This window comes from Rhinoraja longicauda, chromosome 9 (assembly GCF_053455715.1).
Source record: "Rhinoraja longicauda isolate Sanriku21f chromosome 9, sRhiLon1.1, whole genome shotgun sequence".
NCBI classification, from domain to species: Eukaryota; Metazoa; Chordata; class Chondrichthyes; order Rajiformes; family Arhynchobatidae; genus Rhinoraja; species Rhinoraja longicauda.
The window spans coordinates 54441276-54513364 of NC_135961.1; the positions used below are offsets into that span (position 1 = coordinate 54441276).

The window sequence follows — 72089 nt, forward strand, 5'->3', positions numbered from 1 at the left end:
CTGTCCAATCCCTTAAGAATTTTATGTGTTTACTAGACCAAGTGGACCCATTGGGCGCATTCCTCATAGCAGGGGGACAGGGAAAGGGAGAGGGTGACACTCACCTTGGCCCCGTGGCGCCAGCGCTGCAGCCAGAGTGAGCTGTGGACCCAAGGCCTCTCCTGTATTGGTCTAGCGCCCTCATCCCCCACTCACGCACTCAATCCCCCTTATCCCCCCCTCCTCCCCCCCACTCACCCAGTCCATCCCCCCTTACCTCACTCCCACTCCTCCCACCCCTCCCCCCTCCCCCCATTCCCCCCCCCCACCCCTCCTTCCCCCCCACTCCCCCCTCCCCTCCCCCCACCCCACTCCCCCCACCCCCATTCCCCCTCTCCCCCCCATAAGCTGGTCAAAAAGGCTTTGGGCAGATTGGCCTTCATCGGTCAGAGTATTGGATGTAGAAGTAGGGAGGTCATGTTGCAGTTGTATAAGACATTGGTGAGATCACATTTAGAATATTGTGTTCAGTTCTGGGCACCATGGTATAGGAAAGATATTGTCAAGCTTGAAAGGGTTCAGAAAAGATTTACGAGGATGTTGCCAGGACTAGAGGGTGTGAGGTATAGGGAGAGATTGAGTAGGCTGGGTCTCTATTCCATGGAGCACAGGAGGATGTGGGGAGATCTTATAAAGGTATACAAAATCATGAGAGGAATAAATCAGGTGGATGCACAGTCTTTTTCCCAGAGTAGGGGAATCAAGGACCAGAGGACATAGGTTCAAGGTGAAGGGGAAAAGATTTTATAGGAATCCGAGGGGTAACTTTTTCACACAAAGGGTGGTGGGTGTATGGAACAAGCTGCCAGAGGAGGTAGTTGAGGCTGGGACTATCCCATCATTTAAGAAACAGTTGGACTGGTACATGGATAGGATAGGTTTGGAGGGTATGGACCAAGAGCAGGCAAGTGGGTCTAGTGTAGCTGGGACATTATTGGCCAGTGTGGGCGAGTTGGGCCGAAGAGCCTGTTTCCACACTGTATCACACTATAACCATGACAATACTTCAGGTGTGGTCTCACCAGGGCTTTGTACAACTGCAGTATGATCTCCTTTCTCCCTTGCTCAAATCCTCTTGCTGTGAAGGCCAACATGCCATTTGTTTTCCTCACTTCCTGCTGTACGTGCATGCTTACTTTCAGTGACTGATGTACAACTTGTGCTGTAACACCAGGATAAGCGCACAACCAAGAAAACCAAGCTCAAAGCCAAAATGCACTGTAAACTGATTAAACAAATGTTAATTCCCTCCGGCTTTACATTTCAGTCCCCCTCTTCTCTCCTTATCTAATACCATTTTGTCTACTTTAAATCTCAAGCCTTTGTCACTCTCTCCACCCACTTGCCAATCAACCCCTCCCAACCCCTTTCACTTGCCAAGCTTTGCCCCATCCCTACCACTTCTTTCCAGCATTCTTCCCTTTGATCCATCAGTCTGAAGAAGGGTCCTGATCCAAATTGTTGCATCTATTTCCTCCACAGATGATGCATGACCCATTGAGTTCCTCTGGTTGTTTGTTTCGTGCTTAGAAGCAGGAGTGAGCCACTCAGCTTTGCTCTGTGGTTCAGTGGTCACAGCTGAACCAACCTTGGGTTTAGTTTAGTTTATAGTTTAGTTTCGAAAACAGGCCCTTTGCCCCACTGAGTCCACACCGACCAGTGATCCCCACGCACTAACACTATCCTACACACACTAGGGATAATTGACATTTTATACCAAGCTAAATTAACCTTCAAACCTGTACGTGTTTGGAGTGTCAGAGGAAAGCGAAGATCTTGGAGAAAACCCACGCAGGTCACGGGGAGACCATACAAATTCCGTACAGACAATTATCCATAGTAGGGATCAAACCTGGGTCTCGGGCGCTGTAAGGTAGTTGCTCTACCGCTGCACCACTGTGCTACCCATTAACTTTCTCGTTGACTTTCCTTGCTGCCCTGGATCCCACTGTGGTTCTAATAGATGTTGAGTTCCACACTGAATATGGAGTGGAACTCAACATCTATTCCCGATGTTGAACTCAACATGACTCGGTGGTGCAGCCTTACAGTGTTGCCTTACATTGACAGAGACCCGGGTTCCATCCTGACTACGGGTGCAAATCAGTAAGGAATTTGTACGTTCTCCCCATGACCTGCGTGCGTTTTCTCCGTTTCCTCCGTTTCCTCCCACATTCCAAAGATGTGCAGGTTTGTCAGCTAATTGGCCTGGTAAAATTGTAAATTGTCCCTGATGTGTGTAGGACAGTGTTAGCGTGCAGGGATCGCTGGTCGGAGTGGACTCAGTGGGCTGAAGGGCCAGTTTCCATGCTGTATCCCTAAACTAAACTAAACTAAATTAAACTAAAAACTCCACCTCCACAGCTCTGTGGCAAGATGTGGTTACAATTGCCCACTGAGACCTCTGCATTTAACCTCGCAGATAATCCTTTCTGGTTACATCAGGTCATGTCATTGAAATACCCCAGTGTTACAACACTTCAATGCATTTCAGAGTTCAAACAACAAGTGAAACAATGTACAGTATATTAGTAGTATATTAGCCACAGGCATGTAGTAAAGGCACAGAACTCCACAAACCAGGGATATTAAATAGTCGTAACCTCTAGTTTAGAGATGCAGCGTGGAAACAGGCCTTTAAGCCCTCCGAATCCACACTAACTAACGATCAATCTGTAAACTAGTTCTATCCGATATAGTGCGGACAATTTACAGAAGCTAATTAACCCACCAACCTGCACGTCTTTGGAATGTGGGAGGAAACTGGAGCACCAGGAGAAAACCCACACGGTCAAAGGGAGAATGTGCAAACCATGGACAGGCAGCATCCATTGTCAGGGTCGAATCCGGGTCTCCGGCGCTGTAAGGCAACAACTCTACTGCTGCACCACTGTGCCGCCAGTGAACGGAACACCTAGCATGACATGAGGCCATTCAACCCATTTGCCTATGCTACCTGTTCCCATGTTACCTGGCCATCGCATGCCTTCAACTGGGGTCAGAGCTGGCCTTTGAAAGCGGAACTGGAGGTACACCTAAACCAAAATGAGCTGAGAATCATTGCAATTTTTTAATGTTCATCTGGCCTGTCACACTCTGGGAATTAGTCCACCTCCAGTTCAGTTACAGAGCACAGAAACATGCCATTCGGCCGAACCCCTCCATGCTGACCCATCTAAATATAGTCCCATTTTCCTGTATTTGGCCCATATCCCTCAAAAGCTTTCCTATCCATGTACCTGTCCAAGTGCCTTTTAAACATTGTAATTGTACCTGCTTCTGCTGCTACCTCTGGTTCGCTTCTGTCATTGGCGGGGTCAGTGTTGGCCTTAGAAAGCAGGATTGGTAGAACACACTACAGCACGGTAGCGTAGCGGCAGGGCTACTGCCTTACAGCACCAGAGACCCTCCTGACTACGGGCGCTTGTCTGTATGGAGTTCATACATTCTCCCCGTGACCAGCGTGGGGTTTTCTCCGAGATCTTCGGTTTCCACCCACACTCCAAAGAAGTCCAGGTTTGTAGGTTAATTGGCTTGGTATAAATGTTTTAAAAAAAGTGTCCCTAGTGTGTGTAGAGTAATGTTAATGTGCGGGGATTGCTGGTCGATGCGGACTCGGTGGGTCGAAGGGCCTGTATCTTTAAACTAAAATAAACACTATCTGAACCAAGCTGAGAAGCTGGCATGACTTTGCCATCCTGTGGGCCAGCCACTCTCTCGGTCCTCTCCTGCTCAGAGTGCGACCAACAGCAGGAAGGTTTCTGGGCTGATGCCACTGTAAGATTCAAGGGCCCTTACACCTCTTCACTCATGGAGCTGTGCTGAGGCCACAGCTCAGAGCTGCAACATCAAAGAGCAGTGGAGCGGGGGGCATGTTTCAGCCATTGGGCAGAAGATCCATCCTGAAGGGAACGTTACATTGATGCCAATGGATATCAATGTGATCCCAGGTCTTGTTCCGAAACATCACCTAATCCTTTTCTCCGGAGAGGCTGCCTGACCCGTTGAATTACTCCGGCATTGTGCGCCTATGAGAATGAAATCAATGGGTGTCACTTCACCCAATGAGATCATTGTGTAACTCTACGATCCCAGGCCACCAAGGTCAAGTGTTTCAAGAGTCAAATGTACCAGGAACGGAAAAATTGAAATTCAATAAAACTCTTTGTGAACCTGACCACTAAGGTCAACGATTAACACTTTGACTCCAATCCATTGAGGTCAATGGGTATTTATGTGACCCTAATTCAGTGGGTCAGCAGCCTCCTCTCCATTGCTGTGGCGACATCGGCCTGGGAGTTCTGCAGCCAGTGTTGCTCCCTTTGTCCCTGGCATGGGTGGGCAATGGGGGCTCGCTGTGCTTCAATGCCACTGACTGTTGTCCAGATGCCGGTGGGGACAGTCACTGCACGTGCTGCAGTTGGTCAATGTCCAAACACTCTTGTATCTACTTTAGTGAGTGGGCAGCTCAGGAACTGGTTTGCTTTGTGCGGCCGAGGCTATTTTGGTAGAGTACTTTCTGTGCTGTGCAGCCGATGTATCGAAGGTGAAGGAGTATTATGCAATGCACAATGACTCCACTGCATGTTGATATAAATTCATCCTTTCGGAGAGTGCCAGCAGTGTCAGAGAACCTTGCTTCCAATATGGTGAGGCAGTTGCTCCCATCTCTGTTCCTGGCCCTCTCAGCTGCTCTGGGTAAGTACCAGTCTCTGTTTGTGGGGGAACTGTGATCGGACAGATTCAAAGTGATGTGGGCCCATCCATAAATGTGTGGACTACAACTTGTTGTTTCCCACATCTTTGGTACAGCAAACCATCCATCTCCAGACGGTTTCAGCCAACTGCCCAATTCCCTCCAGAGATGTTGCTGAGCCACTATGTTCCTCCGGTGGTCATTGGGTCATAGAGTGATACAGCGGGGAAACAGGCCCTTCGGCCCAACTTGCCCACAGTTCGTTCCATACACGCACTGCAATTTGTGTGAAAGGGTTACCGCTCAGATTCCGATTAAATCTTTTCCCCTTCACCTTAAACCTATGTCCTTTGCTATTTTTTCTGAAAATTCCACCATCGGCTGTCTCGTGTGTCTGTGTGGTTCCATCTATCTCTTCAAGCCACTCAGAAGCCCAGGGAGCTCTGCCAAGCTGCCTTCTCTCTGCTAGTCTGGGATCATTCTTCACATCTTTCAATGTTCCCCCTCCACACTTTGATGCCACCAGAATCTGGGGACCAGAACTGTGAGCCATCTCGCAGTGGTGGGACCAAGGGCCCTTCCTTTACGACAATGTTCCTGGCTCACTGTTCTGCCATCTGCAAACGACCACCCACTTCTTCAGTCTGAAGAAGGGATTCGACCTGAAACGTCACCCATTCCATCTCTCCCGAGATCCTTCCTGATCCGCTGAGTAACTCCAGCATTTTGTGTCTACCCAGTCTGTTTGCTGCGTGTTGACACGCGTGTACCGCAAGGGCTGAGGGGGTCCCTGCCCTCACCCACCCCCTGCCCCCCCCGGTATTATGAGAGAAGCTACCTTCTCTCTCCCCTGGGATTCCCATCTTCCACAAAGTGTGCGGCATCTTTCTGACCAGCGACGTCGTGGGTGACCTCTATTCGGAGACCCATTTTACAGTGGCAGGCCTGCCCCTGCGGTATTATGAATGCCCTGTGATGTATCATTCCACTCAGATGTGGGAGATTCTAGGACTAGAGATCATAGCCTCAGAATTAAAGGACGTTCTGTTAGGAAGGAGATGAGGAGAAATTTCTTTAGTCAGAGGGTACTGAATCTGTGGAATTCTTTGCCACAGAAGGCTGTGGAGGCCAAGTCAGTGGATATTTTTAAGGCAGAGATAGATAGATTCTTGATTAGTCAGAGGTTATGGGGAAAAGGCAGGAGAATGGGGTTAGGAGGGAGAAATAGATCAGCCATGATTGAATGGCGGACTAGACTTGATAGGCCGAATGGCCTAATTCTACTATCACTTATGAGTATTAACTGCTCGCCTCCCTCTGTGATTCTGCTCCTATTACCTGGGTTCCTGCACAAGGTGGGCAATTGAGGCTCCAGCAATGTCCCTGAAGAGCACCAACAGAATGGCTGGGTCACCACCAGCAGATATGTTGATCAATACCAGCAGACAGGTTGGTCATCACCAACAGACAGGCAGATTCACAACCAGTAGCCCATAGCCACTGCAGACTTCATAAAGGATCATCTGCTGAATGTGCAGGCTGGTGGGTTGGAAGGTAAAAAACAGGAGTCTCTATAATTTCCTTTGTCCGGGAGGAGAGGGAGTGAGAGGGCTGGTGCGGGAAATAGATGAGATGCTTACAAAGGGTGCCTGTAGTCAGTGACAGGTTTATTTCTGAATCGTGTCTACATTAAAATAGAAATGGTTTGCATTTAATTTTTAATTTGCTACAGGAAGCACTCTGCGTCAATATTGAGTTCTGTAGATGAGAATGCACAAGACATTATTGATTAAGACAGGTGTCAGAGGTTATGGGGAGAAGGCAGAAGAACGGGGTTAGGAGAGATAGATCAGCTGTGATTGAATGGCGGAGCAGACTTGATGGGCCGAATGGCCTAATTCAACTCCTATCACTTATGACCTTATGACAAGATTAGTAAATTTGTGAAACCAGGTTGTATCACAGACAGCGAAGATCGTTAGCAAAATTGGAAGCAGGTTCTTGATCAACTGGGCAAGTGGGCTGAGGGATGGCAAATGGAGTTTAAATTCAGATAAGTGAGGTGGCGTTGTATTTTGTTCAGTCAAACCAGGGCAGGATTCCACAGTAAATTGTCGAGCCCCGTGCAGTGTTGTAGAGTAGAGGGATCTGAGAAAACAAGTATATAGTTCCCTGTGGTGAAGAAAGATTCTTGCTGGCTAGAACGCACCAGTCAGAGTATTGAGTATTGAAGTTGGGATGTCATGTTACAGTTGTACAAGATTTTGGTGAGGCTGCATTTGGAGTATTGTGTCCAGCTTTGGTCACCCTGCTAAAGGACAGATGCCATGAAGCTGGAAAGAGTGCAGACAAAATTTACAAGGATATTGCCAGGCCTCAAGGCACTGAGCTATAGGGAGAGCAGGCTAGGACTTTATTTCTTGGAGCGCTGAGGGGTGATCTTCTCGAAGTGTATAAAATCATAAGGGCAATAGATAGGGTGAATGCACATACTCTTTTTCACCAGAGTAGGAAACTGAGAACTAGGGGCAGGAGAGGTGAAAGGGTAAAGATTTAATAGGAAAGTTTTCACACAGAGGGTGGGGAGTATACGGAAGGAGCTGTCACAGGAAGCAGATGAATCAGGTAAAAGGCATTTGGACAGGTATATGGATAGGAAAGGTTTAGAGGGATATGGGTCAAACACAGACAGGTGGGACTAGCTTAGTTGGGACATCTTGTTTAGCATGGACAAGTTGGGCTGAAGTGCTTGCTTCCATGTTGTATAACTCTATGACGCTTTGACACTGACTCCACAAGATGAAGGTTACAAGCTTGATTTGTGCCGTTGCTTACAAAATAATATTTAGCCATGTTGTTATTTTTATGGTTATAATTTCATGTGAAATGATTGCAACCTCCAACATGTCACTAGAACAGGACACCATGTCCCTGGTTTCTCAACCCAATGTTCACTCATGGAGAGCGGTTGCCTAGTATCTTCTCCCAGGGACGACCATGGGACTGTTTGCTAGAGTTTTTGCTTGTCCTTTAATGTGAGTAGGATTGTGTGACCACTCTCTCTTCCTCATCGTGTGTGACTGCACTGGAGGAGGTCCATGCCAGATCCACACACCTCGGCCTCAGGCAATGTCAGACTTAATGGCTGCAGTCTTGCTTCCGATACTTCAGAGATGTACCGAAATTTAGCTATTGCTTCCACCAAAGTTGACTAATTGCTGCACTGGTCGAGACTGGTTCATTTTCCTGATGTTATGGCTGTTTATCTCAACCAGGATAAGCATAGCAGGTTATTTAAGCAATGTGTCCCAAGTGAGGGTTCTTCCTATGCTTCTATGTTCTTCCTATAGGTTCTTCCTATCCTTGAGTTAGATAGAGGTCTAGGGGCTAGTGGAATCAAGGGATATGGGGAGAAGGCAGGCACAGGGTATTGATTGGGGATGATCAGCCATGATCACAATGAATGGCGGTGCTGGCTCAAAGGGCTGAATGGCCTCCTCCTGCACCTATTTTCTATGTTTCTATGTTTCTAACTCAGGTTCCCCTTGGTATCGAGTAAGTCATGTCCAGTGTATAGTTGTAGAGTAATAGAATCATAGTGCCATACAGTGTTGAAACAGGCCCTTCGATTCAACTTGCCCATGCCAAACAACATGCCCCATCTACACTTATCGCACCAGCCTGTGTTTGGCCCATGTCCTTCTAAGCCTATCCTCTCCATGTACCTTTCTAAATGTATTTTAAACATTGTGATTGTACGTGCCCCAACTACCTCCTCTGGCAGCTCGTTCCATACACCCACCACCCTTTGTGTCATATGCACAAGTATGGTGAGGTACAGGTACAATGACATTTTTGCTTCACAGGCACATAGACAACACACAGAAACTTAACATACACACGTAACAGATAAATTACAAATAAATAATGCAGAAAAAAAAGATAATGCAAAAAAATAAAATGTTAGTGCAAAACAGAATTAGATCTATTATTGTATGGGTTAAAAATGACCTTGCAATGTGCTGAACTGCTATGTGAATGCAAATTCTTCTCCTGTCTCTCCATCAGCTCCCTTGATCCCTAAATAGCAGGTCAATTGTTACAGAATGACTGGGACTGTGAGAGTGGGCCACAGGTTCAAGTGAAATACGTCTGAACTGTCTGGGTTGAAAGCTTGTGTTTTCTATCCTTCTCCTTGGGAAGGCCCAACCTCCAGCTTCGTGGAATCTTCTGGGTGGTCCCGGGCAGGTTCACAGCTTGCTCACCCACTCACTGTGTTCCTGCGTCCCAATCAAGACACCGGTCCGACGTACAAGGCTGTACGGATGACAAAAACCTCTTTCACTCTCCGCTGACCCCCTCACCCTCTAGGTTCCACAGCCATTTAAGTCCCTATGACGCAGCCCCGCTAAGTTACTCAGACAGGTGTTAGGCGCGTCATTTAGTGTATTTAAGTGGAGTTAGATAAATATTTGAGGTCGAGCATTTGAGGGGTGTGGGGAACTCAGAAAAGGTGTTGAGGCCAGTGTAGATCAGGCTGTGGTCATAGTGAATGGTGGGGCAGGCTTGAGGGGCTGATTGGCATACTGCTGCTCCTGCTTTCATGTGTGTTATCTAGCTCAATGCCCATTTTGTCTCGTCTTCCAACCAATCCCAACCTTAAATGTCATGGAGTCATACAGCTCAAAAACAGGTCCTTTGGTCACCATAAACTTGCTGATCTCTTTATTCATCCATACTGATCCCATGTTCCCGCATTACGACTGTATAATTTTATGCCTTGCCTATTTGTGTCTACATGTTACTTAAATGTAGTGATCTTGTCTGATTCCACCATCTCCTATAGCAGCAAGTTCCAGATATCAATTACTCTATGAAAATCTTTCACCTCAGATCCCTTTTAAATCTCTTTCCCCGCGCCTTAAAGCTAGTCCCCTTTGTTTTTGATTCTCCTACTCTGGGTAACAGATTCTACCTACCCTACTGACCCTATCTATGCCTCTTATAATTTCATATCCCCCCCCATCAGTCAGGCCTCAGCAACTGTCACTCAAGAGAAAGAAAGTCCAGCCTCTCCAATCTCTCCCCATATCAATTGTTTTCCAATCCAGGCAACATCTTGGTGAATCTCCTCTGCAGTCTCTCTGGAGCAACCAAAGTCCTTCCTATCGCGTGGCAACCAGAACCACACAATACTCCAACCAGTGCAGTCTGAGCATAACATAACATCTCAACCTTTATGCCCTGATTTACAAAGGCAAGCATGCCATGTGGATTTTTAACCACCCTGTCCACTATCCTGTTACTTTCAAGGTGCTCTGGACGTGAACACTCAGATCCCTTTGTTAATCAACATTCCCCACCACTCAAGATTTACTGTGTATATCCTACATCTAATTTGACTTCCCAAAATACATCAACTCACATTGGCCATGCCAGAGCTCTGCTCAACCTTCCGCCTGATCTATAAACTGCTGTAGCCTTAGACAACCTTCCCCATTGTCCACAACACCTACAACCTTTCTGTCACCTGTAATCATTCATCTTTCATTCACTTCTAAGTTGTTAATATATATAATAAACTATACCAAGTGGACCCATTGGGCACAAACCTCTCCTCCAATGGTGCAGCACCCTCTCCTCCCTCCCCACCCCCTCCCCTCTTAGCCCCTGGCCTTTCCTTCCTCCCATCTCCTCCCCTTCCCCCCTCCCCCTCCCCATCCACCCTCCCTCTCCCTCCCCTTCTCCTCCCTCCTCACCTCACCCCCTCCCCCTCTCCCTCCACCCCCTCCCTCCTCCCCCCAACACCTCCCCCTCCCCCTCCCCCTCCACCCCCCCTCTCCCTCCCCCACCCCCTCCTTCACCCCCCTCTCCCTCCCATCTCCCTCCCCTCTCCCTCCCCCACCCCCTCCTTCACCCCCCCTCTCCCTCCCCTCCCCTCCACCTCCCTCCTCCCCTCAGCCCCTCCCCCTCTCCCCTCCTCCCTCTCCCCTCCCCCTCCCCCTTCCCCAACCCCCCTTCCCCTCCACCCCCTCACTCCATCCCCCTCAACCCCCCCCTTATCCTCCCCCCTCCCTCCCTCCCTCCCCCCTCCCTCCCTTGGAGATAGATTTAAACTTTAAAATGTGAATAACTTAAAAATTATAACACCGATTTCAATGAAACGTCTTCCATTGGCACCAAAGGGATGATGGTGAGTAAGGTGGGCGTAAAATTGGCGCGCTATCGTGTACTGTTTTGGCTGTAGTTCAGGAACAAACAAACAAACAAATGAGAGTTTTAGTATATAGATAACAAGGGTCCCAACTCTGCACAGATTTACAATTTTTTTAAAAGTGTGTGTTGGTCACTGCACTGCAGATGGTGCATCACTTGGACTTCCCTTCCATATTGGCCAGTCTGCTCCAGTCGGAAGGACCAATAGCACCTTGCTATTTAGACATTAACTGCATCAGTCTAAACAGTGAGGTGACTGATTTTTAATTAAAATATCAGTGATTTAATACTGAAGTGTGTAGAAATTTCTTCTCTCAGGAGTGGGAGCGGGGAGGTGAATATCTGGAATTTTCTGCACCAGAGGGTTTATAAGGTCTTAAGTGATAGGAACAGAATTAGGCCACTTGGCCCATCAAGTCTACTCCACCATTCAATCGTGGCTGATCTATATCTCCCTCCTAACCCCATTCTCCTGCCTTCCCTCATAACCCCTGACACCTGACAGGGTTATGGAGACTGGCTCATTGGGAGTATGCAAAGAGGACGTGGACACATTTTTCAGAGATTGGGAGATTAAGGACAATGGGGAATTGGCAGAGAGGAGAAATTGAGGCCTGGGGACAGATGGGCCTTGATCATATTGAAGGGCGAGGATTTTGATGGGCTGGGTATCCTACTCCTGGCTCCTAGGTCCTTGTAATGTTCTGATGTTCCAGCAGGCCTCCAGGCAACTCCGATCCTCCTGCAACACCCCGAGGTGATGAGACTCCAGAAGGGAAAGACGGCAGAGATGCAATGCACCATGAAGAACCACAGTGTAGAGGCCACCACGGTCTACTGGGACCGGCTGGTGCCGGGGGACAAGAGGCGGTGGCTGCTGACTCACTCCATCTACAACTACATCACCAAGTCGCACGTCATCTCTGATCACATTCACTCATCCAGGGATCTGGCCAGTAACAGCTTCATCCTGACCATCGTTGGAGTGCAGCCCAGTGACGCTGCCATTTACACGTGTAGTGTGTGGGGCTCGGTTTACGGAGAAGGAACCCAGCTGATCGTAAGCAGTAAGTAAGCATTTAATGACCTCATCATCTTGGCAATCGACAGCCCCTGCTGTTAACTCAGTTAGAGTTCAGTTCAGTTCAGTTTAGTTTGTTGTCACGAGTACCGAGGTACAGTGAAAATCTTTTGTGGCGTGCTATCCAGTCATCAGAAAGCCAATACATGATTACAATCGAGCCATTTACAGTGCATAGATACATAATAAGGGAATAACGTTTAGTGCAAGGTAAAGCCAGTAGAGTCCAATCAAATATAGTCTGAGGGTCACCAATGAGGTGGAGAGTAGTTCAGGACTTCTCTCTAGTTGTGGTCAAATGATTCAGTTGCCTGATAACAGCTGGGAATAAACTGTCCCTGAATCTTGAAGTGTGCGTTTTCACACTTCTATGCCATTTTGCCTGATGGGAGAGGGGAGAAGAGGGAGTGGCTCAGGTGTGACTCACTGCACTGTCCCATTCACACGATATGTCCTCTGCACAGTTAGAATTCACTAAATCATTCATTCGGTCTCTGCTTGGAAAATGGTCCATGAACTGATGAAAGCAAACAGTATAGGAAGGATGCTGTAAAGTTGGAAAAGGTGCAGAAGATATTCAAAAGGATGTTGCCTGGATTTGTAGGCTTGTGTTACACAGGGTCAGGCAGGATAGCTTGGGACTTTTTTATTTGGAGTGTAGGAGCCTGTGGGGTGACCTTATTGAGGAGAGGTTGTTTCTGCTAGTGGGAGAGTCTATGACCCGAGGCCATACCCTCAGAATAAAAGGATGTACCTTTAGAAAGGAGATGAGGAGGAATTTTTTTAGCCAAAGGGTGGTGAATCTGTGGAATTCATTTCTGATGGGCGCCATCTTGAACCAACATATTCACGACAGTTTAGAAGAATAAGAGGGGATCTTGCGGTAACTTGCCAATTCTAACAGGATGAGACAGATTCGATACAGGTAGAATGTTCCTAATCACGGAGAGCCAAGGACCAGGGTCACAGACTAACAATAAGGATACACCATTGAAGAAAGAGATGAGGAGACATTTCTTCTCCCAAAGAGTGGAAACCCTATGGAATGTTCCCATGGTGTAAAGGGTTTGGACAGGATGGAGTGTGTTAAATTTTTTATATGAAAGCTTTCTTAATGAATATATCGGGGACCCTACTGAAGGTTGCAACACTGGACCTCCTCTTAGGAGGAACTGAGCTAGGGCAAGTGGCGGAAGTGTCAGTGGGGGAGAACTGTGAGAGCAGTTGGCCATAATTCCCTTTTACAGTAGTTACGGAGGATAGGGGTGGTCCACAAATTAAAATCATAAATAGGGCAAAGGCTGATTTTGATGCCTTTAGGCTGAAACTTGCAGATGTAGGGGACATGCTGAACTTTGTGAGCCTTCTGAGGAAGTGGAGGCATTGATGTACTTTTTGGAAATGTGTTGGCCACGTTTCCTTACACAGAGAGTGGTGGAGGCATGGAACGGTGACACTTTAGGTGGAGACCCTTGCTCAGAGAGTCAGGGGAGGGGGAAACTCGAGGTATGAAAAGGTACTGAACAAATCAGAGCCGATAATGATGACTCAAGAAAGGTGGTGCCCACAGCGGTCCGTTGTTGGCTTGAAAGAGGTTATAATGAAATGATACGAACAGTGAAACTAGCAGGACGACTAGGGTGGGAGAGGGACGGAAAGAGAGGGAAGGCAAGGGTTACTTGAAATTAGAGAACTCAATATTTATACCACATGTTTGCAAGCCGCCCAAGCAAAAAATGAGATGCTGTTCCTCCAATTTGCGTGCGGCTTCACTCTGACCTGCAGGTGTTTATTGGAGGGAGAGGCAAACAGTTGGATGCATTTTGTAAGCCCCAGAATGATCATTAAGGTAATTGCTATTTTCCCCCTCTAAGATACAAATCCTCCGACCCTCTTCCAATTCCCGAGGCTGGAACGTGTCACTGAGGGTCACACGGCACGGTTACGGTGCTCCATGGAGAACGCTGAAGTGGGAACAACTGACGTCCACTGGTATCGAGAACTACCCGGGCAGGAAATGGAGTGGGTTTTAACACACGAGGCAGGAGGCAGCGTACGAAGGAGACCAGGCTTCACTGAGCGGTTCCAGCCCTTCAGAGACGCCTCCAACAGCAGCTTCATCCTGACGGTCACAAACGTGACGCTGACTGACTCTGCCGCCTATTACTGCACAGTGTGGGGAGATATCAGCGAGAACGGGACACAGGTCATTGTGATCAGCAGAGACATCGACAGAAATGGGACTCAAGTGAAGTTAACCAGCGGAGAGAAGTCCAAGGTTGAGAATGACCTGAATGAAATCAATGAGGTGACATCTTGGAATTATCCAAATGTGACTGACGATGAACTGAGCACAAATGCTTCCAAACAGACTCCAGGCACTGAAGAACTAGCTTGGACTGGGAATGAGCAAAACGTAACCAGTGGAAAGAATTTTGCGAGTGAGGACGAGTTCAGCGGGTCAATATTTTGGATTGTCAAAGAGCTGGATGGAACCAATGGAAAGATATCCCACATTGGAAATGATATGAATGGAGACGATGGGGAGAGACCCAGAAATGGGACTGAGCTGAAGTTATCCAGGGGTGAATCAGAGCAAAATACAACCAGTGGAGGCATTTCCCGGAGTGAGAATCTGATAATTAATACCGATGAAGATTCATCCGGGAGTGAGAAGTATCAAAATGGTGGCACGTTATATTCTCAAGTAACCATTGGCAACGAATCAGGGGGTCTCTACAAACAAAATGTAAGCAACGGTAAGTTGTCCATTTCTCTGAATAATCAAAATGAGAGCTTTGGAGATAGGTGGCAGATGGGGAATGGGACAGATGGGACCAGTGAAGAGATATCCGGAGATGGGAACGTGCTCACGAGAACTGTCGACGAGACAGCCGTGGATGGGAAGGGGCTTAATGGATCTGATGACAGGACATCCCGGGATGGGAACAAGCTTAATGGAACCGATGGAGATATATCCAAGGACGGGAATCAGCTTAATGGATCTAGAAGAGAGATATCACTGGAAGGGAATAAGCCTATTGGAATGGATAGAAATATATCCAAGAATGGGAACGAGTTCAATAGAACCGGTGGAGAAACATCCGGGGCTGGGAATGAGGGAACTGGCGGAGAGATATCAGGGGATGGAAATGAGGCAAATGAAACTGGTGGAGAGATATCCATGGATGGGAATGAGATCAATGGAACAGATGAAGAGACGTCCGGAGATGGTCATGAGCTGAATCCACTCACTGGAAAAATAGCATGGGCTTTGAAGCACTGGAAAAAAAACTTAAAAGAATCAGCTAAGATTAGCAAAAAACATTATCAAGCAAGTGGTTTGATAATCGGGAATGGACTAAGCGAAGTCTCTGACGAGAGATCTTGGGGTTTGAATAATTTGAATAAAAGTGGGGGAAGATACAATCAAACCAAGCGAGAGATGATCGCGAATGGTAATGAGCTGAACAGAAAGAATGGAGAGATACCAAAACATGAGAATGCATTGAACACAACCAGCTACAGGATTTCCAGGATTGGGAAGAAACCGAAAGTAATCAGTTACACAATATCCAACAATGCTTCAAAAGAAAAGGCAAAGCGTGGGAACAATCTGAGTGAAAACACAAAGGAAAAATCGAGGATTGGGAACAAGGTGAAACCAACATCAAGGGAGACATCAAGGATTGAGACTCGTGAAAGTGGAACTGCCGGAATGGTTTCACAGATTGAGGCCCACATGAGTAAAAAAAGGGGTGAGATATCAGACACTGGGGTGAGCCGAGGTGGGTCCAGTGATAAGACTTCATGGATTGGGAATACGGTGAATGGATTCAGTGATAAGACTCCATGGATTGGGAATGCGGTGAATGAATCCAGTGATAAAACCACACATATTGGAAATGTGGTGAATGGAACCAGTGATGAGGCTCCTTGGATTGGGAACATGATGAATGGATTCACTGATGAGTCTTCAGTGATTTGGAATGTGACGAATGGCTCCAATGATGAGACTCCGTGGATTGGAAATGCGATGAATGGATCCATTGATGAGAATCCATGGATTGGAAATGCGATGAATGGATCCATTGATAAAACTCCATGGATTGGAAATGCGATGAATGGATCCATTGATAAAACTCCATGGATTGGAAATGCGATGAATGGATCCATTGATAAAATTCCATGGATTGGGGATGTGTTGAATGGATCTCATGAAGAGAATACATGGATTGGGAATGTGATGAATGGATCACATGAAGAGACTCCACGGATTGGGAATGTGGTGCATGGATCCAATTATAGTTCACAGATTGGGAATATGGTGAATGGATCCCATGAAGATATACCATGGATTAGGAATATGATGAATGGATCCAATGATAGTGCACAGATTGGGAACATGGTGAATGGATCGAATAATGAGAGTGCATGGATTGGGAATGTGGTGCATGGATCCAATGATGGTTCACAGATTGGGAATGTGATGAATGGATCCCATGAAGAGACACCATGGATTGGGAATGCGATAAATGGATCCAATGATAGTTCACAGATTGGGAATGTGGTAAATGGATCGCATGAAGCGACTCCATGGATTGGGAATGTGATGAGTGGATCCCATGAAGAGACTCCATGGATTGGGAATGTGATGAATGGGTGCAATGATTGTTCACAGAGCGGGAATGTGGTGCATGGATCCAATGACAGTTCACAGATTAGGAATGTAGTGCGTGAATCCAATGATAGTTCACAGATTTGGAATATGGTGAATGGAACCAGAGTTGAGACGGCATGGATTGCGAATGAGGTGAATGGAGATGCTTCAGGCATTTTAAGTACTGGTCATTTGAATGTATCCAACAACACTGATCCTGGTGAAATTACTCGAGATGGATCCGTGTATGGGAATGAGCTCAACGGAACTGACGAACCCTTACCCTGGTTTGGGAATGAACTGCAAGGATCCAACAACGAAATACCAAGGAATGCATCCAGGCAAAGTTCAACCGATGGTGATGATTCCTGGAATGCAAAGCAATTGAATGTTACTGATGGGAACATGGAGAGCCTTGTTAATGGTGGGGAGATTGCCAGGAATGGAAGTGAGCTCAATGGCACCAGTGAGGCAGTAGCATTGATTAGAACCAGCGGCCAACCAACCTCGGTTGGAAGTGATGGGAATGAAACAACTATAGATCGATGCGGAGTTGAGAAAAAGCCCAGTGGAACTGGACAGAATCTAGTAATGAATGAAGTATATCCAAATAGATCAAATGAAGGCTTATCCCAGTACAAGAATGAACCAGAGGAAACCAATGATGAAATAGGCCAGACTGAGAAAGTAATTAATAGTGGTGAAATATCTAGCAATGTCTCAGTGCAAAACCTTAGCACTGCGGAGAGATCCTGGATTTGGAATGAGTTGGATGAAACCAGTGAAGAAACAGCCAGAGATGTAATGAAACAAAATGGATCCTGTGGAGATATATTTTGTGACAAGGATCAGATGAATGGGACTTCTGAAGAGATGCCCGGGAATGGGAGTGAGTCCAATGGATCTTTTATTGGGCATCCATTGAATGAAATCAATGGAGGTATACACTGGAATGGAAATAAACATGGTAAAATATCCAGGAAATTATCAGACCGAGATGGTTCAGATTGGGTGATATATACCACTGAGAATGGTCAGGGTGTGATGAATGAAGATTCATCATTGATTGAGAATCAGTCGATTGGAGTCAGTGGAGAACTATCCAAGGATGATGATGAACTCAATGGCCCCAGTGAAGAGGGAAGCAGGATCAAAACCAAACCAAATCAAAAATGTGCAGAGAAACCTGTCAGTGGGAACAATGACACTAACTCCAGGATGAGGAAGAAAGCAACCAGTTACGCACTATCTAGAAAGGCATCCAAACAAAAAGTAAACAGTGGAAAAACATCACCAATCAAGAATACTCCGAGCAAACCCAACGCGGGGGCATCAAGAGTCGGGACTAAACTGACTGGAGCCAAACATCCACCATCAGTGAGTCAGCAGAAAATAAGTGGGAAAGATGATGAGAAGCCAAAGAGTGGGAAAACGCAGAGTGAAACTCATGGAGAAATACCAAGGAACAAGATGGAATTGAATAGAACCCAAGAAGAGATGGAAGGAATTGGGAATAAGCAAAATGGAACCAATGATACGGCGTCTTTGATTGAGAATGAGTTGAACGTAACCAATGAAAAGATTTCCAAGATTGGAAATAATCAAAATGATTCCAGGAGTGGGAATGAACTGAACAGAATGGGTGGAGAGCTGAAAGGAGTTGGTGCCGAAATATCCTTCAACACATCTAAAACGAATATAACTCATAGGGATGCATTCTGGAATGGAAATCAGTTGAATGAAACCACTGAAGATCCAGCCAGAGGTGGGAGCAAAGTGAATGGAGCCGGTGGGGAGATAGCCATGAATAGGAATGAGCTGACTGCAACAAACGGAGAGAAATCATCGACTGTAGCCAAAAGTGACATTTCCAGGAACGCTTCTAATGTAACGGCAACGAGCAGAGAGGCATCGAGCTTCAGGAATAATCATGTGAGCATCAGACAAATAACCTGGAATGGGACTGAGCAGAGTGGAACTGAGGAAGAAACTTCATTGGATGAACATGAACGGAATAGAAAAGAGGGCGAGGCATCCAGTATTAGGTTCATGCAAAATGAGGACATTTCCGTCAGATCCTGGAATGAGAGTAAACTGACTGGAACCAGCCGTGACGTATCCTTGATAGAGAGGCAGATGAATGGAGCTGCTTATATAGTGCCCAGGACTGAAAAACGATTGAAAACAGCTAGTAACAAAATTGCTCGAAATACGGCTAAGCAAAAGGCAGCAAGCGGAGACATCTCCAGGATTGGGAAAGAAAGTAAAAGCAGTGACAAGATATTTAGGTCCTATGAAACCAATGGCTTATTGTCCAAGAATATGAATGAAGTGTCTGGAAGTGTATCAAACACTGGGATTAAGGTGAATGAAACCAGCCGAGAAACAGCCAGGAATGCGTTCAAACGGAACATAACCAGGGGAAACATCTCCGGGATTGGGAATGACTTAAATGCAAGCACTGAAAATGTGTCCACAAAGAAGAGTGTGCAGTACATGAACCATGGAGGGACTTCCAAGAATGGGAAGGAACAAAAAGATGGAATCAAATCCTGGATTGGGAATGATTTACAGGGGGACAATGAAGGGACATCTCGTGACGGCACGAAGCTGAGCGGAAAACAGGGGGGGATCTCCTGGAGTCAGAGTGAGAAGGTTCAGCCTGAAGAGTCATCTAGGAGTGGGGAGAATGAGACTGGAATTAATGGCGAGGAATCCAGGAATGAGACAGACTTGACCGTGACCACTGAAGAGATCGACCAAAACGGAACTGAGCTCACTACACCAAGTATGTGCAATTCATCTTTCCTTCCTAAAATACAGGGAGTGTAGTGTAGTGATCAGGTTACTGGACTAGCAGCCAGGGGCATGACTTCAAACCCCACCTTGGGAGTCGCTTAACTTGAATTCAGAAAAATAAAAATGCCAAGAAATTGAAAAGTTTCAGTAAGGACAATCGCAAACCTCTTGGATTGTTGTAAAAAGTTGACTGCTCCATTCTCCCCCATCAGGGAAGGGAACACTCCAAGTGTGGCTCTCAGTAGTCTCCTCCGATGGGGAATGGACAATCAGTGCCAGTATTCCCAGTGCAGTCCGTATCCCCGATCAAACAAGGAAATACCTTACAGGTCAGGTAGCATCTGTGGAGAGAGAAACAGAGCAAGTGCTCCAAGCAAGAGCAAGTGAAGCTGCCAAGTGGCCTCATGGGCACCTGCTCATTTCATTTCCCTTCACTTTGATATCACAATATGCAAATATCCATTACGCAGCGCCTGACCAAATCGCTCCGAAACATCCACAAGGCTCTTGAGTACAATAAGTGATTAACGATTTAGACACACCAACCATGATGGACAAATAATATGTTTCCAACATGGTGTGTGATTTGGATGGGAAGCTACAGGTGGCGGTGTCTGCATGCACCTGCTGCCCTGAGGTTGTGCATGTAGGAGGTGCTATCAGACTAGCCTGGGCAAATATATCTCAGTGTATTACTTGACCCGAGTCTGCTCACCTTTTAACAAAGACATGCCTCTGATCTGACTGTAACCTCAACACTGCAGTCCAGGCACCCCCGTGTTTATCAAGAATCTACCCTACTATTGCCTTAAAAATATTTAAGCATTACTCCCTCAGCCCTGTAAGGAAGAGAGTTGGTATTGGCGTTGATTTGTTATTGACATGTTTAACGAGATGCAGTGAATAACTTTGTTCCAAAGACCCTAACCCCTCTTAGAGAAATAATTTTGTCTTATCTCCTTCCTAAATGCGCAATGCTATATGTTTCAACAGTGACCCCTAGTTTTAGATTCTCCTGCACGAGGAAATATCATCTCCACGTCCATCCTGCTACCAACCCTCTCATAACATAACCAATACTGTATGCAACGCTCCAGACATGGCCTCACCAGTGCCCTGTGTAAATAAGGCAGAACCATCCAACTGTTGTGTTCAATTTACCTCACAATAAACCAAGACATTCTGTGAGCTTTCCTAATTATTTGTTGCACCTTCCTAGTGGCTAATGTGAACCAACTACCAGTATACCACAATCCCATTGCATCTCAGAGCGCTGCAATCTGTCACTGTTTAGATAATGAACACAGTTATTATTTCTTCAGCAATAATGTAGAGCTTCACAATTTCCCATATTATCCTCCATTTGCCAGAGATGTGCCTACTCACTTAACTCATCCATATCTCTTCACTGTATGTTTACATCCTCCCACAAACTTACTTTCCTGCCTATCTTTGTGTCACCAGCAAATTTGGCAGTAACACATTGGGTACCTTCATCCAGTTATAAAAGGTTGATGATTCAGCAGCGATCCCGGTGACACATCTTGCTAACCCGAGAAAGACACCATTTACGCCACTCTGTTTTCTATGAGCCAGGTAACCTTCTGTCCATGCCAATATATTAAATCCTATACAACGAGTTTTAATTTCCACAGTAACCCTTGATGTGGAACTTTATCAAATGCTTTCGGGAAATCTAGTTTCAATACATTAACCAGATCCCATTGATCCACGTGTTATTTATTCACAAAACTCCAAGAAATTGATCAAACATTTTTTACACACACAACCATGTTGCCTGGCTGATAATCTTGAGTTTTCTTAAGTGCCCTGAAATAGTATTGTTAATAACACAGTGGCATTGGGGCGCAGTCGTAGAGTTGCTTATAGTGCCAGAGACCCAGGTTTGATCCTGACTATGGGTGCTATCTGTACCGAGTTTGTATACGTTCTCTCCCTGACCTGCGTGGGTTTTTCCCGGGAACTCTAGATTCCTCCCACACTGCAAAGACATAGAGGTTTGTAGGTTAATTGGCTTCAGTAAAATTGTAAATTGTCCCTAGTGTGTAGGATAGTGTTAGTGCATGGGGATCGCTGGTCGGCGCAGACTTGCTGGGCCAAAGGGCCTTTTTCTGCGCTGTATCTCTAAACTAAACAAAATTAAATTGACATCTAATATTTTCCCTTTGGCAGATATACATTAACCGGCCTGTAGTTTCCTGCTTTCTGTCCAAACTAATGGAACCACTCCTGAATCTGGCGAGTTTTTGAAATGTCTCAGCAGGCTCTGTTTGGATCTGGGGACAGGTTACCCTGCAGCACCAACTATTTGCTAAGCACCACTTCCCTGGTTAATACGATTCCCCTGAGTTCTTCCCTCTCTTCCAATTCCTGGTGCAGAACTATTTCTGGGATCCCGATGGAGAGGTCTGATGCAAAATACCTGTTTAATTCCTAGTTGTTTAATTATTGTCCATTATCAATTCCCCGGTCTGATTTTCCACAGGACCAAATATCCTTGTTAAATCATTCCTTTCCAAATATCTGTGGAACCTCTTGCTTTTGTAACTGCAGTGCATTTTGTTGATGGCACCCACCTAGTCATGGTGCGATAAAAATGGAGGGTGTCCTAATGTTCAACGGTGTTGACTGTTGTGGGAGCTGCACTTGTCCAAGCAGGTGGAGAGTGTTCCATCACTTTCCTAACTTGCTCCTTGTAGATGCTGGAAAAGATTTGGGAGGTCAGGAGAGAATCATTCGCCCAATATGCCTAACATCTAACCTACTCCTGTAGTCAGTGTCTATGTGGTCGGTAACCCCAGATGTTGATGGTGGGAGGCTCAGCAATGGTAATGCACTGAAGTCAAGGTGAGATGGTTAAACACTCTCTCTTTTTGGAGACAGTCATTACCTAGATCCCTTGCTGCCAGTCCTACTTGCCACCTATCAGTACATGCCTAAATGCTGTTTGGGTCATTGATGGGGCAACTGAAGTTGGGCCCAGGAACTCTTACAGTGATGGTTGACCTGCGCCTCCCATGACATCCTTCCATTGTGTGATGAATGTCTTCAACCACTGGAGCATTATCCCTTTGAAGCCCATTGACCGGTTTTACCAGGGCTCCTCGATGCCGCACTCAAATGCTGCCTTGATGTTGAAAGGGATCCCTCTCACCTCACCTCTGGAATTCGGCTCTTTGGTCCATGCTTGGACAGGCTGTCTGGTTTTATTTATATTTTACCTGGAAAATCAGTTTCCTCTAAATCGGCTCGCTGTGTGTCAAAGCATGCTGGTGCTCTTGGTTGCTAACTGCTCCAACTCCCTTTCCCATCCCCATATTGACCTTTCTGTCCTCAGCCTTCTCCACTGCCAGAGTGAGGTCACATAAAAGCTGGATGAACAGTTCCTCTTAGTCCACTTGGATAGCTTACAACCCAACATTATAAACATTGAATTATCCAAATCCAAGTCATACAACTCTATCCCCACATCTCTTTCTCTCCCCATTGCATACACATTTTTCCCACCACCCCATTACTGTGTTCCTTTCAGCTCCTCCTTATGCTCATCTTCCCATCTCCGTCCCTTATTTCTCTTTTATCCCATCTCTTTCCCTTCCCATGTATCCTTATACCCAAATCGCTCAATCTAACTGCACCTTCTTCTTTTCTTATCTCACAACCTTCTGTCTCCTTTTTAGGCCTTCTAGCCTTTTTTCACTTACTCCACCCATCTGCCAATCCACCCTCCTTCACCTACATCCATCTATCACTTACAGCCTTTGCCCCACCCCTATGTCTCTCATCCAGCTTTCTCCCCTCTAGTCCGTTCGTCTGAAGAAGGGTACTGACTCAAAACATCGACTGTTCATTTCCCTCCGCAGATGCTGCCTGATGCGCTGAGTTCCTCCAGCAGTTTGTTTTTGTTCAAGATTCCAGCACCTGCGGTTCCTTGTGTCTCCAGGGCATGAAATCAGTCTGGCCAATACCTGGCACCTAAACCACTCCAACGCTTCGACTCTGAACCATCTCCAAGTGCCCCAATCAGCACATTAATGGACATGGATGTCACTGTTGCTGAATGAACCAACTACTTGTCTTTGACATTGGCCAAAATAAGCTGGCCTTCAACTTAAATGATCTGGCTTCCCCTCTGGTCCCAGATATGGACACTTGAGATGCTTTTCCCAGTTGAATTTCCATCTTAACTCTTGTCTAAGAGTCTAGAATATTGCTCAGAGGTGTGAGTTCAACTCTCACCAAGGCAGTTGGAGAAATCAAATTAGAGGAATTTAATACATCACACGAGCACAAGAAAATAGGAGCTGGAGAATTGCTTTATTATTGTCACATATAGAGAGATAGAGTGAAAAACATGGTTTTATGTGCACTCCAGCCCAATCACACTATACATGAGTACATCAGGTGGTGCAAAAGAATAAATAATCAGAGTGCAGACTGTAGCAGTACAGCCACATAGGAAGTGCAGATAATTTAAAAAAATGCAAGTGCCACAATGAGGTAGATTGGAAGATCAGTGTTATATCCTTTTCAAACAAGACATCCATTCAAGAGTCTGATAACAGCAGATAAGTTGTTTTTGAATGTGGTTTCTTAGTGCTTTCAAGTTTTTGTTTTTTTTCCGGATAGAGAGGGGTGAAGGGAGAATGACCAGAGTATAAGTGATCCTTGATTATGTGGAAGCATGAAATATATATGGAGTTAACAGCAGGGATGGAAGTGGTTGGTTTGCATGATGGACTGGGCTGTGCCCTCAACTCTCTACAGTTTCTTGGCATTTGTTGTGATCATGGCTAATCAATGCTCAACTCTCAACCTTGCCCATTCCCCATAACCCTCTACTCCTCGATCTTTCAAATATTTATCTATCTCCACCTTAAAGTTAATACTAATCTGGCATCCACCACCTCCGGGGGCAGAGAATTCCAGAGGTTAACTGATTTCTCAGAGAAAACGTCTGCCCATTGCAGTTTTAGATGACCAGCACCTTATTCTGCAAAGAAGTGAAAAGAGATTACAGATGCTGGAATATGGAGCAAAAATCAGAAAGCTGGTAGATTGATTTAGAAGACCCGTTCCCTGGTGTTCCCCTCCCACACACATTCAATCCACCTAGTTTTCTCTCTTTCTTTCCCTTTCCCATTTCCTGCACTCCCCCATTTGGATCCATCTGGCCATCATCTTGTTCCACATCACCTACCAGCCTCTGACCCACCCCTCCCCACTTTCCCCACCATTCTCGTACTGTTATGCACTGATGGTTTATCCCGTTCCCACTCAGTCCTATTGTAAGGTCTCGATCCAAAACATCAGTCTACACCTCTTGTCACCTGACCTGCTGAGATCTTCCAGCTTTGAGATCTTCCAGCTTTCTGGTTTTGACCCCATATCTTGCAGTTATGTCCCCTTGTTCAAGACTGTCCGGCCAGTGGAAACATCCCAGCATCTCCTCTCTCAAGCCCTTTCAGGACCTTGTATGTTTGAATAAGATTGCCCCTTGTTCATCTAAACTCCAAAGTATACAGATGCATACAAAGTATAGAGTATACAGATGCAAACCGATCAGCCTTCCTTAATAAGACACCCTTCTCATCCTTTGAATTGGCCTGTGAATCTCCTGTATACAGTGTTCAATGCTACTTTATTTCATTATTAGGTAAGGGGAACAAAACTGTGCGCTGGTGAGGCCTCGCGAACACCTGGGACCACTGGAACACAACCTCCCTATTCTTAAACTCCGACCCCTTTGCAATAAAGGCAAATGTGCCATTTTCCCTCGTAACTACCAGTTGGACCTGCCTACTAACTTGCTGTAATTCGTGCACTAGAACACCACGATCCCTCTGAACTTCGCCCATTTGCAGTCTCTCTTCATTTTGACAATATTCACCTTTTGATTCCTCTAACTGGTGAGCATGACCTCACACTTCCCCACATTGGAACACAAAACATACAACAGGGCAGCACAGGAATAGGTCCTTCAGTCACAATGACTGTGCCAAATGCTAAATTGAGCTCATCTCTGCCTGCATATGGCTCCATTCCTTCCATATCCATGTGCCTATCTAAAAGCCTCTTAAATGCCATTATAGTATCTGCCCCCAAAAATCATCACTACTCTTTGTACAAGATAACTTGCCCCACATATCTTTAAATTTTGCCACTCTCAAGTTAATGTTATGGCCTCTAGGCTTTGACATTTCCACCCTGGGAATAGATTCTGACTGTCTACCATAACTATGTCTCATCATTCTAAATCATAAATAATGTTATGTATATTTCATACATACTTACTACCTCTATCAGATCCCCCTCAGCCTCTGATGCTCCATTGAACTCCACTTGTCATTTTCATCAAGTTACTCATGCTGTCTATATCCCGTTGCAAAATCACAATGTTCTCATCACCACATAACATCTATTTTTATCTTCCATTCATTTCACCTCAGTGCCGTCTATATCTCACGTTCTCCTTTTCCCTGACTCTCAATCCGAAGAAGGGTCTCGAACTGCTGAGTTACTCCAGCCTTTTGAGCCTGTTTTCAATTTAAACCAGCATGTGCAGTTGCTCCCGACACATCTATTTTTTAATCATCAGCCAATTCAGAAACCTTCTGTCCCTCCTCCAGATTTTTAATGGAAATAGTAAGCAATTGAGAGCCAAGAACCAATCCCTGGGGTACTCTGCCAGCAACATCCTTTCAGCCTGTAAAAGACCCATTTATTCCAAGTCTCAGTTCCCTCCATGTCCACTAGTTTTCCGTACATGCAAACATACTTCCTCCAAGACCGTTGGTTCTTAATTCATGCAGCAGCCTCTTACACGGTAGCTGGTCAAATGCCCTTTGGAAATTTGAATACACTACAGCATTCAGGAACCGACTGGACGCGTGGTTGAATTATCCAGGCATACAAGGCTACAGATCAAAGGCTGGAAGAGGGGAATAAACGGATAGGTGCCCACTGGTTGGCACGGACGTGGTGTGTCGAAAAGCCTGTTTCCATGCTGTATGACTCTATGACTGTGACTTCAACCGGTTCTCTGCAGCAAATCTCCCTCTCCTCAATTTCATTCACTGTCCATTAAACCATGTTGACTAGGTTTGATAATATTCAGCTTTCCCAAACAATTAGTTGTTTCCTTTGATTATTGACTCTGGCAGCTTGCCAACAAGAGATGTTCACCTAACTGGATGATAGTTCCCTGCCTTCTGCCTTCCTCCCTTTACAAATAAGGGCGTCACATTGTTTTCCAAATTTCCAGCATTTCATGAATTTTGTAAAATCTCTGCAAATGAGTCCACCATGTCTCCAACCATTTCATTTAAACCCCTTGGGATCATGCCATTAGGCCCTGGCGATTTGTACACTTTTAGCCTTTAATATTTTATCCCTTCTGATTGAGATTTGTTCAAGTTCTTCCCTGTTATTTGAAATTAGCCCCTCTGTTACCATAGGGATATTGCAGTGCCCTCTATGGTGAAGACTGGTATATAACACGGAATTTAATTGATAAATAAACCTGGAATATGAGTTGATTTATAAATAAACCTGGAATTTTAAAATAAAAGGATGGTCTCAGTAACTGTAACCACAAAACTACAATTGTTCCAAGAAGACAACTGGTTCCCTCACGTTTTTCAGGGAGATAGCTGCTGTCCATACCTGGTCCAACTGGCATGTGACTCCAGAAATATCAATTAGTCACAGAATTATAGAGTCGTACAGCAAAGAACAGACCCTAGGCCCTTCTGATGAAGTACCTATCTGTACTACTGGCATTTACCAGCACCTGGTCCAGAGCCTTCACTGCCCTGGTGATTCAAATGCTCATTCGAATACTTTGTAAATACTCTGCGTCTCGCACTTCAACACTCCCTCAGGCAGTGCATTTCAGATCCTAACCGCCCTCTTGAGGGAACAACATTCTTCCTCACACCTCCTCTAAAACACACACAAATTGCCGGAGTAACTCAGCTAGTCAGGCAGCATCTCTGGAAGGCATGGATGGGTGACTTTTCGGGTCGGGACCCTGATTCTGCTCGGTGCGAGAAAGCTAGAAAAGAGGTGGGGACAGGACAAAGACAGGCAGGCGAGTGATGGGTGGATACAGGTGAGGGGGAAGGAGGCGGTTGATTGGCAGATGGGTGAACAAAGGCCAGAGATGAAGAGAAGTGGACAAAGGCCAGAGATGAAAAGAAGACAAAAGGTTGTAATGATAAGGAGTGAAGACGAGTGAATTGTGAAGCAAGAGGAAGGGAAAGAGGGGAGGGAAAAGGGGGGTGAGATCATGAGAACAAAGTGTGGAGCACAGGGAAGAGAGGGTGAAGAATAGTGAGGTGCAGATTGAGTGGTTATCTAAAATGGGAGAATTCAATGACAATACCTTAAAATCTCTTACCTGTTCAACCTAAACCTCTGTCCCTGAGTCTTAATCACTTCCGCCATGAGGAAAAGTTTCCTATTATTTACCCTATCTTTGCCACTTGTAATTTTGTCTGATCAGGTATCCCACTCACTCTCCACCACTCGAGCATAAACAAACACAATCTATCCCGTCTCCCTCTAACTGGATCGTCCCATCATCGGGATCATCCGGGTAAATCCGCTTTGTACTCTTTTCAATGCAATCAGGCCCGTAACTGGAAAAGGCCTATCAATTTAAGGGCAATTAAGAATGAGCAGTAAATGGCAATCGATCTACTCACTACGCACTACTCACTTCTCCCGAGCGATCAGGAGCGGTAATAATGTCTCGGAGGCTGTTCGGCAGCCGAGGGGTTTACACTGTGTTACACTACAGAGACCTAGCACCAAACCTGAGCTGATGTTGCACTGATACCCAACAACTGTGTCAGACAGATACAAACTGTCCTTTGGCACGATGAGGATGGAGGAGGAGTTCTCCCCCATGGTGGCACATGTTTGTCCCCAGCATGCAAGGCCAAACACATATTACGGGATAGTGTATAGTGGGCAAGCTATATTGAACCTGGGCGACAGTGGTGTAGCAGTAGAGCTGGTGCCTCACAGTGCCAAAGACCGGGTTTCGACCCTGACTGTGGGTGCTGTCTGTACAGAGTTTGTACGTTCTCCCTGTGACTGCGTAGGTTTTCTCTGGGTGCTTTTCTTTCCTCCCACATTCCAAAGACTTTCAGGTTTGTAGGTTAATTGGCTTCTGTAAATTGTCCCTGGTACGGAAGATAGTTCTAGTGTGTGGGGTGATCGCTGGTCAGCGCGGAGTCTGTGAGCCGAAGGGCCTGTTTCCATATTGTATCTCTAAAGTCTAAAGTCTATCTGCCACAGTAACTGCACAAAATCACTCTACTTATCTTGCGTATAAGGGTTTGTTGGACTGCACAGTGATGCATCTGGTAGAGCTTCTGCCTCACAGCTCCAGAGTCCCAGGTTCAATCCTACATTAATCCCCACATTCGACCTTGGGTGCTGTTGTGTGGCGCTCTCCCTGTGAGCACGTGGGTTTTCCTCGGGTACTCCAGTTTCCTCCCACATCCAGGAGACATGGGATTGATGGGTTTGTTGGCTGCTGTAAATTATCCCCCATGGGTGGGTTAGTGGTAAAATCTAGAGGGAGTTGATGAGAATGTGGGGAGAAGAAAATGGGGTTAAAGTAGGATCAATTTGTGGGGGATCGATGGTCAGCACAGACTCAATGGGTCGAGGGGCCTATTTCTGTCCTGTATCTCTCTATGATTCTGTAAAACCAGAACGTGAATGGGAGCAGCAGTGGGCCATTCGGCCCGCATACTTGCTCCACCATTCAGTACAATCACCCTTAACTTTGACATGACTTTAATTTCTTGCTCTGGATTCCCACAGTATCTACAATCTCCAGAAGGGTTGAGGGTCCTGGAGAGGGGAAGTGTTTTCTCCCAGTGGCCATTGCTGAGTTATCTTTATCTACTTGTGTTACAGGTGCTTGGAATACACATCTGGTCCTAGTTCTCCTGGTCTCTTTCCTGGGAACGCTCTTCTTCCTCCTGGCTATTCTCCTTGTTGTTCTGCTCCATGTCAAAGGGTTGGTGTGCTTCAGCAGAGAGGCAACACAGCACAGGTAAACCAATTAAACATCAATATAGAATGACCTGCCAGGGGATGTATTTGAGGCACGTACTATAACAACATTTAAAAGACATTTCAACAAATACATGGATAGGAAATGTTTTGAGACATATGGGCCAAATGCGGGCAAATGGGATTAGCTTAGATGGGGCATCTTGGTTGGCATGGACGAGTTGGGCCAAAGGACCTGTTTCTGTGCTTGCTGTATGACTCTATGACTATGTGCTAATTAGGGACAATCAGCATGGCTTTGTCCGCGGCAGGTCATGTCTTACAAACTTCATTGAACTTTGAGAATGCGATAAAGGTGACCAAGGAGTGTAGGGCAGAGGATGTTGTCAACATGGATTTTCAAGTTGCTCATGGTGGGCTGATCCAGAAGACAAAGATGCACGGGGTCACAATGATTTGGTCGTTTGGATTCTGAACTAGATTACTCATAGAAAACAGAGCAATGTGGTGGAAAGGTGTTACTCTGGCTGGAGATCTGTGACCAGTGGAGTTCTCCAATGATCTGTGCTGTGACAATTGTGTGTCATATACTCATAGGCAGGTTGGTTAGTAAGTTTGCATATGACACCAAAGTTGCTGGGGGTCACGGACAGTGAGGAAGGCTGTCAAAGTACACAGCAAGATATTGATCAACTGCAAAAATGAGCGGAGAAATGACAGATGAAATTTAGTTGAAGTAATTATGGCGTATTGCACTTTAGGAGGTTGATTGTAAGGAAAAAGTATAGGTAATAGAAAGACCCTTAATAACATTGATATACAGAAGGATCTTGATGTCCAAGTCCATAACACCCTGAAAGTGTCAGCGTGTAGACAGGGTGGTGAAGACAAATGGTATGCTTGCCTTCATTATTTGGAACATTGAGTAGAAAAGTCAGGAAATCGTGATGCAGCTTTATGGAATTTTGATCAAGCCGCATTTGGAGAATTGCATGCAGTTCTGGTCACCCTATTACAGGAAGGATGAGGAGGCTTTGGAGGGGGTGCAGAAGTGGTTTACCAGAATGTTGCCTGGACTAGGGGCTATTAACTACAAGAAGAGGATGGACAAACTTGGTTTGTATTTTTTGGTACTCTGGGGGATGAATGAAGATCTGATAGAAGTGTATAAAATTATGAGACACATACTGTATATAGTGTAGATCATCAGAAACATTTTTGTTCTGGTTTAGAGGACATAGTTCTGGACTATGTCCTCTAGTTAAAGTCTAGTTAAATACTAGAGAACTTAGCTTTAAAGTGAGAATGGCAAAATTTAAAGTAGATGTGGTCTTTTACTCAGAGAATGATGGATGCCTGGAGCGTACTGCCAGGGCTGGAGGTGGAGGCAGATTTTAAAATGTTTTTAGATAGGCACATAAATACACAGGGAATGGAGAAACATGGATCAGATGTAGGCAGAAGAGATTAATTGGCATCATGGTCGGTACAGATATTGTGGGCCGATGGGCCTATTCTGTGGTGTATGTTCTAACTTCCATGTTCCTCTAAAGACAAGACCAATATAAAATACCTGTTGACTCCATCTGACCTCGCCTTGTTTTCCATGAATAATATCCCAGGTTCACTTTCTATATCAATTTTATTTTTAACCTTACTGGAGAAACCAACATTGAACGTTCCTGGCTACCTTTCTCCTACACTATAACTTTTCTTTTATTAATTTTTCCTTAATTAATCTTTTTTTGTCATTCTTTGTGGAGAAAATAAATAAGAATGATCTTCTATCCTGTCTCCTGTCTTTGCCATGAGGCAGATACTATTGTGATGTTTAAGAGGCTTATAGATAGGCACACAGATATGCAAGGAATGGAGGGCAATCTTCTAACCTGCATTCTGTCCTTGCCATATTGTATGGGTTTTCTTTCAGTAATTTATATTTAAGTTTCAGTTAAGCACAGAAGGTGGGACAACCACTTTGAAATTTTATTTCTCATCGGAATGCATTGACAAACCGAATCGACATCTCCATTTCATTAACACAACATGTAAATAAGGGTTAATTTCAGAGAAGTGATTAAAAACAATTAATGATATTTTTTGTAACATAGATTGTCCATATTAAACTATAGTCTTTTGCATTGTTCAACAATTCACTAATCCTTATTACTCTATTTTAGAAAAACAGGTTACATTGAGCTAATCCGCTTCACCAGTTGCATGTTCAATTTTGCTTAGGCGATGATATAATGTTAGAGTTAGTGGCGCTAGGTCCAGTTGGGTAGGGGAGAGAGGGTGGTGGGCATTTGCCATAACAGCTTGTGACAATACAGGATGCCGCATATGACAGGACCATACCCGAAATATTTTTGTCAAGAGAAAGATGCCCTTGTAGTTGGCCTTCTCCAATCTTCCTTGCCAGAGTGTGCTTCCCTTCCCATCATGATTTGATGTCACATGTGGGATAGGTTCATCTCCCTAGCAACACAGAGCTTCGCAAACGGATGGAGACCAAGGGTTCTCCGCATGGGAAGTGGATCCCATGTGTTTTTCTGAGTTCAACTTAAGCACCAACCCAGTCTAATGTGATTGGCAACGTGGATAGCCATTGAGCCATTCACATGTGCCATTATAATTGGTCGGTAGAGGTTATTAATACCCATGCAGGAGAAAAGACCAGGCAGATAGGGCTGTTTTATGTGGGTTACATGAAGCCACAGCTGAACAGTGATTTGCACCCCATGCTGACTGAATTACAACAGCGGACTCACTTGTCCTACAAAAGGGAGACACTAGCTCGATGGATCAAACAGTCTTCCTGTGCATTGCTACCATTTTGTGTTTCTGGAACCATTTCATCACTGAATAATCTCCATTCAGTAGAATGGCAGCAAAATTAAGGAGTGAATTTATTGTAAGATGCAATGTTGCATGAGGAGGATTGGCTGTATCCTCAACATGGCCAATGCCACAGTCAGAGCTGCACTTTCGTTGAGGAGCTGAGTGTGGGGGAGGTGTGAGGGGAAGGACAGGGTTGGTGGAGCGAGAAAGGAGATTAAAAGAGAGACTGAGGAAGGTAAAGGGGTGGGGGGTGAAAGGGGATGAGGGAAGAGATGGAATGGAGAGCGAGAAAAAATGGAGAGCGAAAAGGGTGATGGAGAGAGAAAAAAATGGTGGAGAGAGAGAACATAGGGTGGAAATAGAGAAAGGGATGAAGAAAGAGAAAAAGGGTGGAGAGAAAGATAAGGAGATGGAAAGAGAGAAAACGGATGAAGCGATAGAAAAGGTTGAGAGAAACCAAAGCGATGAAGAGAGGGAGAGAGAAAAGTGATGTATAGAGAAAGGGGGGTGGAAAGAGAAAGGGTAGAATGATAGATGGACAAGGGGTTGAGTGAAAGGGGTAACCAGGCCTTGAAAGGACATGGAGAGATAAAGATGGAAAAGGAGAGAGAAAATGGGAATGCAGAGAGCAAAAGGGTGGAGAAAAAAGTGGTCTTAAGAGAGAAAGGAGGGTGGGGAGATGATATGGAGAGAGGATGGGGAAAAGTGAGAAATGGGAAAAAGAGTTGAAGGGAATAGAGGGGAGAGAAAGGGGAATGGGGGAGGAAGATTGAAAAGGGGAAGTGGAGCATATGGGAGGAGGTGGCCATGTCTACTCGAGGCCTGGTTACCCCTTTCACTCAACCCCTTGTCCATCTATCATTCTCCCTTTCCCCAGAATGTGAAGCCATTGAGTCCACTGTGAAGTCCGTCCTTTCCTTTAACTTTGGCAGTGTTCTCCAGGCACCCATCACTCTCTGAGGAAAGGCACCTGCACATCTCCTTTAAATGTTGCCCTTCCCATTCATCTTAAATCTATGTCCAATGGTCTTTGAATGGGCCCAGACCTTTAACTCTGATTTCCTCTTTTACTACACAGTGCGTCAGTTCTCATGCAACAGGATCCACGAAAGATGTTCCACGACAAGGCACGTTGATTCCAGGTGATGCTTGGCCTTCTCCCTCACCATGTCCCATCGTGTTTCTGGATTATTCTGCACCGGAGACCCCTCTCCCTGGGGGTGCTATGGTAAAAAGTTGACTCCTGCTACCTTCACCATCACTTCTGCATTCTGCATTCTGCACCGAAGGTGATGCAAGGAATAATTCCACTGGCATTAATGGGCATCATGTCCCACCAGAGCAAAACATTCGGATATTAAACAGGTCAAATTCCCAGTGTAGTTTAATCTCAGTTTGTTACCTGCTCTCTTTGTACTTCATAAAAAGCTTTATGATTGGATTAAAAAATAGAACTATCTCAAAATTTGGCAGACAATGACACCAAGGTCAATCATGTGGCAGGCTTATAAAATGGGAGTTTATTGATGACCAGGTTTTTGTAAATATCTGAAGAAAGACAATGAAGCCAACCCCAGGTACCACTTACACATGCAGAGTTAGTCAACTCTTTACCTGCAATTTCTCAAGTTGACAAAAACTGTGGCGATAATCTACTTGCGAATCACATCTTCCTTCTCTTTAACAATTTGGCTTATTTAAGAACATCCGGAAAAGGAACTTTCATATTTTATGTGTAAGAAAATATCTGCAGATGCTGATACAAATCGAAGGTATTTATTCACAAAATGCTGGAGTAATTCAGCAGGTCAGGCAGCATCTCAGGAGAGAAGGAATGGGTGATGTTTCGGGTGGGGACCCTTCTTCAGACTGATGTCAGGGGGGGGCGGGACAAAGGAAGGATATAGGTGGAGACAGGAAGATAGAGGGAGAACTGGGAAGGGGGAGGGGAAGAGAGGACAGAGGAACTATCTAAAGTTGGAGAAGTCAATGTTCATACCACTGGGCTGTAAGCTGCTCAAGAGAAATATGAGGTGCTGTTCCTCCAATTTCTGGTGGGCCTCACTATGGCACTGGAGGAGGCCCATGACAGAAAGGTCAGACTGGGAGTGGGAGGGGGAGTTGAAGTGCTCAGCCACCGGGAGATCAGGTTGGTTAAGGCAGACTGAGCGAAGGTGTTGAGCGAAACGATCGCCGAGTTTTTAATGGATCTTTCATCTTTTATGGAGCTTTTGTGATCTTATAATATTTTATGAATTCTGAACTCACGCACACAGAGGCGTATAGACTGGAACAAACATCGAGGGCGATGAAGGGTCCCGAACCGAAACTTCACCTATCCACATTCGCCAGGGTTACACCAGCACCTTGTATTTTTCCTTGGTAAACCAGCATCTGCAGTTCCTTGTTTTCACAAACACACACACCGGTGCACCAGGCACAAGTGCAGTCTTTCTCTCTCGTGTACACACTTGTGCACACACGCATCGGCGCGCAGATTGAAACACACACACACTCTCATATATCCACCCATAAACAAATGCCATGGCCGCACCGACCAGCGATCCCCGCACATTAACACCATCCTACGCAAACGAGGGACAATTTACACGTATACCAATGGTGGTGGAATGAATTACAATCAGTATAAGAGGTATTTAGATGGGCATTTACATAAGCGAGGTATAGTGTCGATGGACAGAAAGTCGGCATGGACGTGGTGAGCAGAAAGGCCCGTTTCTGTGCTAAGTGACTGACAAATGTAAAGGCATGCAGAAGCATGTATGCACACACACAGCCACACACTCACAGACACACGCACACAATCACACTCACATAACCACAGACACAAACACATAGACACGCACACACTCACACGCACAGACACATAGACAAATACGCACGCACACACACACACACATACACACACCGATGCAGAGACATAAGGCAGATACAAGCAACCACAAGTTGATGCATCATATCAGGGGTCACTACAGCAGCAGGGTTTCTCAAGTGTCCGCATGCATCACAACTACCACGGCGAGTCTTTGGTTACAAACCGCCCGGGCGCCTGTTGTTGAAGCAAAACGCTCGATTCTCTGCACCGTCGGCTTCTGTTGAAGTGACCGGGAAATGATGTGATGTGTCTGCGTGGTCCCACGAAGTAGTGTGTGGAATGTACCTATGTGCGGGGTCTGTGCAGACACATTCTCTCTCACTCGTGTAGCGAGCGTCCTGTCCTCCCGCCTCATCTTCCTTGCTCCATCCCCCCTGCCTGGCCCGTTCGCGGGGCGGGAGGTCAGGTCTTCTAACACCGAGCAGCCCCAAGGGTGGAGACGGCGCGTTCGGCGGCAGGACAAGCCGCAGTCTGAACCACCCCAGAGCCTGGCACGGGTTATCTGCCCCAACACCCACTGCCACATCCCGGCCAAACCTGCGTACAGCACCCCCGCCTCTCTGCCCAGTCCGGCGACGAGAATTGATAGACTCCCTGTACAAATGTACATGGATAACTGCACCTGTACGTGTGCACTTGCAAATGTGTGGTTACACATAGATGAATATTGATTTCTCTAACTTCAATTAACCCCTGCATTCCCTCTCTCTCTCTCCATTCCTCCCCCACACAAGTCGCACCAGAATATCGCTTTCACCCAACATACATACAGCTAACAATGGCATTTTTCTGTTATCATCGTTACTTTTTTCCATGTATTTCATTCATGTGTTCTAAATCTCTCTACATCATTGTCTATATCTCTCGTTTCCCTTTCCCCTGACTCTCAGTTTGAAGAAGGGTCTCGACCCGAAACGCCACCTGTTCCTTTTCTCCAGAGATGCTGGCTGACCCGCTAAGTTACTCCAGCTTTTTGTGCCCACATCTGTGACCCACCCGAAAACAACACACGCCTGTAGAACAGTCCCTCTCCCATGGACATGGGGCAAGGGGGTCTTTCCGACCAGGGCGCTCGCCTTGTCTACTGATTTTCCTCCGGATTCCTCAGCCCAGACCTCTCTGCTTTTGTAAACCAGCATCCGCAGAAACAGCGCGGAAACAGGCCCTTCGGCCCACCGAGTCCGCACCCAACAGGGGCCCCTACACATTAACACTACCCGACACACACCATCGACATTTTTGTTGCCACATACAGCAAGCCAATTAACCTACAAACCTGTCTTTGGAATGTGGGAGGAAACCGTAGATCTCGGAGTAAACCCTCGCAGGTCACAAACTCCGTAGAGGCAGCACCCGTAGTCTGGATCAAACCCGGGTCTCTGGCGCAGGAAGGCAGTTGTAAGGCAGTAGCTCTACCGCTACACCGCCTTTCCTTGTTTCTACGTCGACTGCTCCCCTGTAAAATCTCCTCAATGTATGCTTACTTTGAAGAAGTTGTCCTCCTTTGAAGAAGGGTCCCGTCCCAAAACGTCACCTATCCATGATCTCCAGAGATACTGTCTGACCCGGCGAGTTACTCCAGCACTTTTTTGTCCTGTTTTCCTTACGCCAACAATTTCAGCTTTTTTTTCTCGAGCAAATATGCCAACACTCCATAACATGAAAGACGTTTACTGCGGCAGTGCCCTTTGCCAGCTGAAGACGGGTACCGAAATGAAACATCGTCCGTCCATTTGCCTCCACAGATGCTGCTCGACCCGCCGAGTTCCTCCAGCACTTTATGCCGTTTACCAGCCGAAGCCGCCGCTGCAGAAAAAAACGGGTTCGCCCAAAATCCGGACTGGTTCCGCGTTGCAGAAGCAAAGAACTGCAGATGCTGGTTTATATACAAAACGACTCAAAGTGCTGGAGTAACTCAGCAGGTCAGGCAACATCTCCGGAGAACATGTATTGGTGACGTTTCGGGTCGAGACCCTTCTTTAGACCATCCTTAAGCGTGGTTTGCGTGCGTGGTTAGTTCACAACCTCCCGCCAACCACCTTTCCCTGGGCAGTAGACCCTCCTTAAGCATGGTTTGCGTAAGTGGACGGCTAATTCACTCCCTCCCGCCGACAATCTTTCCGGGGGGGGGGGGGGGGGGGGGGGAGGGGAGGGGCTCATGGAGAAATGAAATATTGAAGGAAAAGATCTGGAGATCAGGTTGCATTGAAAATCAATAGCGCGGATAGATCTGCCGGCATAGACTTGATTGCAGGGAATGGTGGGAACAGCCCAGACCACCAGCCAAAGCAAACTCCCTTCCATTGACTTCCATTGACATTTCACGCTGCAAGACCACCAGCTTAATCAAGGACCTGTCTCACACTGCTCACTCCCTTTCCCATTGGGAAAGAGGTATAGGAATGTGAAAACGCACACCTCCAGATCCAGGGATAGTTTCTTTCCGCTGTTATCCGACAACTGAACTAATGGACAGGTGATGTTTCGGGTCAGGCCACTAACTCAGAGTCAGGAACTTCGTATGTAGGCGGGTTTCATCTCAAAATGGCAAAAGACCGTGCTGCCCTCAGATGCTGCCTGATCCGCTGAGTTCTTCCAGCAATTTGTATTTTGATCAAGATTTCAGCATCCGCAGTTTCCCGTGTCTCTTACATAGCTGTTGATGTCTCGAACAAGACTAACTAGGACAATCACTGGATACCTTTCTCAGGGAGCCACGCAGTATAAATGTTGAGAGGATGTTTCCTCAGATGGCAAAGTTAAGAAGCACAGATGATGGTGTCAGAATAAGTTGCTCCCATTTAAGACTGAGGTGAGGAAGAATTGCTTCCCTTAGAGTTATGATTCTTTGGATCTCATTTGCTCAGGAAAGTATGGGTATTGTACCCTTGGGGAGATTTATAGAGTATTTCTGCATTTCCTTATCTCAGGTATTTACAGCCTCAATTTAAACCTTTTAATGCAGCCTCCTGAATCTCGCTGCCCATTGCTCCTCTCAGATGTCTCCATTTATTGAGTTCAAGACCCGCATCCTTAAAGTTGAGTTGACAAGAGGTCTGCTAAAGAAAGCTATAATGGTCTTCTCACAACATTCAGCAGCAGGACAGACCCCACCCCCGCATCATTTAATAAAGATACCTGTACATTTAATGCGTTGACTGTTCTTTGATTCCTTCCATGGCCTGCGCTGGCCATGGTCCTGAAAGGGCTCAGAGTGGACGGCGATCATGGATGTTGAGGGACTTGGCTTTGGCTTTGCAATTTCTACACCGGCCAATTGCTCGCCTTTCACGTAGCATTAATAGGGATATCTTTGAAGGGAGTGTGACCGGGAGATCGAGCAGCCAGTGTGCAGAGTAGAGCAAAGGAAGCCTGCATGGGTAGAGGTGGTGGGAGGACAACACACTGTACTCTGGTTGCAATGCTGAGAGTGTGCCAAAGAATCCAAGGGAGATGGAAGAGCAAATCTCTATGGAAATATCTGAATAGTGCAAGCATGAGTTGAATAATAATAGGGATATTAGTACTAAGCCCAGAGTGGTGATTGTGGGTGATTTCAATTTTCCGTACATAGACTGGGAATCACATTCTGTTAAAGGGCTGGATGGTTTGGAGTTTGTAAAATGTGTGCAGGATAGTTTTTTGCAGCAATACGTAGAGGTACCTACCAGAGAAGGGGCAGTGTTGGACCTCCTGTTAGGAAATGAGACGGGTCAGGTGACGGAGGTATGTGTTGAGGAGCACTTTGGGTCTAGTGATCACAATGCCATTAGTTTCAATATAATTATGGAGAAGGTCAAATCTGGACCAAGGGTTGAGATTTTGGATTGGAGAAAGGCTAATTTTGAGGAGATGAGAAAGGATTTAAAAGGAGTGAAATGGGACATTTTGTTTTATGAAAAGGATATAATAGAGAAATGGAGGATATTTAAAGGTGAAATGTTGCGAGTACAGAGTCTTTATGTCCCTGTTCGGTGGAAAGGAAAGAATAATAATTTGAAAGAGCCGTGGTTTTCCAGGGAAATTGGACACTTGGTTTGGAAAAAGAGGGAGATATACAATTAATATAAGCGGCAGGGAGTAAATGAGGTTCTTGAGGAATATAAAGAATGTAAAAGGAATCTTAAGAAGGAAATTAGAAAAGCAAAAAAGAGATATGAGTTTGCTTTGGCAAGTAATGTAAAAGTAAACCCCAAGGGGTTCTACAGATATGTCAATAGCAAAAGGATAGCGAGGGATAAAAATTGGTCCATTAGAGAGTCAGAGTGAACAGCTATGTGCTGAGCCAGAAGAAATGGGGGAGATATTAAACAATTTCTTTTCTTTGGTATTCACCGAGGAGAAGGATATTGAATTATATGAGGTAAGCGAAACAAGTAGAGTAGTGATGGAAATTATGAGGATCAAAGAAGAGGAGGTACGGACACTTGAAAAATATAAAAGTGGATAAATCTCCAGGTCCTGATAGGATATTCCCTAGGACATTGAGGGAAGTTAGTGCAGAAATAGCAGGGGCTATGACGGAAATATTTCAAACGTCATTAGAAACGGGGATGGTGCCGGAAGATTGGCGCATTGCGCATGTTGTGCCTTTGTTTAAAAAAGGTTCTAAAAGTAAACCTAGCAATTATAGACCTGTTAGTTTGACGTCTGTGGTGGGAAATTTAATGGAAAAGATACTTAGGGACAATATATATAATCACATGGATAAACAAGGCCTGATTAGAAACAGTCAACATGGATTTGTGCCTGGAAGGTCATGTTTGACTAATCTCCTTGAATTTTTTGAAGAGGTTACCAGGGAAATTGATAAGGGCAAGGCTGTGGATGTTGTCTATATGGACTTCAGTAAGGCATTTGACAAGGTTCCACATGGAAGGTTGATTAAGAAGGTTAAATCGTTGGGTATTAATAGTGTGGTTGCAAGATGGATTCAACAATGGCTTAATGGGAGATACCAGAGGGTAATGGTTGACAACTGTATGTCAGGTTGGAGGCCAGTGTCTAGTGGAGTACCCCAAGGATCTGTGTTGGGTCCACTGTTGTTTGTCATTTACATTAATGATCTGGATGATGGTGTGGCAAATTGGATTAGTAAGTATGCAGATGATACTAAGATAGGTGGTGTAGTTAATAATGAAGTAGATTTTCAAAGTCCACAGAGAGACTTGGGCCTTTTGGAAGGGTGGGCTGAAAGATGGCAGATGGAGTTTAATGCTGATAAGTGTGAGGTGCTGCATTTTGGTAGGACAAATCAAAATAGGACGTACAGGGTAAATGGTAAGGAATTGAGGAATGCAGTGGAACAGAGGGATCTGGGAATAACTGTGCATTGTTCCCTGAAGGTAGAATCTCATGTGGATAGGGTGGTGAAGAAGGCGTTTGGTATTCTTGCCTTTATAAATCAGAGCATCGAATATAGAAGTTGGGATGTAATGTTGAAATTGTACAGGGCATTGGTGAGGCCGAATCTGGAGTATGGTGTGCAGTTCTGGTCGCCAAATTATAGGAAGGATGTCGACAAAATGGAGAGGGTACAGAGGAGATTTACTAGAATGTTGCCTGGGTTTCAGCACTTAAGCTACAGAGAGAGGTTGAACAGGTTGGGTCTTTATTCTTTGGAGCGTAGAAGGTTGAGGGGGGACTTGATAGAGGTTTTAAAAAATTTACGAGGGACGGACAGAGTTGACGTGGGTAGGCTTTTCCCTTTGAGAGTGGGGAAGATTCCAACAAGAGGACATAACTTCAGTATTAAGGGACAAAAGTTTAGGGGTAACATGAGGGGTAACTTCTTTACTCAGATGGTGGTGGCTGTGTGGAATGAGCTTCCGGTGGAAGTGGTGGAGGCAGGCTCTATTTTATTATTTAAGAGTAAATTGGATAGGTATATGGATAGGAGGGGATTGGAGGGTCTGAGAGCAGGTAGATGAGACTAGGTCAGAGAAAGTGGTCGGCGTGGACTGGTAGGGCCAAACGGGCCTGTTTCCATGCTGTAATTGTTATATGGTTATATGTTATATGTTATAGGAGTGCAGGTGCATGGTTCCTTGAAGGTGAAGTCACAGGTAGATTGGCTGATCAAAAAGGCTTTTGGCACATTGGCCTATATCAATTCAGAGTATTGAGTATAGCAGTTGGGAGGGCATGTTGCAGTTGTATAAGACGTTGGTGAGGCCGCATTTAGTATTATGTTCATTTCAAGTCACCGTGTTTTAGGAAAGATATTGACAAGCTGGAAAAGGTACAAAGAAGATTTACGAGGATATAGCATATCTGTGCTATAAGGAGAGGTTGAGTAGGCTGGGACATCCTTGGAGTGCAGGGGGATGAGGGGTGATCTTATAGAGGTGTATAAGATCATGAGAGGAACAGAGTAGTTGAATGAGGACCAGAGGACATAGGTTTATGGTGAAGGGGAAAAGATTTAATAGGAATCTGAGAGACAACTTTTTCACACAAAGGGTGGTGGGTGTATGGAACAAGCTGCCAGAGGAGGTAGTTGAGTCAGGGACTATCCAACATTTAAGAAACAGTTAGGCAAGTACATGGATAGGACAGGTTTGGAGGAATATTTTCCAAATGCGGGCAGGTGGAACTAGTGTAGCTGGGACATGTTGGCCGGTTTGGGCAAGTTGGGGCAAAGGGCTTGTTTCCACATTCCCATCAATACCTCTGCTTGATTCTATCACTCATCTCCACACTCAGGGCATTTCGTAGCAACCAATTAAGCCACCAACCTGCACACCTTTGGGACATAGGAGGGCATGGGAGCAGACTTAGGTAGTCCATGGGGTCAAATAAAGGATGTGCAATCTCCAGAAAGCCTGCACCTGAGATGAGAGTCGAGCCGGTTCTCTGGAGCTAAGTGGGAGTAGCTACATCTACTGGGACACTGCGTACACCTATTGCTGTTTATAAGTCCTTGAAGATTGCAGGGACAATAAGATAAGATAAGAGAAGGTCTGGTGTGGAAAGATTACTTTTAATAATAATAATAATAATAATATTCATTTATTGTCATTGCAACGAGTACAACGAAATTAAAAAATAGCCAATCCTGACGGTGCGTACAAACATATATGCAATAAATGCAAAAACAAATAAATACATAAATACAATTAAATACAATTATATTAAGTACAAGATTTTTTAACGGTGTTGCCTAGTGCAAAGGTAGTGTTCAGTTCTCGTATGGCCCTGGGGTAAAAACTGTTCTTAAGTCTGTTTGTTCGGGATTTGATCGACCTGAAACGTCGACCAGAGGGCAGATGAACAAACAGACGGTGGCCGGGGTGGGATGGATCTTTTATTATTTTGCCTGCTCTACTGAGGCAGCGTAGGCTGAACAGGTGCTCCAGGGAGGGCAGTGAGCAGCCGATGATCTTCTGGGCCGTCGTGATGACCCTCTGAAGGGCCTTCCTGTCCTTTTCTGAGCAGCTGGCATACCATGTGGTTATACAGTATGCCAGCACACTCTCGATGGAGCAGCGATAGAAGGACAACATGAGCTTCTCCTGCAGGTTGGTTTTCCTGAGGATCCTCAGGAAGTGGAGTCTCTGCTGTGCCTTCTTATTCCAGTGGCATCGGGTTGATGCAGAGAAGTCAGTGCATAGGTGCTAGACGATCAACGTGGACTCAGTGGGTCGAAGGGCCTGTTCAATGCTTTATCTCTAAGCTCCAAGCCCCAAGCACCGAGATTCCTCTGAGCAGAAAAAATAAGGGGACGTCTTTAAGCCCCTGTGGAAAGAGGTGGCAGCCGAGTTAAAACCCAACCCATGCCTTCCACTTGGCTGTTGAGCACATGTCTGCGTGCATTGTTTACTGAGTGCATATTAGACTGTGTACCTTTGGCAACCCACAACGTGTGCAGGACAGAGTGTGACCTTAAATATCACCACCACTGCACTGCAAACCAGTGCCCGATCAGGGCTCATAAAAAATAATTATGTAGCTGGAGATGGTTGGTTTGGCGCAAGTACGAATTTCATTGTTCAGATTCAGGACGTATGACTATAAAACTTAATTGACTTTCTTGGGGAAGTATATGAGCAATGGTTTCAGAGAGTGGCATAAGCCTGGAAATGCAGCTGGCCAACGCTGCTTCTTTAGCGCTGCTTGTTTGATGTCCAGCATGTAACTAGTTTGGATCAACCACCTCTGAAAATGTGACCGACACATATTAAGCACGGTCTACATCAAATCACACCAATCAACGGTGCTTTATCAATGCTGTTTTATTGTCACAGTGTAATTCTTTTTCGAGTCAGCAGGGTTGGTACCATTTCAAGAGTTCCAAAGTCTAGGTCCACACGCTAGGAGCAGCACCCATCATTACCTTTCGAAGCATTTCAGGGTAGTTGTCCCAGAATTGTGAATGGTCCCGGGATTCTGCATTGTCCCACCCAATATTTTACACTGTTCCTGAAAGATGGCGTAATCAAAGTTGTCCCAGTGACAGTATCTGCAGAGCTCTCAGCTCAAAATGAGTTCAAACTGAGCCGCAACATGAACAATGTCTTCTTTGCCTCAAGGGAAGTCTCTTCACGCCAGGGCTGATCTCTGAGCTCAGGGGGACTGCTCACCCAGTTATGCTTCAGTCAACCAGTCCCCTGAAGCACCAGCAACGTGAAGAAGCCCCAGGAGAGAAACACTAACACTGCTTGCACCTCCTGCAACTCCTACGAGTTCAGAAGCGTAGCTGAGTTGGGATTGCCGTCACAGAAGGGCGGAGGAGAAACAGAGAGACAGGACAAACAAGGCTTGTTGTGCAAGCTTCCCCTTGTGGAGAAAGGAGAATAAAAGAACAGTTTAGCACTGATTGTGTCCCAGGAGACCAACGAGGTGTTGGGGAGGCAGACATCTGAGATGTTTGCCTGTGAGCGAGTGTGTTCCTTTGAGAGCTGCGGTACGTCATTTTCTTTTCCTTGATGCTCAGTAATAGTGGGCGGTGGAGTTAGTGGAGCTGCTGCCTCTCAGCCGTCCAGTGACCAGGGTGTCACTGATTAACCATTGCATCATTGTAGGCGCTGCTCTTCAGGTGCAGTTACAACAGGTGACTGTGGAGCTCCATGGCTAAATAGGTTATCTAGAGACCTGCACCGGAAAAACAATTAAAAAAGCAACCTGACCACAGCCATTCCAAGCCCAAATATTATATTTTCCAGACCCAACCTGACATGAGACACAGGACCTGATTAAGCTAGTGCGGAGCCTGTCGCTGGGGTTGCCAACTTCCTCACTCTCAAATATGGGACAAGGTGACGTCACCGCCCCGTGCTCCACGTGACCTCACCAAGCCAGCGGCCACGTGGCCCCGCTCCTCCAATGGCGGCCGCCCGGGCCGGGAGGTGGGTTGATACGCAACCTCCGTTAGGTGGCTCCCGGGCCTACAGTGTTCGGAGGTAGGCACAAAATGTTGGAGTAACTCAGCGGGTCAGGCAGCATCTCGGGAGAGAAGGAATGGGTAACGTTTCGGGTCGATATCCTTCCGAAGGGACTTGACCCGAAACGTCACCCATCTTCTGCTGGACCTCCATGAGGTGGGCGGCGAGGACTTTGCCATGGACGATGAGGCCGATGAAAGTATCCACAAACTGAAGGAGAAGACGAAGAAGAGGAAAGGGCGAGGATTTGGCTCCGAAGAAGGTGCTCGATCCAGGCTGCGAGAAGACTACAACTCCGTGGAGCAAAACAGTGACGAGCAAGGTCTTCAACGCTTGGTGGAGGGGTGGATCCTGTTCATTTCACTGCACATCGTGTATGTGTATGTAACAAATAAACTTGACTTGAGCTACCAAGGAGGACATCCACGACAAGTTTGCTGAGTACGTTGAGATCAAGAACCTGCACCTCAACCTGGACCCGCGCACGGCTACCACAAGGGATATGCTCTGGTGGAGTATGAGATCTATGCTACAAGGAGGCACTGGCGGCCATGGAGGGTTTGAACGGGTCGGAGCTGGCCGGGCAGCCCATCAGCGTGGACTGGAGCTTCGTCGGAAAGCCAATGGAATGTTGGCCTTCATAACAAGAGGAGTTGAGTATAGTAGCAAAGAGGTCCTTCTGCAGTTGTACAGGGCCCTAGTGAGACCGCACCTGGAGTACTGTGTGTAGTTTTGGTCTCCAAATTTGAGGAACGATATTCTTGCTATTGAGGGCGTGCAGCGTAGGTTTACTAGGTTAATTCCCGGAATGGCGGGACCGTCATATGTTGAAAGACTGGAGCGACTAGGTTTATATACACTGGAATTTAGAAGGATGAGAGGGGATCTTATCGAAACGTATAAAATTATTAAGGGGTTGGACACATTAGAGGCAGGAAACATGTTCCCAATGTTGGGGGAGTCCAGAACAAGGGGCCACAGTTTAAGAATAAGGGGTAGGCCATTTAGAACAGAGATGAGGAAAAACTTTTTTAGTCAGAGAGTTGTGAATCTGTGGAATTCTCTGCCTCACAGGGCAGTGGAGGCCAATTCTCTGAATACATTCAAGAGAGAGCTAGATAGAGCTCTTAAGGATAGCGGAGTCAGGGGGTATGGGGAGAAGGCATTTGAGGAAGGACGTCCTTGCTATTGAAGCAGTGCAGTGAATACTCCGCTTGTATTCACTGGAGTTTAGATGGATGAGAGAGGATCTTATAGAGACGTATAAAATTATAAAAGGACTGGACAAGCTAGATGCAGGAAATCAAGGGATATGGGGAGAAGGCAGGCACAGGTTACTGATTGAGAATGATCAGCCATGATCACATTGAATGGCGGTGCTGGCTCGAAGGGCCGAATGGCCTTCTGCACCTATTTTCTATTGTCTATTGTCAGGGGGCCCCCTAGGAGCGAGAGGCAGAGTGGCCGCAGGAGAAGCCGGAGCCCGGACCGGAAGCGTCACTGAGCCGGGACGGAGTGCAGAGCGACCGGTGGGACGGAGCATTTAGTGCGGGGCCCTCGAAAATGCGGGGCCCGTAGCATATGTTACTTTTGCTACTAGGTTAATTCGGCACTGCTGATACAAACTTACCATCCTGGAGTCAGGAAGTCATGATGCAGCTTTATATGACTTTGGTTCGGCTGCTTTTGGGGTATTGCGTGCAGTTCTGATTGACCCAATACATGATGGATGTGGAGGTTTGGGAAAGGGTGCAGGGGAGGTTTACTTGAATGATGCCTAGATTAGCAGGTATTTATTTCACAAAATGTTGGAGTAACTCAGCAGGTCAGGCAGCATCTCAGGAGAGAAGGAACGGGTGACGTTTCGGGTCGAGACCCTTCTTCGGACTGATGTCAGGGGGGCGGGACAAAGGAAGGATATAGGTGGAGACAAGAAGATAGAGGGAGAGGGGAAGAGAGGGACAGAGGAACTATCTAAAGTTGGAGAAGTCAATGTTCATACCGCTGGGCTGCAAACTGCCCATGCGAAATATGAGGTGCTGTTCCTGCTGCTGGGCCTGGGAGTCGGGTACAGCAATGGCTGCGACCTGCTGCTGGGCGGTGGAGCGGTGCGGGTCGACACAGTCGCTGGTGGAGGCCCGCGGGGAATTGGAGCCCGGGTAAGTGGCGGTCGGCCCGGTCAGCAGATAGCCGGGGTGGATGTTGGCGGCAGTGGTGGCGAAAAGGTCTGAAAGGTCGGTGGCAGCGGCGGTGATGAGGCGGTGGAGGTCGGCGGCAGCGGCCCCGGGGAGGCGGTGGAGGTCGGCAGCGGCGATGGCGGCCCTGGGGAGGCGGTGGAGGTCGGCGGTAGCGGCCCCGGGGAGGCGGTAGAGTTCGATGGCAGCGGTCCCGGGGAGGCGGTGGAGGTCGGCAACGGCGATGGCGGCCCCGGGGAGGCGGTGGAGGTTGGTGGCAGCGGCGATGGCGGCCCCGGGGAGGCGGTGGAGGTTGGCAGCAGCGATGGTGGCCCCGGGGAGGCGGTAGAGGTCTGTGGCAGCGGCCCCGGGGAGGCGGTGGAGGTCAGCGGTGGCGGCGGTTGGAGCTTCAGGTAGACCTCGGAAGTCGGCGGTGAAGGCGGTGGTAGCCCCGGGGAGGTGGTGGAGGTCGGCGGTGGCAGAGGTTGTAGCGTCAGGCAGGCCTCGGTAGTTGACGGTGGCGGCCGCAGGGTGGTGGTGGATGTCGGCAGCGGCAGCTTCGGTGGTCCGGGGGAGGCCGTGAGGATCAGTGCTGCTCCTCGTGGCAGCAATGGCGTCGTGGGACTCGGCCTCATGGTGTGCGGGCAAGCGGCATGGACCAGCGGTGGAGCTCTGGGCCTACGGGCGGTCGAGGCGCTGCCGAGGAGTGTCGGTGGAGTTTGCGGTCTGGAGGCGGGACAGTTTGAGAGCCTTGGTGGAGTCCTGGTAGGCGAGGAATCGAGTGTTGAGGGCGCGGATCCGGCGAAGAATAAAGTGTACCTAGTCCTAGCAGGTATGAGCTACAGACAGAAGTTGGAGAGATTTGGTTTTTTTTCTATGGAACGCCAGAGGTTGAGGGAAGATCTGATTGAAGTATATAAAATTGTGAGGCATGTAGATAGGGCAGACAGTCAGAACATTTTTCCCAAGGTGGAAATGTCTAATACATGAGGGCATAACGTTAATGTAAAAGAGCAAAATTTAAAGGAGATATGCAGGGCAAGTTTTTTATACAGAGGGTAGTGAGTGCCTGGCACATACTACTGGAGATAGTCGTCATCATAGTGACATTTAGGAGATTTGTGGATAGGCACACAGCGATGCAGAGAATGGAGTGATGTTGGTTATGTGCAGGCAGATAAGAGTTGGTCCAGGCATTATGTTCCACACAGACTAGGCCAATGGACCTGTTCCTGTGCTGTACTGTTCAATGTTCTAAATAAATAAATCTCAAGCATCCTATTCATGTGGCAGTAATATTCATAATATTACGAACCTCCCTAACTAGAAGGAAAGGTTGGATAAACCTGGATTGTTTTCCCTGTTGTGTCGGAGGCTGAGGAGCGACCTGATCAAACTATATAAAATGATGAAAGGCATAGTCAATTTTCATTGGATTGTGATGTCAAATACGAGCGGGCATAATTTTAAGGCGAGAGAGGGAGTGTTTAAAGGAGACTTATGTGGTAGGTTTTTGGCCACAGAGAATGGTGGCTGCAGATATGTAGACTGGCATCATGTATGGCACAGACTGAAGGACCTGTTCCTAGATTGCTTCTCTTGTGAATAATGCATGACCCAATGTCTATTTATGGGTACGTTTTGAATACTTGTGTTCATTGGCCATATACATTGATCAGTTTAGTGTTGCTGTCAAGTCACCAGTCTCACAGTATCCGACTCTGCTGATCTCTTATGTGTTCCAAACCTCCACTACAGAGAAGATGGAATTATTAGGGCGGCACGATGGCGCAGTGGTAGAGTAGCTGCCTTACAGTGCCAGAGATCCGGGTTCAATCCTGACTACGGGTGCTGTCTGTAAATACTTTGTACGTTCTCTCTGTGACCAATCTGGGTTTTCTCTGGGATCTCTCATTTCCTCCCAAACTCTAAAGACATACAGGTTTGTAGGTTAATTGGCTTGGTATAATTGTAAATTGTCCATAGTGTGTGTAGGATAGTGTTAGTGTGTGGGGATCACTGGTCGCAACGGACTAGGTGGGCCAAAGGGTCTGTTTCCGTGCTGTATCTCTCTATCTCTCAGCTAAACTAAACTAAATAATTAAACATCAGGTTAGTGTAGATTGGACAGGTTGGTCAGTGTGGGCAAGTTGGGCCAAAGGGTCTTTTTCCCCATTGTTTGACTCTATGAGTTTCAATAAAAAGATCTTACCTTATCTTACCTTCTACCTCCATTCAACCTCCTTGCCGAAGCCTCTCAAGCCCAGGCCTCAGCACTTCACCTCAACACACGGCCCCCTAAAACAGCCACTTCCAAACAGCCACTCCACTGGTGCCCGCCTTCCTTTTACACACAACGAGTGTAAAGACTCACCGTTGTCGACTTCCTCGTGGTGAGCCCTGTCAACTGACCTCAGTCAGGCGAACGACAACAAACAGAGACAGCAGAAGCAGAAGCAGCTTTATAACTTCTGCTGCCTCAAACGCAAGAAGAAGAAGGAAGATCAATGGAGACAAGAATTGGGCATTAGCACTTTTACATCTCATAGAGTACAGTAATCAACATTTCACTTGTTCCTGTAAGGAAGCACTATTCCCCTCTACATCAGAGCAAAATTAAGCAGGTATAATGAAGTGAACTGCCAAAATGTGATCTATTTATATTTCATGCAAATTACTGCACTCAGCAAATAATTCATCAGTAACCTGTATCAATTAGTCACCTACTAATAAATGTAATTCATCTCTGGTCACCCAAGTATTTTTTACAAAGTCACTCTGGTGTAAAATGTATTCTTCAAATCCCTAAATGTCTTCATATGTCTCAGAAGTGGAACAAATGTGAACCTTGTTAATTTAATTAGCTGAGAACTACTGTCTATTCTGCATTCTATATCTTCCCCTTTGCTCTATTTGGAATTGATGTGCTACAATGTTGGGAACTATATTATAGACATAGAAACATAGAAAATAGGTGCAGGAGGAGACCATTTGGCCCTTCGAGCCATTGATTGTGATCATGGCTGATCATCCACTATCAGTAATCTGTGCCTGCCTTCTTCCCAGCTCCCTTGATTCACTGGGCCCCAGAGCTCTATCTAACCCTCTTTTAAATTCATCCAGTGAATTGGCAGAGAATCCTTCTGTGGCAGAGAATTCCACAAATTCACAACTCTGGGTAAAAAAGTTTTTTCTCATCTCAGTTTAAATGGCCTACCCTTTGTTCTGAGACGATGGCCCCTGGTTCTGGACTCCCCCAACATTGGCCACATTTTTCCTGCATCCAGCTGGACCAGTCTTTTTATAATTTAATATATTTCTATAAGATCCCTTCTCATCCTTCTAAATTCCAGTGAATACAAGCCCAGTCTTTCCAATCTTTCCTCATATGACAATCCCGCCATCCCGGGCATTAACCTCGTGAACCAACGTTGCACTGCCTCAATAGCAAGGATGGCCTCCTTCAAATTATGTATTCTATATCTTCCCCTCTCCTCTATCTACTGTACTTGAGTTTGACTGAATTGTATTTATATGTGGCATAACTGATCTGTTTGGATAGTTTGCAAAACAAAGCTTTTCCCTGTACCAATTCTTGTAGCAATAATGATCCTAAGGCTTTAAATATTCTTAGTCGTATGTATGCAGCTAAATTTAAAGATTTTTATATATATGTTTAAACATCCTTATTAATATCACAGATTTGGGAAATTAATTTACTCACAGATTGCCTTCCTTCTCACCAGGTGATTTCACATGACTTCTATTGTGATGTTATTTGTGCACCATCTGTATATTTTTTTGAGGATTAGAGGCATATTGATAATATTGTCTATTGCAAAGACTAGTGCAAAATAGCACTAATACCGCTGCTATTTCCTTGCTTCCCATAACTAATTTCTCAACTTCACCTTTGCAGGTTTGTGATCACTTTAACCACAATCTCTTCTTTTTTTCTGTATTCAAAGAAGGTCTTTGGCAGATTTTACATTTATTACTAGTTTGTCCTCCTACTTTATTTACTCTTCCTTGATTTCTTTTCCTCTGTTGCATTCTGAATTGATCCCAGTCTTTAGGCCCATTGACAGGTTTAGCTATTTAATACGTTTCTCTCTGAAATTAGTACCCTCCTTGGTTTATTCCCCCTTTCACCTTCACTCCATTTGGAATCTTTCCTTCCCACTGAAATTTACTTTTTGTTGGGAGCCATCTTTTTCAAAATCTGCTTTTGCATATCTCTTGTTTTACCTGCTAATTTATTGGCCAGGCCAGTTTAAATAAATCAATCCTCTATCCTTTGACATTCCTCTTATTGATGATTAATACAGTTATTTCAGACCAAGGCTTTTCATGCTAAATTTTGTAATTACTACTTCCTAGATATCTTGCTGTGAAATTATATATTCAACCATTCTCTTGCATGTTACAAGATTGTTCCCTCAGTAACATATTTAACCTATTTAGCTTGGAGCTCCACAGTCACCTGTTGTGACTGCAGCTGAAGAGCAGCACCTACATTGATGCAATGGTTAATCAGTGACACCCTGGTCACTGGAGGGCTGAGAGGCAGCAGCTCCACTAACTCCACCGCCCACTATTACTGAGCATCAGGGAAAATAAAATGACGTACTGCTGCTCTCGAAGGAACACTTTCGCTCACAGGCAAACATCTCAGATGTCTGCCTTCCCTACACCTCGTTACCAAGTTGGCCTCCTGGGAAACAATCAGTGCTACACTGCTCTTGTGTTCCTCTTCTTCCAGAAGGAAAAGCTTGCACAACACGCTTTGCTTGGCCTGTCTCTCAGTTTCTCCTCCGCCCTACAGTGATGGCAATCCCAACTCAGCCATGTGTATGAAATCCTAGGAGTTGCAGGAGGTGCAAGCAGTGTTAGTGTTTCTCTCCTGGGGCTTCTTCACGTTGCTGGTGCTTCAGGGGACTGGTTGACTGAAGCATAACTGGGTGAGCAGACCCCCTGAGCTCAGAGATCAGCCTGGCGTGAAGAGACTTCCCTTGAGGTAAAGATGACATTGTTCATGTTGCTGCTCATTTTGAGCAGAGACCTCTGTACATATTGTCACAGGGACAACTTTAAGATTGTGCCACCTTTCAGGAGCAGGGCCAAATAATCAAGTCAAGTCAAGTCAATTTTATTTGTATAGCACATTTAAAAACAACCCACGTTGACCAAAGTGCTGTACATCTGATTAGGTACCAAGGAAAAAAAAAAAATGAAACATACAATAGCATGCAAACATAACAGCACATACAAAACAGTTCACAGCGCCTCCTCAATGAGCCACAAACGCTAGGGAGTAGAAATAGGTTTTGAGCCTGGACTTAAAGGAGTCGATGGAGGGGGCAGTTCTGATGGGGAGAGGGATGCTGTTCCACAGTCTAGGAGCTGCAACCGCAAAAGCGCGGTCACCCCTGAGCTTAAGCCTAGACCGCAGGATAGTGAGTAGCCCCAAGTCGGCCGACCTGAGGGACCTGGAGTTAGAGAGGTGGGTTAGAAGATTTTTGATGTAGGGGGGGGGGATGTCCATTTAGGGCTTTGGGTGGGACAAGGCTGAATCCCAGGATAATTCACAGTTCTGGGACAATTACCCTGAAATGCTTTGAAAGGGAATGATGTGATTTGATACAGAGCTTCCATAATGTGTGTCGGATAAATTTTCAAGCAGTTTGATCAAAACCAGTAAAATGCTGATTTTCAAGCATGCAGCACTAAAGAAGCAGCATAGCCCAGCTGAGTGCCTAGGTTGGTGTCACTCTCTGAAAGCACTGCTCACGTACTTCCCCAAGAGAATTAAGGGAATTTTATTGTCATATGCCCTGAAACGGAACAATAAAATCTTACTTGCCCCAAACCAACCATCTCCAGCCACACAGGATTACTTTCTCATGACTTCTTTATGGAGCCCAGATCGTGCACTGCCTTGCATTGCAGTTGTGATGGTGCATCTGGTCAGGCTAATCAATGATAGAGTCATATGGTGATACAATGTGGAAACAGACCGTTCGGCCCTACCTTCCCACACCGGCCAACATGTCCCACCTACACTGTTGCCATTCACCTGCCTGCATTTGGCCCATACCCTCCAATCCTGTCCTATCATGTACCTATCAAACTGTTTCTTAAACTTTGGGAAAGTCCCTGTCTCAACTACCTCTTCTGGCAGCTTGTTCCATACACCCAACACCCTTTGTGTGAAAAAGTTACCCCTCAGATTCTTAATAAATCTTTTCCCCTTCACCGTAATCCTATGTCCTCGAGTCACCTACTCTGGGCCTAAGACTGCGCATTTACCCGATCTAATCCTCTCATGATTTTATACACCTCTATAAGATCACCTCACATCCTCCTGCACTCCAGGGAATAGTGTCCCAGCCTACTCAACCTCTTGCCATTGCTTAGACCCTCGAGAACTGAACACAATACTCTAAATGCAGTCTCACCAACGTCTGTAGATGCAAGTTTGTAGATGACAGCGCTGCCCTAGCAGTTGCGGCTTACCTGCGGTCCGTTTGTCTTTGTGTTTTGTTGTTTTTTTTGTCTTAATTGTAGATGTGATGTCGTGTTTTTGTGGTTGTGTACTATGTGTGTGTGTGTGTGTGTGTGTGTGTGTGGGTGGGTGGGTGGGAGGGGGGGAACTGTAAAATTGTAAATGTGTCCCTTCCGAACGGAGACCCGACCTTTGTTTTTTGGGTCGGGTCTCCGTTCCTGCTGCGGCCTAACTCCTGGAGCTGGCGGTCTCAAGGGCTCTGGTTTGCAGAGCCTGCGGACCGGACTCACCATCAGCGGAGCCGACCGGACTCACCATCAGCGGAGCCGGTTGTCTTCGGAGGCTGCGGGAGCGGCTGCGACTCGCCTTAGGCTCGGGCCACGTGGATGCCAACATCGGGAGCTCCGGCAGCGGCAGCAAGTTCGCCGGCCCCTGAACGCGGGGCTTGGGTCGGGCCGCCGCGGACATTTCACCGTCCGGCGCGGCCTGAAATAGGCTGCGGGATTTTTTTCTGCTCGGCGGGGGCTTCAATGTCGGGAGCCATGAGCGCCGCAACGTGCAGCGGCAGCGGCAGCGTCTTCGCCCGCCCCGTATCACGGGGCTTGGGTCGGCCCACTGCGGACCTTTCACCGTCCGGCGCGGCCTGGAACGTGGCAACCACAACAGCCTGACCGCGGGATAAGACGGCAGGGGAAGAGAAAATACATTCTGGCCTTCCATCACAGTGAGGAGGGGACTGGAGAAGACTCATTGTGATGGATGTTTCTTTTTTTTTTTTTTTTTGTGTGTGGTTGGGGTTGTGTAATTTGCTTATTTTATTGCTTTTATTGTTGGACTGTGGGTGACTAAATTTCGTCCAAAAAACTTGTTTTTTGGATGACAAATAAAGATATCTTGAATCTCATGAATCTTATACAATTGCAACACGACCTCCCAACTTCTATGCTCAATACTCTGACTGATGAAGTCCAATGTGCTAAGAGCCTTTTTGCCCACCCTTTCTACCTGCAACTTCACCTTCAAGGAACCATGCACTTGCACTCCTACATCCTTCTCCCCAAAGCCCTACCATTCACTGTGTAAGTCCTGCCCTTGTTAGACTTCCCAAAATGCAACATCTAACATTTCTCTGTAAATTTTCATCAACCATTCCTCAGCACACCATCTGCAAAACCACACACTTTTGTTTCATCTACAAACTTGCTAATCTTGCCATTTATTTTCTCATCCAATAGACAATAGACAATAGGTGCAGGAGTAGGCCATTCGGCCCTTCAAGCCAGCACTGCCATTCACCGTGATCATGGCTGATCATCCACAATCAGTATCCCATTCTTGCCTTCACCCCATATCCCTTGATTCCACTATCATTAAGAGCTCTGTCTAACTCTCTCGTGAAAGCATCCAGGGAATTGGCCTCCATTGACTTCTGAGGCAGAGCCACAGCCTCACAACTCTCCCAGTGAAAACGTTTTTCCTCATCTCCGTTCTAAATGGCCTACCCCTTATTCTTAAATTGTGGCCCCTGGTTCGGGACTCCCCCAATGTTGGGAACATGTTTCCTGCCTCTAGCATGTCCAACCCCTTAATAATCTTATATGTTTCAATAAGATCCCTTCTCATCCTTCTAAATTCCAGAGTATACAAGCCCAGTCACATCAGTCTTTCAACATACGACAGTCCCGCCATTCCGGGAATTAACCTCGTGAACCTACGCTGCACTCCCTCAATAGCAAGAATGTCCTTCCTCGAGTTTGGAGACCAAAACTGCATACAATACTCCAGGTGTGGTCTCACTAGCGCCCTGTACAACTGCAGAAGGACCTCTTTACTCCTATGCTCAACTCCTCTTGTTATGAAGGCCAACATTCCATTAGCTTTCTTCACTGCCTGATGTACCTGCATGCTTACTTTCAGTGACTGATGAACTGGGACATCCAAATCATTAATATAGATGACAAACCATAACGGGCCCAGCACAGAAGCCTGAGGTGCACCACTAGTCACAGGCCTTCAGTCCAAGAAGCAACCATCCTCCATCACACTCTGCTTCCTTCCATGAAACCAATTTTCTATCCATTCAGCTATCTCCTTGGATCCCATGCTATCTAACCTTTAAAAGCTGCCTAGCATGCGGTACCTTGTCGAATGCCCTGGATCTGGGATGTTCATCCTTCAATGACCAAGCCATTCTTCTTTGTGCAAGTGATGACTCCAACCACTGGTGTTTTCCTTTTGGTGCTCATTGACTTCAGTTTTACCCTGATGCCACAGTCAGTCAAATACGGCCTAACGCAAATGACAGGCACATTCACCCACTCCTGGAATTCAGATCTTTGGTTCATGTTGTTAACAAGAATTGGATGAGACCTGGATCCAATTGTTTTGCCAAAGCCAAATGGACATTGGTGAGGAAGTTATTTGTGAGTAAGTGTTGTTTGACAGCACTGTGGAGTGATTGAGAGTGTTGGTGTGGGAGCTCTCAGTTTTACACCATGACTATGGGGGAAAGGGGATACCTTTCAATGTCAGGATGGTGTTGACTGGGAAGGGAATTGCATGTGGTGGTGTTCCCCATGAACATCCTGCCTTATCATTTTGAATGGTAATGGTTTGTTGTTAGGGTGCTGTTGCAGCAAATAACTGCAGTGCATTTCTGCAGCCAGAGTGTGCCAACCGTGGAGGGAGTGAATTGTAGGGTTGTGCATGGGGTGTCAGTCAAGCAGGTTGCTCTGTCCCGGATGGTGTTGAGCTTCTTGGGTGTTGCCCACGTCCAGGCACGTGGAAAGCATTTCTTCACACACCCGCCTTGTGCCTTACGGATGGGGGTCAAATGGTGTCCTGCCAGCGACAGTCCCGGTTACTTCAACTCCCTGGACATTTGATACAGCTTGCTTCATTCCCCGTAGGAGTGGTTTAAACAAGGTTTTTCTGGTCTTAATGACTGGAGGAAGAATTTCATATTGACCTGTTGTGATATTGCAAGGACTATTTTGTTATATCACAAGGACTATTTTGTTTGCCCGCGTAGCAACATGTATATATGTGAATGACATAATATAGGCGGGCACTCTGGTTCCAGGTGGCCGTGAAATAAACTGAGCCTGGATTTATGCTCGGCTTTCAAACCCCTAAATACGTGTACTTGTGGTCATTCCAGAGTCATAACAATGGTATAACAGATACCGGATCACGAAGTACAACATGACCTGCTGTAAGTTGGAAACGGTGCTGAATTCTCTGTCCTTAGACCCCATACCCCAGGGAATGATGGTGCATTGTGGATTTATTTATCGAATTTCAGATTCACATCCATTCAGGAAAACAACAGTTTGGAAACAGTGTGAGCGTAGTTTCAGTCTGATGAGAAACTAATCAGAGGAGACATGGTGGGGGGTGGGGGGGGGGAAATGTGGCCATGGACATTTGGTTCACAAATCTCTCCAACATTGGGCTTTCCTCCCTGGTGTCGGTGTGTCTCGAGATTCAGGGGATTGGGGAGGGCGAGTTAGATGGACTTTGGGGTGTAAGTACCAGCAATATCCTGGGGCAGGGAACATTGATCTGCAACCTCAACATCTTTCCCTTATGCAGAAGAGGATCAATTCTGGTGATGGAGAAGTGAAGTGATAGTGAAATCATTGTTTCCAGAGCTTTGAATGATCCATTGATCCAATTATGTGTCCAGCTGAATTATGTGTGAACAGTGATTTTGTACATTGTGAAGGAGAGTGATACAATGATTTAATAAGCAGGGAAATAGATCCAATAGTTGCTTTTAAAAAAAGACAAAAGTACTGGAGTAACTCAATGGGTCAGGCAGCATCTCTAAAACACTTGGATAGGTGATGTTTCAGAACGGGACCCTTCCTTAGTTTGGGTCCTGATGAGAAGATCACTTGTCCATGTCCTCCAGAGTTGCTACCTGACACTCTTGAGTTACTCCAGCACACTGTCTTTTTTTGTAAACTGGCATGTGCAGTTCCTCCAATAGTTGCTTTCATGGAGGAAGCCCCTCAGGAGGAGTTACCACAGTTTGAACATTAAAAGGACATTCTATAAATGCACGAGGGAGGATGGAAGAGAAGGATGAGCTGCCTGGGTGAAGTAAGCTTGGAGGATGCTTCTGTGGGGTATAAGTGTTTGTAAAGAGCTGTGAGGCCCATTGGCAGACTATGATGGTGTCGGAGAGTCGAGACTCTGCGTATTGGCCCTAAAGGAGGAGCAACTATCATCCTCTACGAATGCCCCACTCTTCAAAATCTCTCCTCCATTTGAAATCTCCATACTCTACCTTTGCCACTTTATTAGGCTTTATTGCATTCATATATAGTATCATCTGATTTTATTTGAAAGTAGGCAAACAAAAGCTTTTCACTGTACCTCAATACACGTGACAACTATGAACTCAAACCTAAATCTAAACCTCAATAGTCAATAGTCAATTTATTTGGCACATACACATAAATGTGAAATGAAATGAAAAAATTACCCACAGTCCAACAATAAGACCAATAAAAATAAGCAATAAAAATAAGCAATAACACACACAATCATAAACCAACACCAAACAAAAAGAAACCTCCATCACAGTGAGTCTCCTCCAGTCACCTCCTCACTGTGATGGAAGGCCAGAATGTCTTTTCTCTTCCCCTGCCGTCTTCTCCCGCGGTCAGGCTGTTGAAGTTGCCACGTCGGGGTGGTCGTGGCTCCCGACATGTTTGTGGCCTGTTTTCTTCCTGCATATGGCGTGCACAGCCTAAAGTTGTAGGGTAGACATCCAGGCCAGGGCAGCAGCAGTTGCTGGGTGGATGGCCTTGATGCCACCGGGGATAACCCTCAGTGAGCAGTAATTCACGATGTGTGGGATGGTCTAGTCTGGATATCCGCAGTCGCAAGCAGGGCTGTCTGACATCCCCCACTTGTGCAGGTGATGGGCTGTTCTTGCATGGAGGGCGCGGATCCTGTTCAGGGTTAGCCATTGCTTGCGATGGAGGTCAAATCCCGGTGGTTTTACTGTGCGGTCTGTGATGACCGTTGTTGGTGTTGGCATCTTTTTAGGCTCTGCGGTACTCAGTCTTGGTGTCAAAGTCTTCCAGGGATTTGGCTGAAGACCAGAAGGGCTTGTGGGACTTCAGGCGCATGTTGGGCAGATTGTTCAAGTCAGCATGGATGGGAAGGTCAGGGTTAGCCTCGATGGTGCACCAATCTTTCACTATCCTCTTCCTTCTGCGTATGCTGGGAGGGGCGATGTGAGAGAGGACAGCGAGCCACTGAAAAGGTGTTGACTTAAGCGTCCCTGTGATGACCCACATTGCAGAGTTAAGGATGTAAGTGCTTGTAGTAGAACACATTGACAAAGTAAAACAACATGTTTCAGGATCCCGAGAGGGAAAATATTTGTTCTAAAATCAAGGACTCACGACTGAAATCAGGAATGTTTCAAACAAATTTACAACAAAAAACAACTTACAAGAGGTGCAAAAGGAGGGAAACCATAAGATAAACTATATCTTTTAAAATTAATTAGTAAATGGTTGCAGAATATGTTTATCAAATTATTAATTTCATCAAAGAGAATGTCTACATTAGAAGTTAACCAGTGTAAACAGCAATGAGAAGAATTATTTTGATAGTTATGAGACAGATGAAATGTTAAAAATCATTGACCGAAAAAGAATGGGTGGAAAAGTGAATATGAAAATGATTTAATGTGTGAGAGAAGAGTATTTAACTGTAGTGGGGTCTCAGGGAGGTGTAAGGAATAACTGTGTGGTGCGGTCCCAGGGTGACGTGTTCTTGGATATCATGAGGTTCCAGAGATTTATTTACCTTCATGGTTGAGGCAGGGGCTATCTGAATGTTTAAGAAACAGTTAGACAGGTACATGGATATGACAGGTTTGGTGGGACATGAGCCCAACACCGGCAGGTGGGACTAGTGTTGCTGGCTCATATTGGCTGATAGGGGCAGGTTGGGCCAAAGGGCCTGATTCCATGCTGTATGACTCTATGACTCTAAGTGTAACTGTGTGGTGCAGTCCCAGGGAGATATGTTCTTGGATATCAGATGAGGTTACAGAGATTTATTTGCTTCATACATTTTGAGATGTACAGCACCTCCTCTACTGTAATGCAGACTTTCCCCAATGCATCTTCATTGACATACCTGAGTCCTTCCACCTTCATATCTTCCTCCATGATAAAAACAGAGAATAAATATTCATTGAAGACCTTGCCCACGAGGACATATTCCAATAGACAATGTACTCAAAGAATTCAATCAAGTTCATGGCACATCTTCTTCTTGGTTCGTATGTCAACTACAACAATCAAAAGTGGCAATTGGTGCTTCAGAGTATCGTAGTTGATGCTTTACTGCAAATTTTGCCAGTTCTGTAGAACTACCCACGGTGGAAGACGAGGACATAAAGCAGCTCCCACCTCTTCATGGCACATGATCTCTTAACCATACTGACTAAGCCAAATCCCCTGTTTTTCCAAATTCATGTATATTTTAGATTCAGAATCCCCACCAGTAATTAATCCAACTTAGATGTTAGGCTTATCGTTCGGCTGATTTTTTGCAGCCTTCTTAAATAAAGGTACAACATCAGCCACTCTCTAGTCTTCTGGTGACCTCACTTGATGCTAATGATGATGCATTTCTATCAGCCAGGGCTCCTACGTTTACTTTTCTAGCTTCTCTCAGTGTTCTTGGATCAGATCAGGCACTGGAGATTTATCTCTCTTTATACATTTCATACATCTCCACTGTATTGCAGACTGTATGCATCTCCAGTGACGTTCCTGAGTTCTCCCATCTTCATGTCCCTCCACAATAAAAACAGAGAAGAAATATTCATTGAGGAGCTTTCACATTTCCCACAGCATTTGTGCCCATTTACGTCTTTGAGGGGCCTATTATCTCCCTGGGTTGCTTTCTTACCTTTAATGTATATACAAAGTTTCTTAGGATTCTCCTTAACCTTCTCTGCCAAAACTATCTCATGTTCCCTTTTTGTCCCTTTGCTTTCATTAAATAGAATCCTGCATCCCCTTTACTCCAGGGATTCCCTTGATCCCAGAGGACCTATTTAACCCATGCCTTCTTTTGTTCCTGACCAGAGCCTCAATATCTCCTTTTATCCAGTGTCCCTTATTCCCACAAACCTTGTTCTTCATTGAATATCACAAACGACTTCTCCTTAACCATTCATAAGGAAGCAATGACCAAGAAAGCACACCAATGCCTCTACTTCCTTAGAAGGATCAGGAAGTTCACCTTGTCCCCTACATCTCTGACTAACATCGAGCGGTGCACTATAGAAAGCAGTTTATTGGGATGCATCACAGCTTGGTTTGGGCACAGCTCCATCCAAGACCGCAAGAAATTGCAAAAGGACGATGCCCAGACCATCGCACAAACCAACCTCCCTTCCAATGACTCCATTTATACCTCATTGCCTCGTCAAGACCAGCAACATAATCAAGGACGAGTCGCACTCTGGCCACTCCCTCTTCTCCCCTCTCCCATCGGGCAAAAAGTACAGAAGTGTGAAAGTGCACACTTCCAGATTCAGGGAGAGTTTCATCCGAGCTGTTATCAGACTACTATTGGGCTATCTTTGATCAGACTTCACTGGCTTTACGTTGCACTAAACGTTATTGCCTTATCATGTATCGATACACTGGGAATGGTTCGATTATAATCGTGCATTGTCTTTCCACTGGCTAGTTAGCACACAACAAAAGCTTTTCACTGTGACAATAAACTAAACTGAACAGTGGGACCTCTCAGGAATCAAAGCAGTCACCTCTGTGAGGAGCCACAGGAGATGGGTAAGTTCCTCAATGATTATTTCTCCTCTGTATTTACCAAGGAGAAAGACAGTAGGATGGAAGAACTTGGGGAAGTCAATGGAAGTGTCTTGAGAGCAGTCAGTGTTACAGTAGAAGAAGTACTGAAGGTACTGTCGTGTATGAAAGTAGACAAATCTCCAGGGCATGATCAGATATATCCAAGTACATTGCGGGAAACTAGAGTGGAAATTGTGGGAGCCCTGGTTGAAATTTACAAGTCGTCCTTAAATACAGGAGAGGAAGACTGGAGGGTATCAAATGTTGTGCCTCTTTTCAAGAAGGGCTGCAGGAAAAATGCTGGGAACGATAGGCTGGTACAAGTGTAGTTGGAAAGTTACTAGAGAATATTCTGATGGATAGGTTATACAGGCATTTGGATGGGCAAGGGCTGATTTTCAGCATGGTTTTCTACGTGGGAGCTCGTGTCTCACAAATCTGACTGATTTTTTTGAAGACGTGAGCGAAAAGGTTGATGAGGGCAGAGCTGTAGATGTTGTACATGGATTTCAGTAAGGCGTTCGACAAGGTTCTGCATAGTAGGCTGCTCTGGAAGATTAGATTGCATGTTTGTCATCTACATCAATGATTTGGATGAGAACATACGTGGCAAATTAGCAGTTTGCTGTTGATACAAAAGTGAGTGGTTTTGCAGATAGTGAAGATTGTTGTGAAAGATTGTCGCAGGATCTGGATCGATTGGTCAGGTGGGTGGAGGAATGGTTGATAGAATTCAATACAGAGAAGTGTGAGGTGTTGCATTTTGGGATGTCGAACAAGGGCAGGACCTACACAGTAAATGGTAGGCTTCTGTGTAGTGTTGTAGAGCAGAGGGACATGCGGTCAATGGTGAGGCAAAGGATGAATGTAATTTGTCCAGAAATGTGTGAGGTGACGTGTATGTGGAGCTGTAAGAAGGCAAGGGAATGTCCAGTAAGTGGGAGGATGTTGAGGAGTAGGGAAATGACCACTGCAAGGTGGTGCCGGAGTGTGGTGACTCTTTGCATGCTTTACCCAGAGAGAGATCTACTACTATCTGATACCATCACTCTTCTCTTCTACAACTCAATCCTAGCTGTAGGTAAAGAATTTACCACTCCCTGAGACCGCACCTGGAGTACTGTGTGCAGTTTTGGTCTCCAAATTTGAGGAAGGATATTCTTGCTATTGAGGGCGTGCAGCATAGGTTTACTAGGTTAATTCCCGGAATGGCGGGACTGTCATATGTTGAAAGACTGGAGTGACTAGGTTTGTATACACTGGAATTTAGAAGGATGAGAGGGGATCTTATCGAAACGTATAAGATCATTAAGGGGTTGGACATGTTAGAGGCAGGAAACATGTTCCCAATGTTGGGGGAGTCCAGAACCAGGGGCCACAGTTTAAGAATAAGGGGTAGGCCATTTAGAACAGAGATGAGGAAAAACCTTTTTAGTCAGAGAGTTGTGAATCTGTGGAATTCTCTGCCTCAGAGTGCAGTGGAGGCCAATTCTCTGAATACATTCAAGAGAGCTAGATAGAGCTCTTAAGGATAGCGGAGTCAGGGGGTATGGGGAGAAAGCAGGAACGGGGTTCTGATTGAGAATGATCAGCCATGATCACATTGAATGGCGGTGCTGGCTCGAAGGGCCGAATGGCCTACTCCTGCACCTATTGTCTATTGTCTATAACCCCTCCACTACCATTTCCAAATATTCTCTCTGTATCCATCTTCCCCATTCCTTTACCTATTGTATTTGAGTTTGATTATATCCATGTATGGTGTTTTGGATCTGTTTGGAAAACTGGAAATTTAAGTTTTTCACTGCACCTCAGTACGCATGACAATAATAAACTGAAACTTAAACCAAAACTACACATACCTCTTGAATTGTGTGCCCACAGATCCTTAAAGGTTACAATAAAGGTTATTAAGGTGACTAAATATGTCTAAAGTATTTAAATCCCATTCATTTATTATCCATCCATTCCACATTCCCATGACAACATAAAGCCAACCAATGCAGTGTAATTGCCAGTTTTTTACTGTTCTGATGGATATTGGGGAGATCTTGCCTTTGTGGGCTTGTGTAACGTAAGTGACAGAGAGGTGAATGACTGTTTTTCATCTCTCCTCAAGGTCATTGGAGATAAAAAGGTACCCACCCACCACCAGCCATTTCAGACAGGTCCACAAAGCCACAATCACAGTCTAAAGAAGGGTATTGACCCGAAATATCACCTATTCCTTTTCCCTTGAGATGCTGCCTGACCTGCTGAGTTACTCCAGCCTATTTTATCTGACTAGTTTCAACCATCATCTGCAGTTCCTTCCGACAAAATCAACTCGTTCATCCTCTTGCACAACAGTTTCCTACAATCTTGTTGCATTCATTTCCATCTATGTCAGTGGAACCATCAATATCTCAACAACACTTATTAAATAAAATTAATTACCTAATCGAAGCACTGTTAAAAGCTTTCCTTATTTTCTCAAAAATATTTAATCAAAACTGGTGAATCCTGCATGACGATAACATGAATGTTATTATTCCCATCTTCAAAGTTCTTTGATATGTTTCTTCAATCATGAGTTTGCTGGTCAGGAACGATAACATTACCACCAGTCCTAGGTATAATTTTTCAGCTCTCCATGTTTTAATGAACTTCAGAATGGCCTTAACGGGACATTTTACGGCATTTATATCCTCCTCCCGGAACTTTCTCTGAGTGACCGCATAACTAAACGTGTTGATGCAGGAGCTGAATAACTGAAGCATTGTTCCTATGAGGTCTGCCACTAAATCAGACACAAACCGTGCCACAGACCACAGTAATTTGTATAATTGGTAGAATGGGGGCACCACATTTTAAATTGGAGGTGCAGGATTCCCAAAATATTAATCTGCAAGTCGAATAAGGAAGGAATAAGGAATAAGGAAGGCAAGCACAATGCTAGCATTTATTTTGAGAGGATTAGAATACAAATACTGGGATGTAATGCTGAGGCTCTATAAGGCAATGGTCAGTCTGCATTTGGAGTATTGTGAGCAATTTTGGACCCCCTACCTGAGGAAGGATTTGCTGGCACTGGAGAGGGTCCAGAGGAGCTTTACGAGAATGATCCCAGGAATGAGAGGGTTAACATATTGAAAGGGTTAACATTAGGTATGCAGCTATGTGGGTGACAATAGACAATAGACAATAGACAAAAGGTGCAGGAGTAGGCCATTCACCCCTTCGAGCCAGCACCGCCATTCAATGCGATCATGGCTGATCACTCTCAATCAGTACCCCGTTCCTGCCTTCTCCCCATACCCCCTCACTCCGCTATCCTTAAGAGCTCTATCCAGCTCTCTCTTGAAAGCATCCAACGAACTGGCCTCCACTGCCTTCTGAGGCAGAGAATTCCACACCTTCACCACTCTGACTGAAAAAGATCTTCCTCATCTCCGTTCTAAATGGCCTACCCCTTATTCTTAAACTGTGGCCCCTTGTTCTGGACTCCCACAACATTGGGAACATGTTTCCTGCCTCTAATGTGTCCAATCCCCTAATCATCTTATATGTTTCAATAAGATCTGCCCTCATCCTTCTAAATTCCAGTGTATACAAGCCTAATTGCTCCAGCCTTTCAACATACGACAGTCCCGCCATTCCGGGAATCAACCTAGTGAACCTACGCTGCACGCCCTCAATAGCAAGAATATCCTTCCTCAAATTTGGAGACCAAAACTGCACACAGTACTCCAGGTGCGGTCTCACCAGGGCCAGGTACAACTGTAGAAGGACCTCTTTGCTCCTATACTCAACTCCTGTTGTTATGAAGGCCAACATTCCATTGGCTTTCTTCACTGCCTGCTGTACCTGCATGCTTTCTTTCAGTGACTGATACACTAGGACACCCAGATCTCGTTGAACATCCCCTCTTCCTAACTTGACACCATTCAGATAATAATCTGCCTTTCTATTCTTACTTCCAAAGTGAATAACCTCAAACTTATCTACATTAAACTGCATCTGCCATGTACCCGCCCACTCACACAACCTGTCCAAGTCACCCTGCAGCCTTATTGCATCTTCCTCACAATTCACACTACCCCCAGCTTAGTATCATCTGCAAATTTGCTAATGGTACTTTTAATCCCTTCGTCTAAGTCATTAATGTATATCGTAAATAGTTGGGGTCCCAGCACCGAACCTTGCGGTACCCCACTGGTCACTGCCTGCCATTCCGAAAGGGACCCATTTATCCCCACTCTTTGCTTTCTGTCCGTCAACCAATTTTCTATCCATGTCAGTACCCTACCCCCAATACCATGTGCTCTAATTTTGCCCACTAATCTCCTATGTGGGACCTTGTCGAAGGCTTTCTGAAAGTCGAGGTACACCACATCCACCGACTCTCCCCTGTCAATTTTCCTAGTTACATTCTCAAAAAATTCCAGTAGATTTGTCAAGCATGATTTCCCCTTCGTAAATCCATGCTGACTCAGAATGATCTTGTTACTGCTATCCAAATGCTCAGCAATTTCGTCTTTTATAATTGACTCCAGCATCTTCCCCACCACTGATGTCAGACTAACTGGTCTATAATTACCCATTTTTCTCTCCCTCCTTTCTTAAAAAGTGGGATAACATTTGCTATCCTCCAATCCACAGGAACTGATCCTGAATCTATAGAACATTGAAAAATGATCTCCAATGCTTCCACTATTTCTAGAGCCACCTCCTTAAGTACTCTGGGATGCAGACCATCAGGCCCTGGGGATTTATCAGCCTTCAGTCCCATCAGTCTACCCAAAACCATTTCCTGCCTAATGTGGATTTCCTTCAGTTCCTCCATCACCCTAGGTTCTCCGGCCCCTAGAACATTTTGGAGATTGTGTGTATCCTCCTCAGTAAACACAGATCCAAAGTAACGGTTTAACTCGTCTGCCATTTTAACTCCTGCTGCAACTTATACCCTATATCCAGGCTACTGTTTGGGGGGGGGGGGGGGGGGTCTGTAGATAACTGCCATTCGTGTCATCTTACCTTTACAATTCCTCAACTCTATCCACAGTGACTTTGCATCGTCAGTCCCTATGTCACCCCTCGCAAGGGACTGAATTCCATCCCTCACCACCAGAGCTACCCCACCTCCTCTGCCCACCTGCCTGTCCTTTCTATATGACGTATAACCCTGAATATTCATTTCCCAGTCCTGATCCTTCTGCAGCCAAGTCTCTGCAATCCCCACAATGTCATATCTACCAATCTCTAACTGAGCCTCAAGTTTATCCACTTTATTTCTTATACTTCGCGCATTCAGATATAGTACTTTTAATCCTTTGCTCATCTCACCTTTCACATCGATTCCTATTATACCTGACCATTCTCTCCTATTTCTTCGTGAGCTTTCTGTCCCGTTAATTCTGGGGTCTTTCTTAACTTTTCCTATACTCTCTTTCCCTTTAACTCCATCCTTGACTATCCCATTTGAAACCCCCCCCCCCCCCCCCCCATTATTTAGTTTAAAAACACCCGTGTAGCAGTGGCAAACCTGCCTGCCAGAATGCTGGTCCCCCGCCTGTTGAGGTGCAACCCGTCCCTTTTGTACAATTCACCCTTACCTCAATACAGATCCTGGGTATCACAAAATGCTGGAGTAACTCAGCGGGTCAGGCAGCATTTCTGGAGAGAAGGAATGGGTGACGTTTCAGGTCGAGACCCTTCTTCAGACTGATGGCGGAGGGGGAGGGGTGGGACAAAGAAAGGATATAGGTGGAGACAGGAAGACAGTGGGAGAACTGGGAAGGGGGAGGGGAAAAGTGGGACAGAAGAGCTATCTAAAGTTAGAGAAGTCAATGTTCATACCGCTAGGCTGTAAACTGCCCAAGCAAAATATGATGTGCTGTTCCTCCAATTTGCGGTGGGCCTCACTATGGCACTGGAGGAGGCTCATGACAGAAAGGTCAGACTGGGAGTGGGAGGGGGAGTTGAAGTGCTCAGCCACTGGGTGATCAGGTTGGTTAAGGCGGACTGAGCGAAGGTGTTGAGCGAAACGATCGCTGAGCCTGCGTTTGGTCTCACCGATGTATAGAAGTTGACATCTGGAACAGCGGATACAATAGATGAGGTTGGAGAAAGTGCAGGTGAACCTCTGCCGCACCTGGAAAGACTGTTTGGGTCCTTGGATGGAGTTGAGGGGGGAGGTAAAGGGACAGGTGTTGCATCTCCTGCGGTTGCAGGAGAAAATGCTTGGGGTGGTTTGGGTAGGCAGGCACGATTGGACCAGGGTGTTTCGGAGGGAACGGTCTCTGTGGAAAGCAGAAAGGGGAGGAGATGGGAAGATGTGGCCAGTAGTGGGATCCCGTTTGGAGGTGACGGAAATGTTGGAGGTTAATTTGTTGTATACGCTGGCTGATGGGGTGGAAGGTGCACAATAAGTTATTTTCCTACACTCTTTCAAAACAGATCCTAGTGGTCTAAGAATCTAAATCCCTGCCCCTTGCACCAGCTCCTTAGCCACACATTGAGATCCCATATCTCCCTGTTCCTGCCTTCACCAGCACGAGGAACTGGAAGCAACCCGGAGATAACCACCCTGGAGGTCCTGCTTTTTAGCCTTCTTCCGAGCTCTCCAAAGTCATGCTGTAGATCAGCCATGATTGAATGGCGGAGTAGACTTAATGAGCCGAATGGCCAAATTCTGCTCTTATCACTTATGAACTTATGAAGGGCGAGTGTGAGTTTGTCTCAAATCTTGCTCATTTATTATCTATATATATATAGCACAAACACAGGACGCAGATTTATCAAGACATAAACAATTCTCCAATCTTAAGTGCAGATAAAATGCTTTTTTATTTTCTAAAATATATTTCCTGGTGAATTCTCCACCTGCCTACAAAGTTGATGTGCTGATTCTCATTTACAAAGCACTTTCATCACATTTTTCAATCAAGGGTTTGCAGGTCGGAAACGATAAAATTACCACCAGTACTGGGTTGAATTTTTCACCTCTCTCCGTAACTTTTAATGAACTTCAGGATGGCCTGAAAGGGACATTTCACGGCATTTATCACCTCCTCCCGGAACTTCCTCTGGGTGACCGCATAAATAAACGTGTTGGTGCAGGAGCTGAGTAACTGAAGCATTGTTCCCAGGTAGTCTGCCACAAAATCAGATGTAATCCTTCCCACATACCGTCCAGTAATTCGCATAATTGAAAGAATGACCACCCGTGTCATCCATAACAGAATAAAACTGGCCGATATGGTGAAGAGCAAAATGATGGATCTTCTTCGATTCTTCATCTCTGGGTCGTCCTTCCCCTCCCCGCTCGTCTGCCCCCTCAGTTTCCTGCGGACTACACTGGCCATCAGGATGTGCCTGACAGTGACAGCATTGAGCAGCAGGATCAGCACGAAGGGGACGAGTGGGGTTAAAATGCGGTGCCCCCAGTCAAAGGCTGACCACACTGGTGAGGTTATGAAATCAAATGATGTCCTGCAGAAAAGTGGGTGGTACGTGAAGTACCAGGGAATGTTGGTGAACACACTCAGCACACTCACCACTGCAATAACGATGGCCGCACCTTTCTCAGTGCAGTATCTTGTCTTCAGCTTCTGGAAGCAAATGGCCACCGTACGGTCGAAGGTGAAGGCAACAGTGAGCCAGACGGAGCAAGCCACGGACATGTAACCCACGGTATATACGATGTTGCACTCAGGATGCCTATATATGTGAAATATGCTGATGAGAATGACTTGAAATATGACGACAAGTAGATCCGCTACTGCCATTGCCACAAGATACCAGGTGACACCTTTGGAGAGTCCACACCGTCCTCGTGACAGTGTTACAATTGCGACCATGTTAGCTGTGAAGGTGAGAAAAGGAAACAAATTTGACAGTGAAGGGTAGCAGGCGGAGTCATTGTTAAGTGTTGCAGGTTTAACAGTTGACATGCAATTGTCACTGAAAGACACAATATAATGAGTTCGGAATTAGATTAACCTGTGCAATGAAATTCCACAGTGTGTCTTAGCAGTGCGGCAATGTTTCCATATTTTCCCGCTGAGAGTGGCTGGAGATGGGACTAAAGATGCATTGAGGCTTCAGTCAGGTACTTAGTAGAGCTCCCAGTATGGCTAACTTTAGAAGCCACTTGGTTGAGTTGAGGACTTCGATATATAGCTAGTTGAACGTCGTCACAGGTAATATCTTGTTCACTCACCTGGTCTGCATCAGGAGGTTGTCAGGTGAACTCATACAGTTCCCAGCTGTGTCCACATCAGGCAGAATTTCTGGAACATTGGGTCTTGTTCATCTCTATGCGTCTCACATCTTTGACTGATTGCGGCCATTTCTTGCTCATGCCCTGAATTTTACACTTTCAGCAACTTTGCTGCAGTTCGACTTGTCCCTCACCAACTTGATCAGTCGCCAACTCTTCACTTCTTGACTTTTCGATGTCTGTTTCAGGGACAAGACAGTGACAGAGATCCATTACAAACACCTTTTGTGTTTGTCTGGGCATCCCTGGCAAGGCTAGCATGAGTTGCCCATCCCTAATTACCCTGGCTCAGAGACTACGGAGAGTGTGAGAGGCGTCGTGGAGCACCAGACCTGGAAGTCATTATCTCACATGTGGAACCTGAGGTTGTGATGGAGCAGATGGCACTGGGCAGACAGCTGGTAGATTAGGAATGTAGGGGTGGGGATTGGGAGAGTGGAGAGCGGTTATGGAGGGGAAAGGGAAGCCACTGTAGCTGATTCTCAGCCTACGACAGGCGAACAAAATGACCGAGCAGACAGAATCCAAGCTTATTGAACAAAAGACTAACTAGATGTCAAGTTTAAGGTAACTTGATAGGTAGTTAGTTAAACATGTCAAGTAATGTGAGCATGTCAGGTGGGCAGACCGTGGTCATATTGGAATGATTCATTGAGGAGAGGGAGGTTGGATATAGGAGGGTAATGTGTAAGAGGAGTAGGGTCAGGGTGGGGTATTTGAGGATGAAAAGATTGATGTCGCTGGATTTGTTTCTTGTTGGGACAAGGTTCCAGTGAATGGGAGGAAGGTGTTGTGGACAAGATGAGCTCCGACACGGCATGCCAGCTGAAGGGAGGGAAGCAGGAGAAATCTGAGAAATCTGGACTTGGGCAGTGGGCACCTGAGGGATAAATTGACTCAACGTGTTAGTTCCAACTATGCCCACATTTCAAAAATACAGTACTTCATTAGATTTAAAACATTTGGGGAATCATAATCCAATTATCGGTGCTCAATAATTGCACCTTCATGGTTTCTGTCTGCATTTTATCGACTAATCTGTGATTTACATAGTTTGATACATGTAATACATTCAGTATGATATGTATTAACAAATAATATCCTCTGGGTACGTGTCTTTCTCCAAGTTAAAAACAGATGAGAAATATTTCCATATAATACATCATATCCTTATATACATTATATATCTAGTTACATATAAAACATTATATTAATTAGGTACATTGTAAATAAGCAGCAGCACCTGGATATCAATAAATACGTCATTAGTTTGTGCCAGTACAAACCCAACAGTGAGGGATGAAGGAGGCTGACCCAATCAGACTGAAGCCTGGCAGATGTGGCGGAGAGGCAGCAAGTAAATCAGGGAAGGAGAGAGGAATATCAGTGGTCAGTCAGAGCTGAATAACAATCGGAAATAATCATAGCTGAACAAATCCAACATCAAGTTCCATATCAGATCTGCCAAGGTGGCATTAGTTATAATGACTTACATAGAACTCCAACGACTGCAAGGATGCGGTAGTAATAGGGTTTAATATCAATGAGCAGATAGAAAAGATCCGTTAATCTCATATTTTGCAGTAACTTGCGAAGTCCTTCAACAGGGAAGAGTTGTAGCTGACACTCTGCTTCCACTCACTCAGCGAAGACCTTTATTTATACAGGCAGGTGGCATCCACAGGGGCCACAGTAGGATGACGTGATCATTGTTAGTTACCAGGCTCAGAATAAACACATTACCGCATTGGCACCCTCTGAAACATCAATTAGCAAATGAACAACAGACTCCGCTCAATACACTTGGTGTACAAGCACAGGGATGGAAACAGAAGGTCAAGCAACTGAAACACAAGAGAAACAGTTCACTCTCTTCTACCAGCTGTGGGCTTGTAACGGTGACCACTCACACATTCTTCCCTCTCCTGTCCTTCCTTATCTTTTCTGTTTGACAACTCCTCAGTGGATACTCCTACATAACCCCATACACTCTCACACGGAGCAATCTCCCAGCCTCTGCATTCCACCTTTTGGTGATGAATTACCTTTATCTACTCGGTCATCACTCTCACCATCAGCTCAGCACTTCCATGGGATCTCTGCAAATGTTCCTGTGATAAAGAGCAGGTTAGGCAAATTTTCTTGAGATAAAGAGTCCCGTGGCAATCTCCCAGCCTCTGCATTCCAGCTTTTGGTGAAGAATTAAATGTAACTTCTCTGTGATCATTCTGCACATCCACTCAGCGGGTCTGGAAGATTGCTGCAAATCATCCTGGGGTAAAGAGGAATTTTCCTGGGGTGAAGGTACCTATCCACCTATTCTAACACTTTCACCATCTATATGCTTGAAACCCAAGTCGCACCTGACTATCAACACTGTAAACACTCCCTGTTTTGACTTTGAAAAGGCTTCACCTTGTCATCCGCAATCTCTCATTTCCTCAAGGCTGCCCAGTTATCGCCACCGCCAACATTCACACTTCATTAAAAATTATCTCCTTGGAGCTGCCATGGGTTTACAGAGGCAGGGGTGCTGGGTCATTGGGAACTGGTGCCTTTGAAAGTAAAAAATATCCCCAGATCAGAAATGTAATTATTTTCCAGTCAGTCTTCTTTCCTTG

General features: G+C 45.8%; 1 protein-coding gene and 1 pseudogene across 1 annotated transcript; both read left to right on the forward strand.

The window, feature by feature from the left end:
- Positions 1 to 4610: 4610 nt before the first annotated feature.
- Positions 4611 to 33524, forward strand: LOC144597072 (uncharacterized). Its single transcript, XM_078405987.1, has 6 exons — positions 4611 to 4737; positions 11671 to 12018; positions 13907 to 16011; positions 16258 to 19480; positions 29449 to 29587; positions 33467 to 33524. Exons 1-6 carry the CDS (start codon positions 4611 to 4613, stop codon positions 33522 to 33524), a joined length of 6000 nt encoding a protein of 1999 aa, XP_078262113.1.
- Positions 33525 to 43712: 10188 nt separating this feature from the next.
- LOC144597073 (RNA-binding protein 8A-like) lies at positions 43713 to 46171 on the forward strand (annotated as a pseudogene).
- The last annotated feature ends 25918 nt before the right edge of the window (positions 46172 to 72089 follow it).

What these genes read in the sequence shown, in the direction of transcription:
- LOC144597072 (XM_078405987.1), top strand. Translation starts at nt 4,611, where the DNA reads ATGACTCCACTGCATGTTGATATAAATTCATCCTTTCGGAGAGTGCCA. An exon ending in GGCCCTCTCAGCTGCTCTGG is followed by an intron (nt 4,738 to 11,670) that starts GTAAGTACCAGT and finishes ATGTTCCAGCAG; the next exon opens with GCCTCCAGGCAACTCCGATC. An exon ending in AACTGAGCTCACTACACCAA is followed by an intron (nt 19,481 to 29,448) that starts GTATGTGCAATT and finishes CTTGTGTTACAG; the next exon opens with GTGCTTGGAATACACATCTG.